This window comes from Bidens hawaiensis, unplaced genomic scaffold, assembly GCF_021521415.1.
Source record: "Bidens hawaiensis isolate Kalapana, Puna unplaced genomic scaffold, B.hawaiensis_p1.1 tig00028763_1, whole genome shotgun sequence".
NCBI lineage: Eukaryota > Viridiplantae > Streptophyta > Magnoliopsida > Asterales > Asteraceae > Bidens > Bidens hawaiensis.
The window spans coordinates 163,506-235,594 of record NW_027494710.1 but is presented as its reverse complement, the minus strand read 5'-3'; the positions used below and the strand labels follow the sequence as shown (position 1 = coordinate 235,594).

The 72,089-nt window shown below is 36.6% G+C and overlaps 9 pseudogenes; all 9 read left to right on the top strand.

Annotated features, from left to right (window-relative positions):
* The first annotated feature begins 6,794 nt into the window (after positions 1-6,794).
* Positions 6,795-7,265, top strand: LOC143577651 (SKP1-like protein 1A pseudogene; annotated as a pseudogene).
* A 3,956-nt stretch (positions 7,266-11,221) lies between these two features.
* LOC143577638 (SKP1-like protein 1A pseudogene) lies at positions 11,222-11,725 on the top strand (annotated as a pseudogene).
* Positions 11,726-19,921: 8,196 nt separating this feature from the next.
* On the top strand, positions 19,922-20,398 carry LOC143577637 (SKP1-like protein 1B pseudogene; annotated as a pseudogene).
* Positions 20,399-24,368: 3,970 nt separating this feature from the next.
* Positions 24,369-24,859, top strand: LOC143577650 (SKP1-like protein 1B pseudogene; annotated as a pseudogene).
* Positions 24,860-30,611: 5,752 nt separating this feature from the next.
* Positions 30,612-31,080, top strand: LOC143577649 (SKP1-like protein 1B pseudogene; annotated as a pseudogene).
* A 9,528-nt stretch (positions 31,081-40,608) lies between these two features.
* Positions 40,609-41,079, top strand: LOC143577648 (SKP1-like protein 1A pseudogene; annotated as a pseudogene).
* Positions 41,080-57,444: 16,365 nt separating this feature from the next.
* On the top strand, positions 57,445-57,822 carry LOC143577636 (SKP1-like protein 1B pseudogene; annotated as a pseudogene).
* A 3,047-nt stretch (positions 57,823-60,869) lies between these two features.
* LOC143577635 (SKP1-like protein 1B pseudogene) lies at positions 60,870-61,334 on the top strand (annotated as a pseudogene).
* Positions 61,335-66,025: 4,691 nt separating this feature from the next.
* Positions 66,026-66,516, top strand: LOC143577647 (SKP1-like protein 1B pseudogene; annotated as a pseudogene).
* Positions 66,517-72,089: the final 5,573 nt, after the last annotated feature.

The window sequence follows — 72,089 nt, the reverse complement described above, 5'->3', positions numbered from 1 at the left end:
GGGTCTCCATTAAAGAACCTAGGCTTCCCATGGTCGTACGGGTCTTCATAAATCCACCCATGCCCTCCTCAAAATGTTGTTTGTGGGGATCGAACGAAACTGGGTCTCCATTAAAGAACCCATGCTTCTCTGGGCGGTCTCCGAGAATTGCAAAAAGTTTTTGTGCTAAAGACGAAAAAGTTGGTTTTAAGTAAATGAAGTTTCTGTTGGGTTTAAACAATTTAGTTTTTAAATAGGCTTACATGGTTATGATTTTGGTTGTGTAAAAAACTTTTTGCATGAATAAAAAATAAAGTTAAACATATCTCAAGTGAGATTATAACCCATAATCTTTCAGTTGTAAGTCATACTCCTTTGTCACTAGACCAAGCTAGTGGTTGTGTAATTTAGTTTTAAACATTAAATATACGTGTTTTTCATAAAAATAATATATGTATTTTTTTTTTAAAAAAAATTCGGGCCTACTGGGTGGTCGGGGCGACCACCCAGCCGTCCTTGAGAGATGGCCCTGATATACATGTAGATTCATTCATTGGCTAAAAAATTTGATTAATGATCAACCCATGTTCTTGATTACAAACACCATATGTAGACTAATATGCATGTAGATTCATTCATATTTCATTATGGATGTATTATTTATAACAATTACGAGCTCTTATTTTTGTAGTTGATAGCAACACCACATATAGAGTTCTTAAGGGGAGCAATTACCTACACGGATATTTAACGATGAAATTTTGTATATTATTATTTTTATCATAATTAATATGTTACTAATTGTTGCTTTTTTGTTTGGTAAATTTGTTTATGAGTTGGTAAATTTGTTTACAGGCATTTAAGATGCTTTATGATAAATAGGAAAGTAATAAACCAATTAATAACAACACATGAGGCATGATTCTAAATCAACAAGCGAGTGCTGGTTCGCTCGAGCTAACCGAGCTTAGGTCACTTGAATAATTAGCCTTAACATATTTAACTTTTGACATTAAAATTAAACATTAAAACTCTAAATGCGTGTGTTTAAACCTAAATTATTTTTACAATCAAACATTAAAATTTAACTTTTAACAAAAATAAGTCATAAATTTTAAATGCATGTGTTTAAACCCAAGTATATTGAATTTATATGGGGTCCTTAAAAAATTTAACATATTATCTCTACGAAATTTTTAAAAAACGTTGGGGTCTTGGGCCCGCCCCGGTAACATATTTTGGGTATATTTAATTAATTTGATTATTATTTATGTTTGAATTTAACAAAATTAGATGATGGAAAGCTACAAGCACAAGGGGACTTTGGGGCTGTTTGGCAAGTGCTGAACCATTAAGTGCTGAATGATTAAGAGGTCTGAATGATTAAGAGGCTCTGAGCCAATAAGTGCTGAACCAGTAAGTGTTGTTTGGTTGGACATCTGAATGGCCATGCAGAATGACTATTATACCCTTTTGAACTATTTAATGCAAAATGAACTAACAGATTTTTTTTGTTTCTATTTTCATTGAAACCGAATATACAAAACCCAATATACGCAAATATATAAACATGAAAATGAAAACAATATACAAAAATGTTTCAAATATACAAAAAAAAATCACAGTACCACAAATATATATGTTTCAAATTGAAAGTTATATACAACAACTAAACCAACGTCTTCATTCTGAACCAATGTCTTCATACATGCAACCCGAACCGAGGTCTTCATCTGAACCGTAGAAATTTCCTAACAAAACACAGTTACATTAATAAATGTATTCGACCCATGAAACCGTCCCGCGAAACCCAAGAACCCCATCCGTGAAACCGTCCCGCGAAACATAGTTACATTAATAAAATAAAACTTAAAAACTATATCAAAAACCCGCAAACCCATGATATAATGTTCCAACCCCGTGTAGAGCCGGAACCAGCCCTTTATTAATGGTCCAATTTACAGGTACGACATTTGCCCTTTTAAGATTCCGGTCCAGTCCGCTTATATATATATGCATTATTATATATTTTTTATACAACATACACATATATATACATATATTTACACTACATACTCGTATATAAGCGAGTTTTTAGTTGGCCCGTTAGATATAAATAAACAAAAAATTTGCGTTTGTTTATCTTTGTTCAGTAAGTGTTTGTGAACCGTTCGTGAACACATTACTTTCTTAACGAACGAACATGAAAAAGGCCATGTTTGTGTTCGTTCGGTTCGTTACATGGCTAAACATATATATAAAAAAATTATGCACCATGTAAAAGTTTCAATTATGTGATATTGAATGAATCAAAAATATATGACGGTTGTAATAGTTGGACTGCAAGGGATGATGCTTGGATGTGCAATACTGCTATTATTGTTTTAAGTTGTATACCAATTCAATTGTTATCTAAATCTTGATAGATTATTGAAAGAACTTTGGTTCATTTTATTTCAAAAGAACTCAAATTATGAGTCCATGAAAATTAACACATGTTTCAGTTAATATAAGGAAAGTGAAGCTTACTATCGATAGATGCCAAAGCAACTTCATCTCCTAAATTATATCCCAATGGCACTACTAATAATCCAACAGGAGACACCAACCATTTCTCACATTTTTAGCTTATTTTGCATCATCTGCCAAATCACTTCCTCTGCAACAATCAATCAGAGTAGCAGTTAACAATTATTAGCATTTGCAATATATAAACCAATAATTTGAAAGCACAAATTGATGCAAACCATCATTATACATAGCAACATGTTATGACCATCCAAACTTGAGACATCAACTGATGTAAAACCAGGATGATATATAAGAATATCAAAATACCATTTTTTTGTCTAACAAACGACAGAAGAAAGATACGCGTAAACGAATCAGATTAGGCGTTCGAGCCAAATTTGATTTTGGATTCTTAAATTGCAATTATAAGCAGACCAATAATCAGTCAAGATTAATGTAACTAGCTTTCACTTTGGGTTTTAAAATTCTTTGATAGTTTAGGTTTTTTTTTCACTTTTGTTAAACCTGAAAGCCGACCCAAGCCTGAACCATTTGACCCGAAGCTAATATTAACGCAAGCATACATGACCAATACCACTTTATTTCACTATTTATTTCACCATTTTGATTAAAAACAATCCCTATTCTCTAACAATTATGAACCAATCCTATCAATCCAATTAATACGTGTTAAAAAATAAACACAGACATTTTACATTCAAGTTTCAATCGATTGAGTAAAAAATTCGCAAATTGTTATTGGAGAAAAAAAATTACCTGAGATGGGATCGATGGAGAAGATGTGTTCGAAGGGTGTAACAATCGATTGAGTAGCAACGCCATAGCAGTTGTACTTGGGAGGGAAGGAGTGATAGCATAAGGTTTAAGGGTTGGGAGGGATGAACGAACCTTGTATATTACTTTAGGGTTAATTTGGTCTGATTTCTCATTCAGTGAACATGTTGTATCTGAGCGATTAAGATCTGAATAGAGCCATTAAGAGGTTGTGATGATCTCAAACAAACACTCTGGATCTGAGCGATTCAGATTTCACATCTGAATGGTGTTGATTCAGAGCCTTTCCAAACAGCCCCTTAGGTGTATATTCGGTGATATCTGCTGGTTTTGCGCCTACTGTCAAAAGAGTAAGATGATATTGAGCCTGAAAAGACGCCAACCCTTCTTTTATAACAATCTTTTTTTTTTTCACGTGAAGCATGATGACATGGCTAAAATGCATGGTAACTTATTTTATGTTTGTGTGTGTATATACGGGTTTTTTAGAGGTTTACAAATCACATGTTTAAAACAAGTGACAGTATAAAGCTTGATAGAATTGACTAAACGAAATTAAATTGAATCTAATCATGTGAAGGGTAATTTGGTCTTTTGGTATTATGGTAAACATCCCCTAAACTATTAGAGTCAAATGATTTTTGATGTCTAAAGGAGTCAATAAGCTTGTATCGAAAAGCTGGAACACCTAGGACTAATATGATAATTCAAACCTTACCATTTGGTCAACCTTTTTTTATTCTCGCACATAATTACAACTAACAAGTTGAGGAGAAATTGGTTAAAGGTTTTATGCTAAAGCCTATACACAAATTATGTCATTTTTGTGTGAAGTTACAGGTGCCGGTGAAATTGCTTAATGGTTTATTGGTTACTCTATACAATCTCTCTTACTTGCATTGCTTTTGAAAGAATCATATCATATCCTGGTAATTAAGTAATTTCTTTTTTTATTTTGTAGTTTTTGTTTCATTTGCATCTTGTTTAAGAAAAAATACTTAAAATTCTACCATTTTTAAAGCACAAATATTGTGGAATGTATGAGTTCAGCCAAGGCTGCTTTGGAGAGTAACCCGAACATTTCTTCATGCTGGTGTTTTTTTATTAACTTCCAACAATAGTTATTAATTATGCTTTGAATGATTTTTAACAAACCAAATGGCCGCCCCCAAGTAATGTCCAAATCACCTTCTATTTACTATAAGTTTAGTTAATAATAATTTATAAAAAATGTTGATTCTAAATGAACAATAATGTATAAAAATGTTGATTTCTTGAATGAAATTTAAGAGATAAACACTTAGAATATATTATACATGTCTTCTGAATATAATTTTAATTTTTACTTAAGATATTTAAGCATAATTGAGTAAATTAATAACTTACTAATCGGCTGTACAAATTAATCGGTTGTACGAGTTGGATGATAGTATACTATATAGTATATATAAGGGTTGGATGACACGTCATAACGGGTCATAATAAGTACTTCTATTCTGATTTGGACTTAATAACTTATTTTGTTTTGAGTTTTCATCACACGTTTATGTTTTAGTCTTTGTTCGATGCCAACTAGGATTCGAGCTTTAAATAATTTTAGATTTTAAGATTTTTTTTGTTTGATCCGCATTTACCATATGATCATTTCGAGTTTGTGGTTTCTAAAAAGGTAAATTTATTGTGTGTAGGCTCTAATGATCATAGTCACTTTCTTCATTACAGTGGCGGATGTTTCTTTTGGCGTGGGCCACGGCCCAAACACGTTTTCGCTCGATAGTGTATTTTTTCGGAAAAATAAAAAAATATATATAAATGTATTGAGTTCGGCCCAACCAAGTTATTTGAATCCGGCCCAACCATACTATTTGAGTCCGGGCCAACCTTGAATTTTTAAAAAAATAAAGTTTGTTTAAAGCAAAAAAAAAATGAGAAATTGCTTACGAAATAAACATATAGATAAAGAAAGACTAAGAAATAAAACTACGCAAGACCAAGGCCAAATCCAAATAATTTTAAACAAAAAATCAAAAAACATTAAACCCAAAATCCAACCCTACCATTCGGTTGATGTTCGAACACAACAACAAATGTAGTTTTCATTGTGCGTTGGCTGTTGTGACTTACTGACGTGTGAGGTTCCGCTCAAAAGTCTGAATAGAAGCTCGGGTGAATTGGTAAAATCGTTTGGGTGTGAAATCGATTAATCGATTGATTGAGCATTGTCACTGTTTGTTGAGGCCAGAACTAACTCGTGCATGTTGGAGTGAAATCGATTAGTCTAAATAGATAACGGAAGCAAGCAGAGACCATGTTCGGCCATTCACATTTCACCATTTTGTATTTCTTTCAATTTGGTAGGTTAGGGCTTGAAATTATTGTTTGACCCGACTCGAACCGGATTACCGACCTAAAACTTATAATCACGGAAATTTTTTTGGGTATTGTGACTTTCAGCTCATGCATACTAGATGTTCAAGATCCGTCATTATTTCATTACATGTTAGTATGGGCCTATATATATTCTCAAGGTACTGAGTGTTACTTTCTATCCTTTTCTCAATCTGACATATGTTCAAAATTTATTTAATTTGTGTTGTTTTACTTTTTGTGATGGAGTATCAGATGGTCTTCTTGGGTGGGGGTGGGGGTGGGGGGGGGGGATTATGAAGGAATGTTGATGAAGTCTAGCAACAATGAATAGACATTTTGTAACTAACACTAGAAAATGTAAATCTTTTGTAATCATGTCATCATATGGCTAACGTATAAAATTTCCATATTTTGTAAACACTTGTAGAAACCTGAATCTTTTGTAAGGTGGGTTTGGGATGTGTAGTGATATTATAGATGGTTTCTTTTGAAAATGCATATAAACAACTATTACATGTTATTATGGTTTCTTTTTAAGTTATACATGATTTGCTTATTAAAATTACATTTTTCGTCATTAAGACATATAGGATTTTTTTTCATATACACTATTCATGTATATATATATAATAAAACCATTAAACTTTATACCGACTAAATCATATATATACGGTTGACGTAGGGAGCCTAACAATGGATGGAACTAACGTACTAGACATATTACTCAAGCACGCCATACAAACTAGTACACCAATTTTTGAATGGACGGAATAAAATGTTTAAAACCATGAATGAGTTAACCGGGTGATACACAACAAAGTTGAATCAAATATCAGTTGGAACCCCGCCGTAACGCGTGGGCTAATCTACTAGTAAATATAGTGGGTGTTGCCATGATATGTGGTCAAGGACACTTGCAAATCGTAACAACCGAAAACAAATCAAAAGAAACTATAAGGGCCACGATGTAACAAGTTAATACAATAAGTAGGGTAAAGTTAAATTGAGAATTTAATTACCGAATACTAAGCCGCTATTTCCGGCAGAGCACCGCCATCCATTCGTATATAAACCCCTTCTACCCATCTCTTGTTTATCATTCACAATCTTGAACAACAAGCCAAGCATCAAAGCAAATCACAATGTCTTCGTCGCAAAAAACCATCGTGTTAAAGAGTTCGGACGGAGAAACCTTCGAGGTTGAAGAAGCGGTTGCGTTGGAATCGCAAACAATCAAACACATGATCGAAGATGACTGTGCCGGTTCTGGCATCCCACTCCCTAATGTCACCAGCAAGATCCTGGCCATGGTTATCGAGTACTGTAAAAAGCATGTGGAACCATCTACCAACGATGAGGCTCTTAAATCGTTTGATGTAGAGTTTGTTAAAGACGTAGATGATCAAGTGACTCTTTTTGATCTGATTCTGGCTGCAAACTATCTCGACATCAAAGGCTTACTCGACCTGACCTGTCAATCGGTGGCTGACATGATCAAGGACCTGAGTCCTGATGAGGTTCGCAAGATTTTCAAAATCACTAATGACTTCACCCCTGAGGAAGAAGCCGCGGTTCGCGAGGAGAATGCATGGGCGTTTGAATAAAGATCCAGATTATTATTATTAGTTATCAACATGCATTTATATATCTTTTTTTCATTATTATGTTTATTTAGCTTTTGGTTTTATGCAAATCTGGGTACTAATATCATGTTGATTAAATTCTTACTTTGTTTCTCTATAAATACTAATGGTTTTGGTTGTTATTATTATCCATTATTATATTGCAATTTTCTTTTCTTGGTTGAATCTATTGACAAAATAATTAAAACCCAACTAATAAAATTGGGTATAGATGGAATGATGCTAAACCCTAAATTCTTTAACAGTTTAACAACATCGTCTGGTTCTAGAGCTTGTAATGGAGCAGGTCTTGGGTAATCAATATGATTTAGTAAATATTTGTTTGTATCTTTTATTGTTCATCTTTTATCTCCTTTCCTTGTATATAAATCTCTTATTTAATTGTCTTCATGGATGTTATATATCTTTCAATGAAAGAATAAAAGCTAAAGAACTTATTTGACACTTTACACAATATCCAGTGGTGGATCTAGAATTATTAATCGGATGTAGAATTATTAATCAGTGGGTTAGAACGGGTAGTGTCAGAGCGGTCAGGTAAAAAAAAATTGACATTAAGTTGTTGCAAAAAAGTCACCCTTAATATTAAAAGAATGCACACATGCTATTATACTCGATTTTTTTAAAAAAAAAGTGTGATACACTAATTGGTGCTTAGCTTAAACCCTCAATCAAACTAAATAGTCATTAAAAAATAGCCGATACTACATTGCATATTTAGAACATATTTGGGATTGAGTTTGTAATTATAAAAAAATATTGGCTTTTTTGAAAAGCGATAATTAAAAATGTGTTTACAATCACGAATATCTTTTCTATTTTAGTTTTTTACAAGAGTTAAAAATCTGTTTATTATGAGCTAAATCACGGCAACCAACAAGTCAATAAACTGTTTAAAAACTCAATCTCAAAATGATCTTACAAAACCTTCAATCAAAAATTAGGAAGGAGTTGGTGTTTAGCTCAAACCCTCAATCAAATTAAAATAAAACCACCCATTACCAATATTTTGCCAAGATCGGACTTTGAGAAACATATATAAGTCAACAGGGACTCTGAATTGTGCTTGGAAGAAATATCATAGCCTAGGCCCTGAACTTCAAGTAAATCTGTCACTGCTAGTACCCATTAATGATACATAAATTGTCTCTCCCACATAAACCATTATTGATGGTTCCGGGTTCGGGTTTTTTGTGCACCTCTACCTAGAAGAGGTGCAAAAATTGGTTAACCGGTTAACCATTAACCAGTTAACATGCTAATCATTTTTTTTTGCGGGAATTAACCGGTTATACCGGCTTTTCGGGTCGGTTACTAACCGGTTTTGACCGGTTAAACCCGAACCGGTTAATAACCGCCGGCTTTGAAATCAATAATATAAACCGGTTACTAACCGACGGTTAGAATCGGTTAGTAACTAGTTAGGACTGGACCAATTAGAATTTCGGGTACAAACTGGTTAAAAACCGTTTAACCGGGTAATGTGTGCACCTCTACCACCTAGCATGGGCCCATGTGATGTTCTTTCAACAATAGCATTTAGATAATCTCCAATAAGGTATTTTTATGAAGTGTTAATGGGTGTTTGTCCACGTCACTCATTTTTTCTTATTGTGGATGTAGTTTTTATTAAGCATTTTTTAGTGGAATTTTTCAAAAAAAAAAAAAAAAACTATCATAAACAATACATTTTTGCATGTGGTGGGCCTAGATGGGGAAGTTGGGTCTTGAATTAAAAATTATAAGGTAGAAGGTGGTGATGATGTGACAATGTTTTTTTATTTTGTGTTTTTAGGATTCCGTATTGTGTAGGTTTTGGGCGTTTTTAAAGGATGGTGTTTTTATGATGTGCCGGGTGATTAGGCATATTTTTTAGTGTTTTTTGAATTCCTTATTGTGAATGCTCTTAGATACTAAAAATGAGTTTTGGGTCCAACACCAGTACTGTTTCTCTATAAATAGTGATTGATTTTGGTGTTTTAAGGGCTACAAGAAGCCTTGTTTGCTCTTTAAACCACATAGTTAAGACATCCAGATCGGATTTGAAGTAGATGAAAAAGAAGTCCGTTGGCAAAAATTGAACAAAAACATGGGAGTCGGACTTAATACGTATAAAAATAATGATATACCAAATATTAGCTATTAAATAATAACATAAAAATATAGTAAATAATATACGTAATCCTAACAAGAAAATAAGAATAATGGTCCAGAAAAGAGTGGTAACATTAAGGAAGCTGCACGAGATTGAACCATTGTGTGGCTAGAAATAGAAGGAATGCTCACTACATCTCAGCGCGAGCTAACGTGACGTCTTCTCCACACGCAAAACATCGATACACCTAGGAATGCTCTATGTGAGCAACAATTTAACGCCAAGTTACTCACGGGGACAACCAAAAAGAATATATTTACTCACTTATAATGTAACTTGAGCTATATTAGTGCACTAACCACAATGCTATTAACCGATTGACCATCCCCCATCCCCGTGCATGCACCTCCACTAGTTTCAATAGGTTATAGGTTGGTTGGTTGAGTTTTCATTGATAAATTTTAAAGAAATTATTATCTAACTATTGAAAGTAAAAAAAAACAAGAATTTTAGTTTTTTTTTTTTTTTTATTTTTATATATAAAAGATACTTCATAACTTTGGTAAAGATCCATTTCTTCCTAAAACATCTTATGCTAATATTATCCGAGGTATATGCATATACATATCGATGAGGGATCGATGACTAATTGCATATTTGTAGGGTAATTAAAAGCTAGACCTCGATATCAGACCTCTTTCACAAGTTTTTCATAACTTTACAGATACGACACAAGCCAGAGAAGACAAAGTGTAATTTAATCATCTCTCTATAGCTATGGCGGCGATCAAGAACTCAACCGGGCAGATTGATGTAGCAACTATCCACAAATCAAATATCCATTTGTTATGTTAGGGACCTATATTTGTAACTAGTTTTTATTCCCCGTATTAAAGGAGTTGTTTTATATTATTTGTTTATGATATTTATTTATTTTTTGAACATTTATTTTTTTATTGTATGAAAGTTAATAATATACTTATGGTTTGATGATAAATTGTTACACAAATAAATGAGATGCTATAACCCGGTTTAAAAGCTATATGTGTTTGATGAGACCCAAGACCCGTTTATTTTTTTTACTTTAAAATTGGTTTTTTAATTATAAATAATATATATATTTTTAAATAAATTAGATATTAATTTTTAGCAAATCTCTACTTTATAGGAATTTTAATTTAATGAGATGTTATAACCCGTTTAAGAAATATATGGGTTTGATAAGATCCATACTCGTGAATTCGGGTCAAATGCATGAGAAGTCTATATTTAAAAATTAAGCAAATTTGGTGACTCCAAAAAAGGGTGGAAGCGACCATACTGCGACACGTAGGATTATTATGTTTTCGTTTATATATATTATAGATAGATTATAGATTTAATATTCAAGAAGTTTTTCAATACTTTCAAAGAATGTTGTTGTAAATCACGATGGCCAAGATCCTAATATTGATTAGTAGTACTTTTAGTAAAGATACTTTTTAAGAAGTTCTTTGTTCAAAAATTCGATTGATTGAATAATAAAAATAGAAAGACACCGATGCAATAAACTAAAACAATAAGTGTAAAGTGAAACAAAATAAGTTTGATTTACATTTGAAATAAGGTTACCGAATGGTTAGCCGATATTTCTGGCAGATCACCGCCATCCCATCTTATATAAACCCCTTCATCCTCTCTCAAGTTTCTCATTCACAATTCACACAACCTTAAAGCACCATGTCGTCGTCGCAAAAGACCATCGTATTAAAGAGTTCTGACGGCGAAACCTTCGAGGTTGAAGAAGCGGTGGCGTTGGAATCACAAACAATCAAACACATGATCGAAGATGACTGTACCGGCTCTGGCATCCCACTCCCTAACGTCGTCGCAAAAGACCATCGTATTAAAGAGTTCTGACGGCGAAACCTTTGAGGTTGAAGAAGCGGTGGCGTTGGAATCACAAACAATCAAACACATGATCGAAGATGACTGTACCGGCTCTGGCATCCCACTCCCTAACGTCACCAGCAAGATCTTGGCAATGGTTATCGAGTACTGTAAAAAGCATTTGGAACCATATACCAACGAAAACGATCTGAAATCGTTTGATTTAGAATATGTTAAAGTGGATACATACACTCTTTTTGATCTAATAGTGGCAGCAAACTATCTCGAAGTCAAAGGCTTACTCGACCTGATGTGTCAGACGGCGGCTGAGACGATGAAGGGCAAAATTCCTGAAGAGAATCGCAAGATTTTCAACATCAAGAATGACTTTACCTCCCAGGAAGAAGCAGAACTTCGAAAGGAAACTACAAGGGCTTGGTCAAAGGGTTTTAGAAGAAGTTAATAGTGATACGCTATCGCCATTGAACCAACGTCATCGCGTATCGTGATGACGTGGCATAAGCGATGACGTGGCCTGACTGTTTGTGACACGTGTGCCACGTGGCAACCGGTGGCACTATGTGTTACCACGTGGCAGTCGGATCGCTACGTGTTGCCACGCGGCACAACGTATGCCACATGTCGCAACGTGGCAGGTCTACGTGGTGACTGTCCAAGCCTACGTCGCGATACGCGACGGGCTTGCCAAAGAGGCCGTCGCGTACCGCGATGGGCTCCAAATTTTGCCTATAAATAGAAGGCTAGGGGTTCATGCCTTCCTCACACCAAACTCAGTATATCACTCTCTCTCTAACATCTCTCTAAACTATACAAACCATACCCTCGATCGGTCTCGAAGTTCGTGCCATAATTTCTTGATTTCCGTGTTCGTTTCCTCGAAGTTCGTGCCACTCTCCACCGACGTATCGACCAAGAAGGTGTTTGTTATATCTCGATGTTAAGATGGTGAATCTCGTAAGGCGTGTAAACAAGTGGTGAAGTTTTGGAGTTTGTCGTTTGGCCTGACGAGGAAATGAAAACAAGAAGAAGGGTTGAACGAGAAGGAAAGGAAAGTGAAGCGGCGTTGGAGTGCTGCTCAAATTATTAGGGTTTTCATAAGCCAACAAAGGTAGGCGTATGCATAACGCCAATGAAAATAATAATAAAATATTATAAAGGCTTAAACATTAAGTCGAGGTTATACTCGATAACTCGATATAATAAAAGTAAACATAACAAAGAAAAGAACAAAAGATACGATTATGAATATTGATATATATATATATATATATATATATATATATATTCTTTGTTATGAAAATATTATTTAAGTAATAATAACTATTCTTAAATAATAAAGAAAAGAATACGTTTCTTAGAGAAGAAGAAACGTCGGGTTTATGTAATTAAACTAAAGGTTTATAAATTACTTTTAAACTAAAGGCTTTAAATTAAAAGAGATTTTGAACTAAAGGTTCATCGAGGTAAAATTTATAAAATAAGACTAAAGGTCTTAAGCCGGATTGTACATTCGACTAACAATTGGTTATACTCGTACTATAGGTGCGAGATAGCAACGGGAAAGACCCTCGGACGGTGATTGAAGCCGATCCAATCAAAAGGTGAATACGTCCCACTTTTACAAACTTGTTTTTCAAATGAGTCAAACGTGTTATATGAAAAACTTTACATGAGAATAAGTGTCTCTAAAACATTTATAAACAAGGGTATAAATACTGGCCTCAGGCTATAGTGTACGTTTGTCTGGATCCTTTCATATGTGGTGGGCACACCACACCTGGTCACAATTACGCTCGCCTACGGGGAGTATGACCTTATGTATACGTATAAGCACTCAACTAGTCGAACGCTGCGGTGTTTCGCTGGGGGGACCGAGTATAGAGACTTAGAGTTTATAAATTGTATGTTTTAACTTGATTATTCCTAAGCCACGTTAGGTCGGGACCTACGTAGTCCCGAGGGATAATTAACTAAAGAAAAATATTTTAGCGTCAGCACATTCACTAGCATTCGTTGCTGACGTATTTTCTTACATTTTGCAGGTAAGAAATATTTTTATCTTTTTTTTATGTTAACGTTGAGTGGCGACGTTAAATTTATATTTTATTTTTGTATTTTATTATAATTAACGTTTTTTATTTTTTAAAAAATATAACTACATATATTGGAAATTCCGACCCCCACATCTTATCCTCCATTTCTTTCTTGACAAACAAAAAAATAGGTGAGACTCGATTTGAAGATTTAGTGACCCGATTTGAGAAAATTATGCATTAGTGACCTAATTGGAACACTTTTGAATGTTGGTTATTATTATATGAGATATTCCCATCTTGTTAATAATTGTTGGAAGAATAAAACATGTTAATTTGGGGTGTGGACTTTAGAATAAGTATAGTTGGATTGGATTTATGAGTTGGGCTGAAGTAAAATTTTGTCAGTATTGCCAAAGAGGGTAGTACACGAGACGGAGGAAAAACTAAGGATGGGTCGAACCACTGAATCGGATCATAAATTCGGTCATGGAGACTACCATACAATATTTTATGACCCTAAGAAAGAATCAGATCAATAATTATGCCCTCGCGCAACCCGTGTCCCGTTCGAAATTTTGGTTGTATTGCCAAAGGGGGTAGTACACGAGCTGGAGGAAAAACTGAGGATGGGACGAACCATTGATCGCATCATAAATTCGGTCTAGGAGACTGCCATACAATATTTTATGACCTTAAGAAAGAATCGGATCAATAATTATGCCCTCACGCCAGCCCGTGGCCCGTTCAAAATTTTGCCAGTATTGCTAAAAGGGTAGTACACGAGCCGGAGGAAAATCTGAGTATGAGACGAACCACTGAATCAGATCATAAATTCGGTCATGGAGACTATCATACAATATTTTATGACCCTAAGAAAGAATCAAATCAATAATTATTCAATTAAGAAGCCCACAACAAATAAGGCTCACCCCTCACAAAAAAGGCAATGTTTTATAAATTTCCTAATTTAAATTAAAGTTGAATTTTATGAATTACTGGGTAAATATTTCATAACATGTAATATTACCACGATTAAAATTTATTATTTGTAAAACGAATATTAATATTTAATTTTCTCATTTCAGGTTATGTTCCCAAGTTGATATAGCTAATTTCATGGGTTGAAGATTTGTTGATAAGATATCTTATATTTTGTTTAATATTGATGTATATTTTTGTTATTATTCATGTATTTATGTATTTTTCACAATTCATGTAATTTATTTGATTTTTATATAATCAATTTTTAATATTTTTCCGGCCAATTTTGATTCAGTACTCTTTAATGTTTTATTGGGTTATGATATTTAATCTTTAATTTAATATTCTTGAAATATTAATTATAAAATTACTAATTTTTTATTAACATTTAGTAATTATAAATATACTAAATTTATTAAACTAAATATAATATTGATTTTATAATTAAGGAAATAATTATAAAACATTAAAGATTACTGATTCCATTTTTAAAAAGATATTAATGTACATAACTGATTCCATTATTAATTAACTTTTTGACTATAATTTGAAATTCAAATTCTAATTATTACTGACTATATTTAAAGGTTTGACTAAATTAACTATAATTAAGAAAATAGTTTATGTTTTTATATAATATTAAATAAAATTATATAACCGTATATAATCATAAAGTTTCTAAATTTTTATTAATATTTATTGAATTATAAATTTAGTAAATTTACTAACTCATAATAGTGATTTTTAAAATTAAACAAAAAAATATAATATTGATTTTCCAAATATAATCTAGAGAAATCTGCAATTTGCCTCCCTGGTTTATATCGTCGTGAGATGGGTTAACCTCTGGAAAAGTTTTTGCGAACTTTGTGCCCCTATGTTTCTCCGGCGGAGTCTTCTGACTCCTACCGTCAGTTGACTTACCGTTGACCTGTTAAAAATTGTGAATAACCCATTTAACCCTTATCTTCATCCTCATCATCTAACCTAGTGTGTGTGTTCTTGGTGTAGACGACCGACCAATCCTTCACCATTCATGATCCATCAAATTAATCTCACCAATCTTCAATTCAACCTTCACCATGACAAAACCTTAATGTATCAATTCAACCCTCACCATGACAAAACCCTCATCATCATCTTTCACCTTGTTCTCAATCTCTTTCTCTACCTGTGCATACATATATGTGTAACTGTGTGTTTGTTTGTGAATGCAAATGTTATAATAATAATAATAATAATGATAATAATAATAACCCCACCTACCCACCTTGCTCTCAAACCCTCTGTCTCTGTGTACAGACATCTATGTGTGAATGTGTGTTTGTTTGTGAATGCAAATGTAATAATAATAATATTAATAACACCACCCACATTGTTCTCAAACTCTCTCTCTCTCTTTGTGTATAGACATTTATGTGTGAATGTGTGTTTGTTTGTGAATGCAAATGTTATAAATAATAATAATAATAATAATAATAATCCCACCCACCCACCCACCTTATTCTCAATCTCTTTCTCTCTCTCTGTACATATATATGTGTGTGACTGTGTGTTTGTTTGTGAATGCAAAGATTATGATGATGATGATGATGATGATGATGATCAAAAAGATGATTACAGATCTGAGCCATGGCGGTGACCGTACCCAGACTTTTTCGTCCCAGAATTTTTCGTCGGCCCCGGAGCCATTGGGTGGGTCGCCGGAAATTCTAGCGATGGTGGTTGATATGGGGTTTGTTGACTTGGGGTTTCATGAAAAAATGGGTTGTCAGGAGTCGGTGGCAGCAGTGTGGTTGAGTTTTCCGGAAAAATGGGTGGTGGAGGATTCTCCGGTGGGTGGTGGGTGTGACGGATAGGTTTCTTGATGATTAATGGTTGTAATACCTGTGTTGGATGGCTGTTTTTGGATGATGATGGATTATTATTATTATTACTATTATTATTATATTTATTATTTATTAGAAGAAGATTACTAAAATACCCTTAGTATGTTGTTATTATTACTATAATACCAACGGTCAACTGACGGTGGGAGTCAAAAAAACCCGCCCGAGAAATCCAGTGGTCCATTATACGCAAATTCTTTTTCAGTGGTTATTCCATCTCGCGACGTTATTTTCCAGGGAGACACAATGCAGATTTCTCTATAGAATCTATTCTAGAAGTTTCTAAAAATATTAATCTACATTAAATTAATCCGTTATTATTCCAGAATTTTATAATTTAATAATAATAATAATAATTGACATTTTTACAAAAATCTGAAATTCAAATATATTTAAAGGTTTAACTACAATAACGATAGTTAATGAAATTATTATGTTTTTTATTATTGTTATTGTTATTTAATTCCTAAATTAAGCAACAAATTATTATTAAATATTAAACGATTTTGATTAACCTTAAATACTGAAATATTAAATTTATTATATAATAATACATTCTAAATATACATTTTGAATATAATCAATTGTTTATTTTAGGAAAAAAAAATAATAAGAAGAATGGTCTCTAGAAAGCTAGCATTGGATTTCTAATTGTTTAAAACTGACCGATTTGCTCATAACTGGTAAATGTATAGGACCACCTTTTCGTTTTCAAAATCAACATATTTTATTATTTATTATTTATCTAAATTAAACTAATTATGAATTTCTTACGATTATATTATTAACAGTCTGAAATTATATAGATATTGTTATATGAGAAAAGATTGTTAAGGTGTTTATTCGTGATCTGAAATTATATAATACTACATAAAATTATATAATAGTATATAATCATAGATTCTAAATATACTTTGTTTTATGATCAATTTTTTATTTTTCCAAATATATATTCTAGAAGTTTCTAAAATGTTAATATTTTATTTTACACTAATTTGAAATTCAAATATATTATAATGTTTGACAATAAAAACAATAATTAAGGAGAGAGTTTAATGTTTATATATTATTATTATTATTTCATTTTTAAATTAAGCAACTTATTATTGTCTTTGTTAACTGATTTTGATTAACCTTAAATATAGTAAACCATTCTATATATACATTTTCAATATAAATTCTTTCGATATTGTTGTTAGATTTAATACAGGTAGTAGATGGTCAACACCTCTTTACACTTTTTAATAACTATAATTTGGAAGTTAAGATTTATTGGTTCCATATAACAACTTTAGTAATGTTTATATGTTACTAATTATTATACATGTTGTTTTGTGTAGTTTATATTTTATATAATCTGCTATTGTGTTGTAACAATTTTCAGGTGTGTTAGGAAAAGTGATTTTCTTTTGGTTGAAGTTTTCAAGATGTTGATGATGGTTTAATAGCAAAGAACATTATGAGTTATTTTGTTGATGTGTAATGGTTGTTATGCTCAAATTAACTTCTTGTAATTTGAAAGTTTTAATATTAAGACAATGTAAATCTATTAATTTTTGATTGGTATGGTGATGTGTTTAGTGACAATGTAAATCTATCAAGTTTTAATAGTTAAAGAAATATATGTTTGTTTAAATTGATGTTAAAGTTGATTATGTTTAATGACATGTTATTCCACCCGTGTGTCACGTGGGCTATAACCTAGTTATATACTATAACAAGTCAATAACATATGATAAAATCAAAAGATGATGCATGTAGTTGAGAAAAATGCACGTTACCATATATAAGTCTTACACACAATGGTTATTCGTATGATTTACTTGTTAATTTATACAACATGCTTTTTACACCAGTTGTCATTATATTTATCAAATATGTTTAACTTGATTTGAAATTCCATGACGATACACATTTTCAAGTTTGAATGTAACGTGGGAACATTCTTATATGTGCCTTGCACAAAAGAAAATAGCTATAAGGATTAAAGAGCTTATAATGTACAAAAGTATATGTTACATGAAATAAAACAAGTGTTTTACCCCCTAGCTATAGAGTGACAAAACAGACGTGTTAGGCTGGGGCGGGCAAAGAGCTTGAACAAGTTTAGGATATGAGGAGCATAAACGAGTTTGTGATTCCGAAGCTTTTTGAACATTTCGCTAGTACTTTAGACATAGGAGCGTAACCAAATAAAAATTTGAATGTTGTTTGCTTTCTATCTAGGCTGCCGTTATGTACATACCATGTCCGTATCTAGGTTATCGACCCCGACACGTAGGCCTATTCTAGACATACATTATTTCTAGTAAATATAATCATAGATAACTCAAGATGACCTCGTTGAAGCGGGCTTGAACAGTTGAATTCATTGAAGTGGGCTTGGACTCATTGAAACGGGCTTGCAAAATTGGCCTGTCACGCGACTCCCGTCTCTCTTTTTTATAAAGCAAGTTTAGAAGTCACACTGACTTTGGGTCCAGATAAAGTTTATTGTGATGTTATGTAGAACATAACATTATTATGAAACGAACAAAAATCGACAAAGTTACTAATAAAATGTAGAAACCATTAATCATTTAAAAATCCTTAATTACTATTAATTGTAACTAATACAAAGACAACATCGCCTTTATTTGTTTAAAATGCCTTTATTTGTTGGTAAGTGATATAGGCTACGAAGGTGCCCCTAAACGTCTTCCAAGGTTGTATGGAGTAGTGTTCATATGCTTAAAATTAGGTGCCAAAGCGTATTTTAAAGTTGTATGAGGCAATGTGCTTATGCAGCTATGTTCCATACGTAACTAAGTATCAACATATCAACTACGAACGAGTTTAAATGTATTTCAAAGTTGTATGAGACAATGCACTTAGGCTTCAAAGCTACCTAGTTGTGCATTAAGGGATTATGTATCTTTATGTATTGGTTATGTATATTTTTGTAAGACTATTTTTACCCCGTATTTCTCTGAAAGATGCCAAATTTAGGGATGGCTATGGGTCGGCTTTAGGCATTCCTCAACCCATACCCGATAATTAAAACCCGTCCCAAACCTGTCGGGTTTCGGGGTTCCTATCGGGTTTTGACAAAATACTGTAGGGGTATACCCGGCTCAAATCCGTCTGGTTTCTATCAAGTTTTGCCTAAATATAACAAATCGATTACAAACAATGATTACCATAAAAATAAAATGTCTTAAATTTAGAATATTTAAAATGTGTATATAATATAAAAAGACATGTCGGGTACATAATTTTCATAAACAAGTCTCGACAAATAATATATTTAGAATATTTAAAATGTATATATAACATAAAAAAGGTATGTCGGGTACATCGGGTAAATGGGTCAATATTACCGGGTAATTGCGTCAGATAATTAATTGGGTGTATTACAAATCCCAAACCCGTCTCAAACCCAGGAAAAGTTTCAAAACTAATTATGTTGGGTTTCGGGCTTGTAACCGGGTTCGGGTTTCACTGCCATGGTCAAATTATGCAAAACGTCAATTAAAAATTCGACATCAACAAACTAGAAGGAATCCTCTTCAATAATTCAAAACAATAAGGAAGTAAATTGGAAAAATAAAACTTAGGGTTACCAAATAGTCAGCCGCTATCTTACCATCTCATGCAACATTCCTCATTCTCATTCTCATTCTCATTCTCATTCTCATTCTCATTCTCATTCCCATTCCCATTCCCAACCAGACCTCGACTCAAACAACAACAATGTCGTCCGACCAACCCTCCACCTCGTCATCCCAAAACACAATCATCCTCAAAAGCTCCGACGGAGAAACCTTCGAGGTCAAAGAACCAGTCGCATCGCTATCACAAACAATCAAACACATGCTCGAAGACGACTGCGCAGGCTCCTGCATCCCACTGCCTAAAGTCACCGGCAAGATCTTGGCCAAGGTTGTCGAGTACTGCACAACCCACGTGGAATCGTGTGACGACGAGAAGGCGTTGAAGGATTTTGATACGGAGTTTGTGAAAGTGGATCAAGAGACACTGTTTGATATTATTATGGCTGCTAATTTTCTCAACAATAGAAGCTTGCTGGAGCTGATGTGTCAATCGGTGGTTGATATGGTTAAGGGTAAGAGTACTCCAGAGATTCGTAAGCTTTTCAACATTAGGAATGATTTGACTCCTGAGGAAGAAGAGGAGATCCGTGAAGAGAATGCGTGGGCGTTTAATTAGATGATAATCTCTGTTGGCCGATTATTATTATTATTATTAGCTGGTTATATACATATTGTTGTTTATCGTTATTACTTATTAGTTGTGTTTATGAGTTTATCTAATTTTGAGATTATTTTAATCATGGTATTTGTATTAAGGTTAATATTATCGGTTTACCCTGGATCCAAACATAGTCGTATTGTAATTTTTTTTTTCTTGGTTTAGGAAATTAATGAACGAAATAGGGAATCAATTATTTTCTTCGTTTAGGAAATTATACGAGATTGCGCTAATTTATTTTCAGTTATAAGATTAAAACAACCAGTAGAATGTGACAGAAGCTTGGTCGAGAAAGCTTGGGCGTTTTGAAGCTTGGACGAAAACAATGGTAGGCCGGATTGAATAGGCAACGAGGAGGGATTTTGGAAAAAAACAGTGAAGTCAGGGTCACCCCGACCTTTATAAAGGTGTGTTCGCCCATCCAGGGCGGCCTTTAGTGAGGGCTGGGTGGTTGACGGCCCCCGGCCCGACACCCGTTAGGCCCGAATTAAAAAAAAATAAAAATTATATGTATTTTATGAAAAACAAGATGTATATATAATATTTAAATTTAATTATATAACAACTAGTTTGGCTTAGTGACAAAGGGGTATTACTCTCAATCAAAAGGTTGTGGGTTCTATTCTTACTTGGAACATGTTTAAGCCTATTATTATATAAAAGTTTTTTACACAACCTAAACCATTTCCAAGTATGCACATTTAAAAATTGAATTGAGGTCCAAACCATTTTCGCCTTCGGACCAAAAATTTTTTTGGCTTCTCGGAGCCGGGCCTGCGCCCATCCTCGTAGATTTAGGGTGTGTTTGGGATTCATTATTTAAGTGAAAAAGGACTTCTTGTTAAAAGACCTTATTAAGTTATGAATTTAAAAAAAAAAGTTAAAAAAAAATGTTTGAATTACCCTATGTGTTGGAGAAAACCAAAATGTCTAAAAAATGACACCTTTTTAAATGAAGTTTAATGGGTTTGAGGGTCAGAAGAGTGTAATAATATGTAAATCAAACTCATTAAGTTAATATATTAGAGATTCCTAACTTTTCAAAACCCTTTTATTTTGCCTTGCCCATAAGTTAAAATTCATAAGGCCTTATGGTTTGCCAAACACCTTATACACGTTATTAACTTTTTAAAAAGTTTATAAGTTATAAGTTGATGAAAATAAGGAATCCCAAACACCCCCTTAAGCTAACATTCATGCTAAAAGCCCCTTTTGATTTCCCGGTTATTGTTAGAACTTCCAGTTTTCTGTATAAACCATATGGTTTGATACTTTGATTTATGTATATGTTGTCTAATTTATGGTGTTCTCATGGTTTGTGTGTTGGCAAATATAAAGTTTTAGGTTTGGAATTGGAGCTAATTAATTTTGGTTAAAATTTCTAACCCATCTTTAGGAACAGTTTTTCACTGCTCTTAAAAATGAAAAAAGTACCGTTCCTAAAGATCCTTTTTTAGTGTGTATTTATATTTTAAAGAATAAATTTCAATCCCACGCCACAAACTATGCGCTAACCAACGAAATCATCTTCTACATAAGGTGAAGAAGTCGGCGAAAACACCTTCTTCAATCCCACGCCACCAACTATGCGCTAAAAAACCTGATGCAAACAATAATTCCAAAGTTAAACCCCTTTAGAAATTGAACTATTTCTGTTTAAACCATTAATTTTTTTTGGATATTGGCTACCTGCACCTAAACAAAAGGGAGTGCAGAATCCTATTGAAGGCTTCCACGTTTAGTCTCTATTGAGGTTGCTAATCATCCATACTGTAGGTAAGACAGGGAAGACGAAGAAGAAAAGTGGGCTTAAGGTATAGTAAAAAAGGAAAGAAGTAATATAGCAACACCTGGAAAGTTAATTCACGTGGAACACAATGAAAGAAAGAAGGGGCAAAATAAGTTACAGAAATGTACAACTTATGATGGGGGAGAAAGTTCCAAATTGTAATATATATAATTATGAAAAAGAACATATAAAAAAAGCACAATAATTAAAAATTGTCGGACTCAACTTTAACACACGTCGATCTCTGAGGCTTGGTTTTAGCACACATACCGTGACGATATATTCTTTTGAACTCGAATTTAGCAACATTTCTCGTGCCAATATTGTCTTAGCGTATACTTTTTAGCACACCTGACATGACAAACATGTATCATGACTTAAACATATGGAAAGTCAATCATCGTATTTAAAATAAGTTTGCATCCATTTTTCTTGATGTGCAACATTAGGTTAATTTGTCACAGAAACTTAGAACAATTAATATCTTCCTCTTATGTTATGAAAATATATCATGAACTAACTCAAATATGTGGAGTTCATGAGGGTTTTAAAGCTAAAAAAAATGTCATGATTGTTGTAGATGCAAATACTATAAAGATATAAAGTATATGAGTGAAGTTCAAGCGCTAGTCCACACTAGCTATACCTGTCATATTAGAACCGGCCAACACCTACAATCAAATTCAAATACATATACATTAATAAGCATACAAATACAGTAATACACAAATAAATATACAAATAAGAAAATAAATACACAAACAAATAAATATACATATACGCAAATATACATAAATATAAACAATTATTAAAGACTTCTCCTCGCCTAAGGTTTATCAGCACCAAAAAAAAGATAAACAAGTTCATAAAAACCATAAATAGAAATATAAATTAAAATTATAAAGAAGAAACAAATCATCTTATAACTTATACAGTTTACAACATTGGATAGCAATTAAGCCGTATGAAAAAGTGAATCAACAAAATTTCAAATAATGAGAGGATTAATGTCATAAATACAATATAAAAGGATTGAAAAGTGATAGGAAAGTTGCGAAAATTGACATATGGATGTGAATCGAGCCAACATTTTTGAACTCCAACGTTGTGATTGGTTTCTAGCTAGGGTTATGGAATCGGCACCACTATTCGGATTGGAACTCCATGTCACCGGTTTGCTAAGCTTAGGAGATCGAGTTCCTTTAACAAGGTGTTTGAGCAGGAAGCCTGCCATACAACGTGGAGTGTCACATTTTCTAAGTCTCTTCTTCTGGTTACATTCTCTCTATCTCGTGGTTCTCTATTTTTATCTCTACTTATTTCCTTCATCTAAACACGCAATTTAAACATGAGACGTGGCTACCTAAGACTTCTAAGACTTTACTTTTGGCTATAGTATTTCACACTTACAAACAACATTTGGTTTTTAATATATAATACAGCTACTTATATTATTAAACACTAACAAATAATGAGCTTTAGCTTAATCAACATTGGAGAAGAAGTGAAGATTTTGCAGGAGACTACAACATCTTAAGTTCGAATCCGATATCAATCGGGCTTTATTGTAGTGGGGTCTTCGAGCGACGAGGTTTCGATTCCTCGGCACATGAGATGTTGGACTTGGCTATCTAGTGTTGTCTGTGATCGCGAGTGTATGAAGCTGTCTTTTGCCATTGGATTACTTCAGATAACTGACTTTTATTTGTTGGCCGTTAAAAAAATATTATTTATCACAATTTAAATCCTATAGTTATAATAAGCAATTATAAATAACTTTTTGAAAGAGTAAAGTAGTCCCTTTAAAAACTAGATTTAACCAATCAATTAAACAAGCATTCAATCGCAAGGTATGTTGATTTAAAATTTAAAACAAGAACACTTAATTTGAAAGAGTAATACACAAACTTATTTAAATGTTTCAGTTATTAACTAATTAACTCAATGGACCCCCATGCAACAAGTTAAAACTATAAAGGTCAAACTAAAAATAATAATTTGATTTACACTTGAATTAGGATACCGAATGGTTAGCCGATATATTCGGTAAAGCACCGCCATCCCAACCTATATAAACCCCTTCTATCCCTCTCTCGTTTCTCATTCACAATTCACAACCCTAAGTGCTAACAACAAAAGATGTCATCGCAAAAGACCATCGTGTTGAGGAGTTCGGACGGAGAAACCTTCGAGGTTGAAGAAGTGGTGGCGTTGCAATCACAAACAATCAAGCACATGATCGAAGATGACTGTGCTGGCTCTGGCATCCCACTCCCTAACGTCACCAGCAAGATCTTGTCCAAGGTTATCGAGTACTGTAAGAAGCATCATGTACTGGAAGTACCAATGGAGAACAACAACGAAGAGGATCTGAAATCGTTTGATTCTGAATTTGTTAAATCAGTTGATCAAGACACTCTTTTTGATCTGATTCTGGCTGCAAACTATCTCGACATCAATGGCTTACTCGACCTGACCTGTCAATCGGTGGCTGACATGATGAAGGGCAGAAGTCCTGAAGAGGTTCGCAAGATTTTCAACATCAAGAATGACTTCACCCCTGAGGAAGAAGCAGAACTTCGAAAGGAGAATGCATGGGCATTTGAGTAAAGATTATTATTATTATTAGTTGATTATTATTCGTTATTAGTTGTAATGTTTACTTGGCATTGGTGTTTTGGTTTATGCAAATTGGCTACTTATTTGGAGATTAGTTTGATTTGATATTGATATATTTTCTTACTTTATTATTTGTATAACCACTATAATATTATGGTGATAGTATGATCAGTCTATATATTCTCGATCCAAATATAGTGGTATATTGCATTTTTTTGAAGAAATCTGTACACAAAATAGGGATTTAAATAAATTCATTAATAATCAAAATCCAACATCCAATGATGCCACGTATACCCTAATTACATTTCTTTAACGTCATATGGTCTGGTTCTATAGCGGCTAATCGAATTATGCCATGCATGCGCTAGAGTCTAGACAGTATCTTTATTTGTTTTACTAAATTCCTAGATATCTGTTTGTATCTTTTATTGTTCATCTTTATCTCGTTTCCTTAAATATCTCTTGTTTAAAATTTAAATGTATTGTTGAAAGTGTATTTTTTATGAAAGATATACAAATTATTTGATACTTACACTACGACCCATTGTTTTCCAATTATGGATCATTGAGTTCTTTAGATGAATTGGGATTAGATAAACAATTCACTAAAAGTCCGAATTTTGGGTCCAACCGTGTTTATTGAAATAGTGATTTTGGTGTTTTTACCCTAGCAGAGAACGGTTTAAGAGGCATGATTTAAAATTCATATTTCTATATCTATACTATATATAAAGCATGAGTGATGGACTTCTTAAATTTTAAGAGGTATCAAACTTGTTGCTTTAAGTACAAACCACAAAGCACATGGACCCTTCGACCACCGACGACGACGAGGATTTAAAATCGTTTGATTCAGTATTTGTTAGAGTGGATCAAGACACTCTTTTTGACCTAATTCTGGCTGCAAATTATCTCGACATCAAAGGCTTACTCGACCTGACCTGTAAAACAGTGGGTGAGATGATCAGCGAAGCCAAGACTGTCGAAAAGATTCGTGAGAAATTTAACATCATGAATGATTACACACCCGAGGAAGAAGCTGCGGCTCGCCAGGAGCATGCATGGGCATTTGAGTCATAAAGATCCTGATTATTGTTAGTAGTCATATATGTTTAATTGTTATTGGGGTTATTCGGATATATATTGGTACTTATTAGGTTGAATTGTTTCTTTTGTGTCACCTCTTATTAAGTGAATGCTATGAGTTTATTCTATGATCCAAATATAGTCGTAATTACAATTTTTCTTCTTGGTTTGAAGAAATTAATTGACAATATAGAAATTTATAATAATCAAAACTGAACTGATAATAATTAGATACGTCGGCAATTAGAGGTTGGTATTGACGGAAACCCTAATTCCAAAATATCACATATATCAATTTGATATGGTAAATAATTGCTAGCTTATACCTTTTATTGTTTTTCTTTATCTCCTTTTCTTTAATATCTCTAATTCAATTGTAAATTTGTAATTGTATTCTTGGATGTATATGTTTTGATATATTAAGTTATTTGATTCTTTAAACTATGGCCCATTGTTATAAAATAATTAATGGATCTATTGACTCATGTGTTGTTCTTTCAATGAATTAGGCGTAGATCAACAACACAAAAAATCACAATTTTTCAGCCGACGGTATTGCTAAAAAATGTGAATCCAGTGTTTTGGGCCTTGTTTACTCTTTGAACTCTTATTTCGGCTTTTAGACTAGTCCCACATACGTTACCAATCAGACTCCTCAACAACCAGATTGCTTGTTTCATGGATTGACATCAGATATTACTATTGTTTACTATGAATTTCAGATTTCATTGAGATCAGGACAGGACAAAGGCCCTTGAAGTCTTGTAGGTGGGGTACAATATTTACCCTAGAGACTGCATAACTTAGGGAAGACTATGTCAGTCAAAAGATTAAAAGGTGTGCTCCTTCTACAAATCAGTTTAATGGTGCACAATATTTCTACAATTTAGCCAATCAGGTGTGCTATCGTCTGTTTTGCTTATGTTGATTTAAGTTTAGTTTGCTTGTATGCTCTTTCATAATTTCTTGACATGTTTCAGTCACTGTATTTATTCTATGCAACAATGTAAAATAGAGAATATTAGATTTATATATATGATTAGATTGAATGTATCTATTACAATATAAATACTTAGAGCGCGTTCGTTTCACGGAATAGAATGGAATTTGAATTGGAATTTGCATAGGAATTAGAATTGGAATTTAAACATTCCCATAGGAATGGAATATGCTGGAATTGGAATCCCAATTCCATCTAACGTGTTTGGTTGGCCAATGAGTTGGAGGCAATCACTTTGACCCTCTCTACCGACGACCCACAACGTTTTTGGACTATCCGGCCCGCTGGTGATCCGAACCGCTTCCACCCGACCCGACCCGGTTTCGTTTTTTTTTTGTTTCGTTATATTTTCCATTTTCATTTTGGTTCTTTTTTTTTGCTTCAGTTGGTTAGTTTATTGGGTTTGTTCCGGCTCGGTTTTGATTTTTTTGGTTCGTTTAGTTTGGTTTTTCGTTTTCTGTTTTCTTCGAGTTCCTTTTTTTTCTTTTTTTTGTTCAGTTTTTTGAGATTTCGGCCCGTTTCGGTTTTTTGGTTCGTTTAAGTTGTTTTTTTCTATTTCTGTTTGGTTCAAGTTCTTTTTTTTTTTGCTTATTTTGTTCAATTTTTTCGTTTTGTGTTTGCTCAGTTTCTTGGGTTTCGGCTCGTTTCGGTTTTTTTGGTTCGGTTATGTTGTTTTTTTTTGTTTCTGTTAAGTTCAAGTTCGTTTTTTTTGCTTATTTTGTTCAATTTTTGGGTTTCGGCCCATTTCGTGTTTCTGGTTCGTTTTTTTTCAGTTTCTGTTTGGTTCAAGTTCGTTTTTTTTGCTTATTTTGTTCATTTTTTTGGTTTCGGCCCGTTTTGGTTTTTTTGATTCGTTTATGTTGTTTTTTCGGTTTCTGTTTGGTTCAAGTTCGTTTTTTTTGCTTATTTTGTTAAGTTTTTTTGGTTTCGGCCCGTTTCGGTTTTTTTGGTTCGTTTATGTCGTTTTTTTTGTTTCATTTCCGTTCGGGTTTAGTTTTTTGTTTCGTTTTGTTCGTTTCCCTTTTTTGGTTTCATTTTAGTCGGTTTACTCGGTTCGGTTTAACTTTTATTTTGGTTAGTTTTATTTGTTCGGTTTATGTTTTTTTTCTGTTTCATTTTGGTTAGTTCGGTTTCGTTTCATTTCGGTTTCTATTATTTGTTTCGTTTTGGTCCATAAAATGGCCGGGGCGTCGGCGGACTGGGTTGGGTTGAGCCGAACTGATCCTGGCGTCAAACCGAACACAAACTGACACGGGGCGCAGAACCGAATGCGAGCTGACCCGGGGCGTTGACCCAAACGCGACTCGGCCCGGAGCACTGAGCTGAAAGCGCTAAGACTCGGAGCGTCGACCTGAATGTGAACACACCCGAACGCGACCATGTTAGTCGCCCAATTGAAAATTCCATCAAATTTACTTGAATTCCTTCACATGATGGAAGGATTTAGAATCCCTTTGTTTAAAGGAATTTGAAGGAATTGAATTCCAATTCCAATTCCATTCCTTGTCAACCGAACACACCAAAATGGAAATAAGATTCCAATTCCAACGAAACGAACACGCCATGTCATGAGATTTTAATTCCAATTCCTTTGAATTCTCACGAATTCTGTGAAACGAACGCGCCCTAATAAATGCAATGATTCGGATATGTTTAGAATACAAAGAAAAAAAAAACTTATGTTATGACATTGAAATGCCCGTCCACCGGACGGGTATAAAACTAGTTACTATGGTTTACGATGCGAGTATGCGACACCTTTTCTCGACGCGTAGATATTCGTGGCAGGCAATGCTATGATTAGAGGTGCACAAATTGGGTATTAGAAAAACCTAGGTTCGGGTATAGAATCAGGTTCGGGTATTGAAAAATCGGGTATTAGCAAATCCGGGTCGGGTTTGGGTCCATGTATTGCCTCTAAAAACCATACCCTATGTATCGGGTTCGGGTATTGAAAAATCGGGTATTAGCAAATCCGGGTCGGGTTTGGGTCCAGGTATTGCCTCTAAAAACCATACCCTTTGTATCGGGTTCGGGTCGGGTATAGAACCGGGCATTTGAATACTCTATTTCCGAGTATTAAAAAACCATATTTTTGGGGTTTTTTTGGGTTTTTTCCGGGTATAGATTGGAATTGTTTAGGGGTTCACATTTTATATTTTTCGGGTATTTTCTAGTTATTTTTCAGGTAATTTCGGGTATAGATCGGGTATTTGAAAAACCCGGTGTCGGGTATTGGAAAAACCCGGTTCCGGGTATGGAATCGTTTCGAGTTTTCGGGTATTACCGGGTGCAAATCGGGTCCGGTTCGGGTACGGGTTTTTATACTAAAATGCATACTCTATCCGTACCCCACACATAGGGTCGTGTACGGGCTCGAGTATTAAAAACCTAGGGATAAAAAAACCGGTTCCGGGTTCAGGTTTTTTGTGCACCTCTAACTATGATATTAACATGTGCATTTTTATACCTTTTATTGCATATCAATTCTCAGTTATATCATATATGCACTTTATACGCTTGTAAAATACATTGTTTTTACTATCTCGGGGCTAAGAAATAAAAAGGAAAGGAAACAAAGCTTCAATAAAATCTTGTTAGAATAGTAACCAAGTTTCAAAAGTGTTTCAATTAGATCACTCAACTTTAAAAAGTGTTCCAATTAGGTCACTCAACTTTCATATTTTATTAAATTAAAGGTTTTAACATGTTTTTTTTAACGTTTTTATTTTTTGTTTCACATAAGAAATGTTTTTATCTTTTTTTTATGTTAACGTTGAGTGGCGACGTGAATTTTATATTTTATTTTTGAATTTTATTATAATTAACGTTTTTTAATTTTTTAAAAATATAACTACATATATTGGAAATTCCGACCCCCACATCTTATCCTCCATTTCTTTCTTGACAAACAAAAAAATAGGTGAGACTCGATTTGAAGATTTAGTGACCCGATTTAAGAAAATTATGCATTAGTGACCAAATTGGAACACTTTTGAATGTTGGTTACTATTATATGAGATATTCCCATCTTGTTAATAATTGTTGGAAGAATAAAACATGTTAATTTGGGGTGTGGACTTTAGAATAAGTATAGTTGGATTGGATTTATGAGTTGGGCTGAAGTAAAATTTTGTCAGTATTGCCAAAGAGGGTAGTACACGAGACGGAGGAAAAACTAAGGATGGGTCGAACCACTGAATCAGATCATAAATTCAGTCATGGAGACTACTATACAATACTTTATGACCCTAAGAAAGAATCAAATCAATAATTTAAATCCTATAGTTATAATAAGCAATTATAAATAACTTTTTGAAAGAGTAAAGTAGTCCCTTTAAAAACCAGATTTAACCAATCAATTAAACAAGCATTCAATCGCAAGGTATGTTGATTTAAAATTTAAAACAAGAACACTTAATTTGAAAGAGTAATACACAAACTTATTTAAATGTTTCAGTTATTAACTAATTAACTCAATGGACCCCCATGCAACAAGTTAAAACTATAAAGGTCAAACTAAAAATAATAATTTGATTTACACTTGAATTAGGATACCGAATGGTTAGCCGATATATTCGGTAAAGCACCGCCATCCCAACCTATATAAACCCCTTCTATCCCTCTCTCGTTTCTCATTCACAATTCACAACCCTAAGTGCTAACAACAAAAGATGTCATCGCAAAAGACCATCGTGTTGAGGAGTTCGGACGGAGAAACCTTCGAGGTTGAAGAAGTGGTGGCGTTGCAATCACAAACAATCAAGCACATGATCGAAGATGACTGTGCTGGCTCTGGCATCCCACTCCCTAACGTCACCAGCAAGATCTTGTCCAAGGTTATCGAGTACTGTAAGAAGCATCATGTACTGGAAGTACCAATGGAGAACAACAACGAAGAGGATCTGAAATCGTTTGATTCTGAATTTGTTAAATCAGTTGATCAAGACACTTTTTGATCTGATGCTGGCTGCAAACTATCTCGACATCAATGGCTTACTCGACCTGACCTGTCAATCGGTGGCTGACATGATGAAGGGCAGAAGTCCTGAAGAGGTTCGCAATATTTTCAACATCAAGAATGACTTCACCCCTGAGGAAGAAGCAGAACTTCGAAAGGAGAATGCATGGGCATTTGAGTAAAGATTATTATTATTATTAGTTGATTATTATTCGTTATTAGTTGTAATGTTTACTTGGCATTGGTGTTTTGGTTTATGCAAATTGGCTACTTATTTGGAGATTAGTTTGATTTGATATTGATATATTTTCTTACTTTATTATTTGTATAACCTCTATAATATTATGGTGATAGTATGATCAGTCTATATATTCTCGATCCAAATATAGTGGTATATTGCATTTTTTTGAAGAAATCTGTACACAAAATAGGGATTTAAATAAATTCATTAATAATCAAAATCCAACATCCAATGATGCCACGTATACCCTAATTACATTTCTTTAACGTCATATGGTCTGGTTCTATAGCGGCTAATCGAATTATGCCATGCATGCGCTAGAGTCTAGACAGTATCTTTATTTGTTTTACTAAATTCCTAGATATCTGTTTGTATCTTTTATTGTTCATCTTTATCTCGTTTCCTTAAATATCTCTTGTTTAAAATTTAAATGTATTGTTGAAAGTGTATTTTTTATGAAAGATATACAAATTATTTGATACTTACACTACGACCCATTGTTTTCCAATTATGGATCATTGAGTTCTTTAGATGAATTGGGATTAGATAAACAATTCACTAAAAGTCAGAATTTTGGGTCCAACCGTGTTTATTGAAATAGTGATTTTGGTGTTTTTACCCTAGCAAAGAACGGTTTAAGAGGCATGATTTAAAATTCATATTTCTATATCTATACTATATATAAAGCATGAGTGATGGACTTCTTAAATTTTAAGAGGTATCAAACTTGTTGCTTTAAGTACAAACCACAATGCATATAATTAAGATATTTTAGGGGCAATTTTGTCTTTTGACAATTTTGTTTTTTAGCAAAAATAATATACGATTAATTTTAATTTATTCAATAATAATTACAAATTTGGTCCTTACACTTTACTTACATTTTGTTAATTTATAGAATAGTTATATATATACCTCTTATTTTAAACTAACGACCCTCGTGACGTTTAAACGTTTATAACTTTTCACACGTTAATATTATTTAAAAAACATTATACCATAAAAACGAGTATTTTTTCCTCTATATTTTGAGTATGGTATTGCTATATTTTTTTTTCATTTTAAAAACTTAATGTGTTACGTGATTATCATTAAGAATTGGAAAAACGGGCAGGGCGGGTTCGTCGTTCGGGTAATGAGTCTAAAAGGTTAAGGTCGGAATGGGTCGATACACAAAAGGTTAATTTGGTTTGGCTCGGGACAGGTTCGGGTCGAAAGGGGTTAAATCAGTACGAATTTCGGATTATAACATTGTCAGGCGGAACGGTGGCTGGTCAAGACTCATTCAATGTAGTGTTACGTGTGCACCGACACATGATTGCGCGCGTACAGCCGTTTGACGTGCTTAATGACACCGTACACTAGTTGACCTTCCAATGCCGCATTACTAGCATATTATCGTCGGGTTACGCGTATACTGTTGTGAAGTCACGCACTTACTGAAACGGTAACACGGTTATGTGTTCGATGTCATGTTTGCATACATACCCCGCTGCATCGTGCGGGCATCATGCTAGTTATATATAAAGAATGAGTGATGAACAAAGTTAAGAGCATCATTTTAATAGTTTTATCTCATAAAGCATGTAGTACAACTTTAAATAGGGGTATTATAGTTTTTGCAAACATAACATACGTTAAACAATTTAGTTTTCAAAAGATACTTACAATAATAGTCTTTTAACTTTAATCAATTTGTGTAAACTTATTGTAATGTTACAAATTTACCCCTTCTTCTAAACCAACTACCCCCACGATTTTTTAACGGCAACAACTTTTTCACACAGTAATATTTTTTATAAAAAATATACCATAAAAACGAGCATTTTATTCTCTTTAATTTGAGTTTGATATTGTTGTACTTTTTTATTTTAAAATGTTAACATATTTGTGATACCGGTAATGACCAACAATAGATCAGGTCATGTGAGCTCGGATCATGTATCGGACCGGATTAGAGTCTGAACGAGCCGATACAAAAAAAATTAATTTGGTTCGGGTCGATACATGTTTCAGGTTGAAAGTGGTCAACTCATAACCAATTCGGATTTGAACAATGTCATGTTGGAACGTGATTCAGCTTAAAATAGGTTGGTTTAAGAATGATTTAATTGAAATTTTTGTATATTTCAATTTTGCTTCTTGATTTTCGGCACTGGTTACGTGCATTCAGGCATTAGTTACGCGGATGACATTGTTTACACGTGCCACGACCGATCAATGTGTGTATTGTGCCACATAACGAGCGTAAAGCAACCGGTTACGCGTTCGATTGTGTTTGTGCACGCACCCCGCTGCATCGTGCGAGCACCCGTTTAGTTCTATTTAACACGTAAGTTTTTAGATAGGAAATGTAATTTTTATTATAACTTTAAGTTCAGCTTTTAATGTTTCTTCTCTCTTTTTTTTTAACAACCTACAAACTGAGAATTATCTAGAGACTCCATATGGGGTGACCCAATGATAGAGTCAGCTAGCCCAACCTAGCCATACGAAGTTCTTAAGCGCTTTCAAGTGATCTTCAGTTCTGGGGAAAACCCACCCGCCCGAAAGCCCACTTATGAAAAAACCTGGACACCCTCAGGATCGTACCGGAGATTACAAGGATCCCGGTCTTTCTTCATAGAGCCATCCATGCACTCTCCAAAGTGTTGTATGCGGGGATCGATCTAAACTGGGTCTCCATTAAAGAACCTAGGCTTCCCATGGTCGTACGGGTCTTCATAAATCCACCCATGCCCTCCTCAAAATGTTGTTTGTGGGGATCGAACGAAACTGGGTCTCCATTAAAGAACCCATGCTTCTCTGGGCGGTCTCCGAGAATTGCAAAAAGTTTTTGTGCTAAAGACGAAAAAGTTGGTTTTAAGTAAATGAAGTTTCTGTTGGGTTTAAACAATTTAGTTTTTAAATAGGCTTACATGGTTATGATTTTGGTTGTGTAAAAAACTTTTTGCATGAATAAAAAATAAAGTTAAACATATCTCAAGTGAGATTATAACCCATAATCTTTCAGTTGTAAGTCATACTCCTTTGTCACTAGACCAAGCTAGTGGTTGTGTAATTTAGTTTTAAACATTAAATATACGTGTTTTTCATAAAAATAATATATATATTTTTTTTTTAAAAAAAATTCGGGCCTACTGGGTGGTCGCCGGGTGGTCGGGGCGACCACCCAGCCGTCCTTGAGAGATGGCCCTGATATACATGTAGATTCATTCATTGGCTAAAAAATTTGATTAATGATCAACCCATGTTCTTGATTACAAACACCATATGTAGACTAATATGCATGTAGATTCATTCATATTTCATTATGGATGTATTATTTATAACAATTACGAGCTCTTATTTTTGTAGTTGATAGCAACACCACATATAGAGTTCTTAAGGGGAGCAATTACCTACACGGATATTTAACGATGAAATTTTGTATATTATTATTTTTATCATAATTAATATGTTACTAATTGTTGCTTTTTTGTTTGGTAAATTTGTTTATGAGTTGGTAAATTTGTTTACAGGCATTTAAGATGTTTTATGATAAATAGGAAAGTGATAAACCAATTAATAACAACACATGAGGCATGATTCTAAATCAACAAGCGAGTGCTGGTTCGCTCGAGCTAACCGAGCTTAGGTCACTTGAATAATTAGCCTTAACATATTTAACTTTTGACATTAAAATTAAACATTAAAACTCTAAATGCGTGTGTTTAAACCTAAATTATTTTTACAATCAAACATTAAAATTTAACTTTTAACAAAAATAAGTCATAAATTTTAAATGCATGTGTTTAAACCCAAGTATATTGAATTTATATGGGGTCCTTAAAAAATTTAACATATTATCTCTACGAAATTTTTAAAAAACGTTGGGGTCTTGGGCCCGCCCCGGTAACATATTTTGGGTATATTTAATTAATTTGATTATTATTTATGTTTGAATTTAACAAAATTAGATGATGGAAAGCTACAAGCACAAGGGGACTTTGGGGCTGTTTGGCAAGTGCTGAACCATTAAGTGCTGAATGATTAAGAGGTCTGAATGATTAAGAGGCTCTGAGCCAATAAGTGCTGAACCAGTAAGTGTTGTTTGGTTGGACGTCTGAATGGCCATGCAGAATGACTATTATACCCTTTTGAACTATTTAATGCAAAATGAACTAACAGATTTTTTTTGTTTCTATTTTCATTGAAACCGAATATACAAAACCCAATATACGCAAATATATAAACATGAAAATGAAAACAATATACAAAAATGTTTCAAATATACAAAAAAAATCACAGTACCACAAATATATATGTTTCAAATTGAAAGTTATATACAACAACTAAACCAACGTCTTCATACATGCAACCCGAACCGAGGTCTTCATCTGAACCGTAGAAATTTCCTAACAAAACACAGTTACATTAATAAATGTATTCGACCCATGAAACCGTCCCGCGAAACCCAAGAACCCCATCCGTGAAACCGTCCCGCGAAACATAGTTACATTAATAAAATAAAACTTAAAAACTATATCAAAAACCCGCAAACCCGTGATATAATGTTCCAACCCCGTGTAGAGCCGGAACCAGCCCTTTATTAATGGTCCAATTTACAGGTACGACATTTGCCCTTTTAAGATTCCGGTCCAGTCCGCTTATATATATATATGCATTATTATATATTTTTTATACAACATACACATATATATACATATATTTACACTACATACTCGTATATAAGCGAGTTTTTAGTTGGCCCGTTAGATATAAATAAACAAAAAATTTGCGTTTGTTTATCTTTGTTCAGTAAGTGTTTGTGAACCGTTCGTGAACACATTACTTTCTTAACGAACGAACATGAAAAAGGCCATGTTTGTGTTCGTTCGGTTCGTTACATGGCTAAACATATATATAAAAAAATTATGCACCATGTAAAAGTTTCAATTATGTGATATTGAATGAATCAAAAATATATGACGGTTGTAATAGTTGGACTGCAAGGGATGATGCTTGGATGTGCTATACTGCTATTATTGTTTTAAGTTGTATACCAATTCAATTGTTATCTAAATCTTGATAGATTATTGAAAGAACTTTGGTTCATTTTATTTCAAAAGAACTCAAATTATGAGTCCATGAAAATTAACACATGTTTCAGTTAATATAAGGAAAGTGAAGCTTACTATCGATAGATGCCAAAGCAACTTCATCTCCTAAATTATATCCCAATGGCACTACTAATAATCCAACAGGAGACACCAACCATTTCTCACATTTTTAGCTTATTTTGCATCATCTGCCAAATCACTTCCTCTGCAACAATCAATCAGAGTAGCAGTTAACAATTATTAGCATTTGCAATATATAAACCAATAATTTGAAAGCACAAATTGATGCAAACCATCATTATACATAGCAACATGTTATGACCATCCAAACTTGAGACATCAACTGATGTAAAACCAGGATGATATATAAGAATATCAAAATACCATTTTTTTGTCTAACAAACGACAGAAGAAAGATACGCGTAAACGAATCAGATTAGGCGTTCGAGCCAAATTTGATTTTGGATTCTTAAATTGCAATTATAAGCAGACCAATAATCAGTCAAGATTAATGTAACTAGCTTTCACTTTGGGTTTTAAAATTCTTTGATAGTTTAGGTTTTTTTTTCACTTTTGTTAAACCTGAAAGCCGACCCAAGCCTGAACCATTTGACCCGAAGCTAATATTAACGCAAGCATACATGACCAATACCACTTTATTTCACTATTTATTTCACCATTTTGATTAAAAACAATCCCTATTCTCTAACAATTATGAACCAATCCTATCAATCCAATTAATACGTGTTAAAAAATAAACACAGACATTTTACATTCAAGTTTCAATCGATTGAGTAAAAAATTCGCAAATTGTTATTGGAGAAAAAAAATTACCTGAGATGGGATCGATGGAGAAGATGTGTTCGAAGGGTGTAACAATCGATTGAGTAGCAACGCCATAGCAGTTGTACTTGGGAGGGAAGGAGTGATAGCATAAGGTTTAAGGGTTGGGAGGGATGAACGAACCTTGTATATTACTTTAGGGTTAATTTGGTCTGATTTCTCATTCAGTGAACATGTTGTATCTGAGCGATTAAGATCTAAATAGAGCCATTAAGAGGTTGTGATTATCTCAAACAAACACTCTGGATCTGAGCGATTCAGATTTCACATCTGAATGGTCTGATTCAGAGCCTTTCCAAACAGCCCCTTAGGTGTATATTCGGTGATATCTGCTGGTTTTGCGCCTACTGTCAAAAGAGTAAGATGATATTGAGCCTGAAAAGACGCCAACCCTTCTTTTATAACAATCTTTTGTTTTTCACGTGAAGCATGATGACATGGCTAAAATGCATGGTAACTTATTTTATGTTTGTGTGTGTGTATATACGGGTTTTTTAGAGGTTTACAAATCACATGTTTAAAACAAGTGACAGTATAAAGCTTGATAGAATTGACTAAACGAAATTAAATCGAATCTAATCATGTGAAGGGTAATTTGGTCTTTTGGTATTATGGTAAACATCCCCTAAACTATTAGAGTCAAATGATTTTTGATGTCTAAAGGAGTCAATAAGCTTGTATCGAAAAGCTGGAACACCTAGTACTAATATGATAATTCAAACCTTACCATTTGGTCAACCTTTTTTTATTCTCGCACATAATTACAACTAACAAGTTGAGGAGAAATTGGTTAAAGGTTTTATGCTAAAGCCTATACACAAATTATGTCATTTTTGTGTGAAGTTACAGGTGCCGGTGAAATTGCTTAATGGTTTATTGGTTACTCTATACAATCTCTCTTACTTGCATTGCTTTTGAAAGAATCATATCATATCCTGGTAATTAAGTAATTTCTTTTTTTAATTTGTAGTTTTTGTTTCATTTGCATCTTGTTTAAGAAAAAATACTTAAAATTCTACCATTTTTAAAGCACAAATATTGTGGAATGTATGAGTTCAGCCAAGGCTGCTTTGGAGAGTAACCCGAACATTTCTTCATGCTGGTGTTTTTTTATTAACTTCCAACAATAGTTATTAATTATGCTTTGAATGATTTTTAACAAACCAAATGGCCGCCCCCAAGTAATGTCCAAATCACCTTCTATTTACTATAAGTTTAGTTAATAATAATTTATAAAAAATGTTGATTCTAAATGAACAATAATGTATAAAAATGTTGATTTCTTGAATGAAATTTAAGAGATATACACTTAGAATATATTATACATGTCTTCTGAATATAATTTTAATTTTTACTTAAGATATTTAAGCATAATTGAGTAAATTAATAACTTACTAATCGGCTGTACAAATTAATCGGTTGTACGAGTTGGATGATAGTATACTATATAGTATATATAAGGGTTGGATGACACGTCATAACGGGTCATAATAAGTACTTCTATTCTGATTTGGACTTAATAACTTATTTTGTTTTGAGTTTTCATCACACGTTTATGTTTTAGTCTTTGTTCGATGCCCACTAGGATTCGAGCTTTAAATAATTTTAGATTTTAAGATATTTTTTGTTTGATCCGCATTTACCATATGATCATTTCGAGTTTGTGGTTTCTAAAAAGGTAAATTTATTGTGTGTAGGCTCTAATGATCATAGTCACTTTCTTCATTACAGTGGCGGATGTTTCTTTTGGCGTGGGCCACGGCCCAAACACGTTTTCGCTCGATAGTGTAATTTTTTTCGGAAAAATAAAAAAAAATATATAAATGTATTGAGTTCGGCCCAACCAAGTTATTTGAATCCGGCCCAACCATACTATTTGAGTCCGGGCCAACCTTGAATTTTAAAAAAAATAAAGTTTGTTTAAAGCAAAAAAAAAATGAGAAATTGCTTACGAAATAAACATATAGATAAAGAAAGACTAAGAAATAAAACTACGCAAGACCAAGGCCAAACCTAAATAATTTTAAACAAAAAAAACAAAAAACATTAAACCCAAAATCCAACCCTACCATTCGGTTGACGTTCGAACACAACAACAAATGTAGTTTTCATTGTGCGTTGGCTGTTGTGACTTACTGACGTGTGAGGTTCCGCTCAAAAGTCTGAATAGAAGCTCGGGTGAATTGGTAAAATCGTTTGGGTGTGAAATCGATTAATCGATTGATTGAGCATTGTCACTGTTTGTTGAGGCCAGAACTAACTCGTGCATGTTGGAGTGAAATCGATTAGTCTAATTAGATAACGGAAGCAAGCAGAGACCATGTTCGGCCATTCACATTTCACCATTTTGTATTTCTTTCAATTTGGTAGGTTAGGGCTTGAAATTATTGTTTGACCCGACTCGAACCGGATTACCGACCTAAAACTTATAATCACGAAATTTTTTTTGGGTATTGTGACTTTCAGCTCATGCATACTAGATGTTCAAGATCCGTCATTATTTCATTACATGTAAGTATGGGCCTATATATATTCTCAAGGTACTGAGTGTTACTTTCTATCCTTTTCTCAATCTGACATATGTTCAAAATTTATTTAATTTGTGTTGTTTTACTTTTTGTGATGGAGTATCAGATGGTCTTCTTGGGTGGGGGTGGGGGGGGGGGGGGGGGGATTATGAAGGAATGTTGATGAAGTCTAGCAACAATGAATAGACATTTTGTAACTAACACTAGAAAAATGTAAATCTTTTGTAATCATGTCATCATATGGCTAACGTATAAAATTTCCATATTTTGTAAACACTTGTAGAAACCTGAATCTTTTGTAAGGTGGGTTTGGGATGTGTAGTGATATTATAGATGGTTTCTTTTGAAAATGCATATAAACAACTGTTACATGTTATTATGGTTTCTTTTTAAGTTATGCATGATTTGCTTATTAAAATTACATTTTTCGTCATTAAGACATATAGGATTTTTTTTTCATATACACTATTCATGTATATATATATAATAAAACCATTAAACTTTATACCGACTAAATCATATATATACGGTTGACGTAGGGAGCCTAACAATGGATGGAACTAACGTACTAGACATATTACTCAAGCACGCCATACAAACTAGTACACCTATTTTTGAATGGACGGAATAAAATGTTTAAAACCATGAATGAGTTAACCGGGTGATACACAACAAAGTTGAATCAAATATCAGTTGGAACCCCGCCGTAACGCGTGGGCTAATCTACTAGTAAATATAGTGGGTGTTGCCATGATATGTGGTCAAGGACACTTGCAAATCGTAACAACCGAAAACAAATCAAAAGAAACTATAAGGGCCACGATGTAACAAGTTAATACAATAAGTAGGGTAAAGTTAAATTGAGAATTTAATTACCGAATACTAAGCCGCTATTTCCGGCAGAGCACCGCCATCCATTCGTATATAAACCCCTTCTACCCATCTCTTGTTTATCATTCACAATCTTGAACAACAAGCCAAGCATCAAAGCAAATCACAATGTCTTCGTCGCAAAAAACCATCGTGTTAAAGAGTTCGGACGGAGAAACCTTCGAGGTTGAAGAAGCGGTTGCGTTGGAATCGCAAACAATCAAACACATGATCGAAGATGACTGTGCCGGTTCTGGCATCCCACTCCCTAATGTCACCAGCAAGATCCTGGCCATGGTTATCGAATACTGTAAAAAGCATGTGGAACCATCTACCAACGATGAGGCTCTTAAATCGTTTGATGTAGAGTTTGTTAAAGACGTAGATGATCAAGTGACTCTTTTTGATCTGATTCTGGCTGCAAACTATCTCGACATCAAAGGCTTACTCGACCTGACCTGTCAATCGGTGGCTGACATGATCAAGGACCTGAGTCCTGATGAGGTTCGCAAGATTTTCAAAATCACTAATGACTTCACCCCTGAGGAAGAAGCCGCGGTTCGCGAGGAGAATGCATGGGCGTTTGAATAAAGATCCAGATTATTATTATTAGTTATCAACATGCATTTATATATCTTTTTTTCATTATTATGTTTATTTAGCTTTTGGTTTTATGCAAATCTGGGTACTAATATCATGTTGATTAAATTCTTACTTTGTTTCTCTATAAATACTAATGGTTTTGGTTGTTATTATTATCCATTATTATATTGCAATTTTCTTTTCTTGGTTGAATCTATTGACAAAATAATTAAAACCCAACTAATAAAATTGGATATAGATGGAATGATGCTAAACCCTAAATTCTTTAACAGTTTAACAACATCGTCTGGTTCTAGAGCTTGTAATGGAGCAGGTCTTGGGTAATCAATATGATTTAGTAAATATTTGTTTGTATCTTTTATTGTTCATCTTTTATCTCCTTTCCTTATGAAGAAACACTAATCGACCCCGGGCAGATTACGGATAATCTGGGGGTTAAATAGATGTTTCCCACGAGGATGAGGTCCAGCAAAGAAAGTTGTTCTTCAGGTGACCTGCAAAACAGACACCGTAAGCTCGTCACTGAGAAGGGGGGGGGGGGTTCCTCCTTGTGACCACCCTCCGGCGTGAGAATCAGACTAGATTGCTCTGAATATAAGTGTATATTAAGAGATTGCTAGAGAAGATAAGATAATGAGATATCAGATAATGTCCTTTCCATTCCAAGGTGTTGGAGTATTTATAGCCGAAGGTAGGTTTCCAAGAAGGTACAGCCGGCTGAATAGTATTCCTGTTCTACCAACAGTGGGTTACGCACAAGCCATGCTGATTGGTGGATAGGCTGCGGCCGATAGTGACAAGGCCGGCTGTATACTGTTCCTTTACTGCCGGCTATGCACTGTTCCACCAACTGTAGGCTACGCACGTCCCACAGTGAGGGTTGGTGAGTAGGCAGCGGCTAATAGTGACAAACAGTACTAGAGGGTGCTCCTCCTCGTACTGTTATCGGTGAGCTGTCACCCTGTGATTGGTTCATGGGCTGTTTTGGTCAGATCGTCTATTTTGCCCATACCTTGGCAGGTATAGTACAAAAGATCTTCCAGAAGCATACGGACTGGCTCATTTGGGCGGGAGTATTCCCGCCTTGCTCATTCCTTCAGGTGACATTACAGAAGTATCAAGAGTTAGTGCCTTGTGCATGTAGCCTTGCTATTAGTGCGGGTAGCCTTCCCTGATGGCTTGTATCCGCAGCTGCGGGAACAAGCGGGGTACTTCACCATTGGGAGGCTTTCCCTGCGGGAACAGCTGGCGTACTGCGCGTAAGGTCTTCATCTCTGAGCATGGTGGGTCCTGCGGAAGCAGTTGGTCCTTGCGCAGACGTCCCTCTTCAAGGTGAGTCTTGCGGGTCCAACTGGGCTCTGCTGGGACCTACCTCTTCAAGTCCCCCCAGTCCAATGTTCTTCTCATGAATTACTAATAAGTGAGGTGAACTTTTGGACTTTAGCAAGGGGTTTGAAAAGGGTTTTTAGTTTTAAGATTTTCCGTGGGGATTCCTCCCGCGGTTTTCCTAATGCCACGCAGAAATTCCCAACTTTTCTGCTTGATCTTTGGGTATGATGCGGGTAGGTCTGTAACCTCCTCGCAAGTTAGGAGCGTTAAGTCCCACTTGTGTGGATTCTCCATGAGGTTTTGGTAGTTTTGAACATAGTGATCAATTATGTTAAAACCACCAATTCCATCTTGGAGTTTCAAACAATATAGTTCTCGACGTTCCCGCTATGCGGGGATGTTATTCCCGTTTCCGCAAGCATGGCCCAGAAGATCCTTCTTGGTTTCAATTCCCTGCGGAGCGCTAGGTATGTGAAGGGTTTTGCCTTGACACTGTACCCGCACTCGTCTTACGGTTACTTTACTTCTAAGGTATTCCTGGCGTCAATTCCCTGCGGGTGCTAAGTATGTGAAGGGTTTTGCCTTAACACTGTACCCGCACCTGTCTTATAGTTACTTGGTTGCCAAGGTAAGGGGTATTTTCCCGCTTACTTTTGAATCTTTTTGAAATTTTGAAATTCGAAGAGTTGGTGAAAGGATAAGAACAGTCCAAACTGTTGAAACGTCGTCCGACGGTTTCTTCTGACTGTGTCAGGATGTGCAGGAAGTTATGGCGACGTGACAGTATATGGTCATTCCAGGCGCTTTTTCAGGCGCGTGGGCGCGATTTTTCGGGCGCGTGGCCGCGAAATTAATGGCACGCGTCCTTTCAACAGCTGTTGCCTGCTTGCTCATTACCACGTGTCATAGTTTCATTGCACCTTCGATTTCTCTCTCTTCCGCATTAAATTCATCGCATTAATTGCGATGAGTATATAAAGGGGGAGAGGGTTCTTTGCAATCCACACTTTCACTTCTCTTCATCTTCTAAACGATTTCCGGCGAATACTCACTATTCCGTCGAGCATTCTTCTGAAATCGTTTTTCTGTACCTCCAAACATGTCTTCTTTTGCCGAGGAGTCTGACGTGTTCGTCGAGAATCCGTCGTCCATTTCTGATAAGGACGACAAGAGCACTGCTGGCGAGTGCCAGTGCGCTCTTCCTGCCGAGCTTTTTCAGTACGTCGTCCGGAAGTTCATGCTCGACCCGTTCGAGCCTGAGTTTCCAGAGCCAGACCAGATGGTGTACGATGCCCCCAAGGGCAAGATAGGGGTGTACGCTGCATTCTTCGTCTATGGGAATCTCAAGTTCCCATTGACGAAGTTTGTATACCGTGTCTTGGAGAGGCACGGTGTGCATCTGACGGAGGTACACCCGATGGCGATCGCCAAGATCCGCCACTTTGAGTGGGTGTGCCTCGTTCTGGGCGTGGAGCCCCATGTTGACCGGTTGATGACCTTCTATTCTTGGAGGTGCATCCAGGGGTGGTACACCTTGGTCAATCGGATCAAGGGGTTGAAGATCTGCGCTACCGAGCGCAGTCTTCGGTCGTGGAAGCGTGAGTTTTTTTATATCTCCGCTCGCGTCGTCCCCCTTGCGATGACCTTTAAGAATGGGAGAGCCCTCCCCGCCCTTCACGCCCTCAACTACCAGGAGGCGGAGTGGTTCGCCAAGATCTCCCGGGTCCAGACTCCGGTATACCGCTTTGCGGAGTCTGGGATGGTGATGCTTGGGATGAGCCGGGTGTGGAAGGAGGCGTCACAAGTTCCCATCGTCCTCGAATACGATTTGAACTCTGTCCCTTATGGTATGCTCTGTCTTCTTTGTTTATATAGGTTTGTCTTCTAACTGTTTTTCTTTTCTTTCAGAGGGGAACGACTTGCAGTCTCTCCTGCAGCCACGGGAGAGTGATGGTCCCGCTCGGATGGGTACTCGTGCTCTCGATGAGAACGAGTTGCCCATCTTGGAGCAAACGAGGGATCGGTTTGTGGAGGTCTACCCGCCAGGCCACCCTATTCTGAGCGCCACGCGGCCAGGTAAGGCGTTATTCAACCCTATACCTCTCAATGCTGAAACCTCTGCTGGAATTCCTCTAATCTTGTCATCTTCTGATGAGGAATCCGCAGATGGTCTTCCGTGGTGCGGAAGAAGAAGGCTGCCGGCGGGAAGGGGAAGGCGAAGGTTGCCTCCACTGCCGATCCGGTGCCTCGGTCTGATTCAGAGACCGAGTGCGAGGAGGTGACGGGGAACCCTGGTGGTGATAAGACCATTGCTCCGGAGGCTGAGACGACCGTCACCTCCGAGCAGCCCAGGACAACGACGGTGAGCGGCGTGAAGAGGCCGGCTCCATCGGGTTCGTCCCCGCCTGTTCGCACTTTTAGGCTCAAGAAAACCCGTAAGTACAAACTTCCTTTACTTTTTAACTTCATATCTTTCCGCCATTATACTTATATCTTCTTTGTGCAGGCGTGGATGCTACCGCATTCCAGGGTGGAGCGGGGAGGAGCACCTCCGGACCCATGACGGTAGGCTTGGTCAGCCTACCTGAGGCGATGACCCAGGCGGCTGCGCCTGCTTCAGTTGGTTCAGTTGCTCACCTAGTTGAGCCAACTGTTCCAACTGTGATGACATCACCGCCGGCTGTCAGTGCCATATTTACTGAATCTTTCACTGAGCCGGCGGTGACTGTTTCGGCGGGCTCCTCCGCAGCGGCGACCACGGTTGTGAGTTCACCTACGGTGAGTTCACCTCCGTTGGTTTCTACTACCGCGGCGGCCTTCACCATGCCTCCTCCGTCATCGGCAACGACGGCCGATCCTTTAGGTATGCTTGGGACTTCTCGCCAACCTCTGCCTCCTTCCCATCTGCCTGACCTCTTGGATGGATTTCCCTTGGGTTCAGGTGATGGGTTTGGCGGCTATCGGCCTGTTGTCGACCCTACAGGTGCGTAGGGTTCTTTTGGCCTTTTTTTTTATCATCTTTTCCTAACTGCTTTTTGTTTTTTGCAGTGTCGGATTCCAATGAAGTGTATGTTCCACGATGGGACATCCGCCGAGGAACAACCCTTCGCACGCCTGTGGAGTGGGCTCGTCACGCAGCTCCCAGTGGTGCGTTGGGGGAAGCCATGGCTAGCTACCAGGAGGGTAGGCTAACCAATGAGCTTCGGATTCTCCTGGCCCAGATGCAGCCGCGCGTCGAGCTGCTTTATCGTGAAAATGACAAGTTAAAAGCAGCTCGTATCCAAGAAGTAGCTCAGGCGCGGGCTGTCAGGGAGGAGAATAGGAGGCTCTCCGCCGTTGCTGCGGAGAAGGAGAAGGCCTTCAAGGCCCTTGAAGTTGAAGTTCAGGCCCGTCTCGAGGCCCGTTCCAAGGCTGCCCAAGCTGTTAACGAACAGCTTCGGCTGGCTAAGGAAACTGCTCGGAACGCAACTGAAAGGGCCACCAAGGCTGAAGCTGTTGCTGAGCCTCTACGCCTCGAGAATGAGGAACTTAAAGCCAAACTAGAGGCGCTCCAACAGGCTCATGATGCCTTGGCGATGGAAGACGCCAAGAAGCTCCAAGAGATCTTGGACCAGAGGGGGGTGCTTGACCACACTGAGAGGAAGCTAAAGGGCGTTGAAGAGGCTGCGGCTAAAAAAGTGTTGCTTGCCAACCTCAAAAAAAGTGAAGCCGAACGCGCCCGTAACCAAGCTCAAGCTGCCCTCCAGGAAGCTCTGGTTACCAAGGAATGGCTTCTTCGAGAAGCGTTGTCTCAGGTATGCGTAATTTCATATCTTTACACTTTTCTTTGTACATAGAAAAGGTTCTGACACTTGTATTTTTTCTTGTAGGTTGTGCATCGAGTCTTCACGGACACATCATACGACGATGCCATGAGCGCAGCCCTCAACGCTTCTCATGAGGATGGGGAAAAGGCCGGCTTCCTGCTTGGTCTAGGGTTCGTTGAGAAAGGCATCCCGCCTTCCAACTTCCCTTTGTATGATGTGGATACTGAAGCTGTTTATGACCAAGCAGTGAACCAGTATGCCGCCTTCCCGCATCCGATGGTGGAGAAGGTGAACGAAGTTGCTGCTGCTGATGATGGGCTAGCTATCCTTAAAGCTTTCCTTGAACCGCCACGCTCTACTGATGGTGCGGGTCTAAGTGGAAGTGGTCCTAAAGCTTGATCTTGAAGATCCCTTTCCACCATTAGAGTAGATTTTTATTTTTGTATAGCTTCTTTTGTATGCGGGTATGCACCCAGCAATCTTTGTAATATTTGAATTTTGATGGAATAAAGAATATGTGCTAATTCCTTGCCTTGTTTATTTTACGCATGTTTTGATTTAACTTAGCAATTTCTTTAGTACTTAGATAAGTTAACTTTTTAACGTGGCAGATTACAAGTTTATGTTTCGCTTCCTCTTTCATGATTGTGCGGGTATAACCGTCACTTACACTTAGATGGCTTAACTTTACTTATATCTGACCTGCGTGGAAGTTTTCCTCATCTTTTCCTTTGAAATTTTCTAAGTGTTTAGAATAAGTTAACCTTTGAATGTGGTAGATAATAGGTTGAAGTTTTGCTTCCTCGTTCGTGATTGTGCGGGTAAGACCGTCACTTGCACTTAGTAGGATGGCTAAACTTTGCCTACATCTGACCTGCGTGGAGGTTTTCCTTATCTTTTCTTTTGAAATTTTTACCGTTTTATGTGTTTATGCGGGTTTTGCCGCCTTCCACACGTAACGACTTACTTCTTCCCATATTTATGCGGTGAATACCGGCACATCAGTGTGGGAAGTTCATAAGTATAAAGGTAAGGCTATCAACACATTGTGAAAGGAGAATCATTTCCATTAGAAGTGGCTCTAGGCCTTTTCTTTACAAGTTTGGAATTGATCTACATGTAACATTTGCGTAATTGAGCTCCATTCCATGTTCTTGGGATGGGAGTGCCATCGAGCCTTTCGAGCCGGTACGCGCCCTTTCCCAGAACTTCTTTGATAATGTATGGCCCTTCCCAGACCGGGGCCAGTTTTCCTGGGCGTTGTTGGTTCGAAGCCTCGTTGTTACGCAGTATGTAGTCTCCTACATTGAAGTTGCAGAGTTTTACCCGCGTGTTGTAGTACTTTTGCATTTGTCGCTTGTAGTTCTCTTCACGCGCTGCGGCTAAGTCTCTGCGTTCCTCGGTTAGCATAAGGTCTAACCGTCTTTCCGCATTATTGTCTTCTGGCTGAATCAAGACCCTTGGTGAGGGTAAACCAATTTCGACCGGGACCATGGCTTCAGTGCCATAAGTGAGACTGAACGGGGTTTCTCCCGTACTGGCCTTTTTCAGCGTTCTGTTTGCCCAAAGGACGTGCGGAAGCTCGTCCACCCAGCCGGATCTGTGTTCCAAGAGTCTTTTCTTTATGCCTTCGACGATGCTCTTATTTGCTCTTTCTACCTCACCATTACCCTGCGGGTGCGCCACTGAGGTAAAAGTGTGGGTGATTTGAAGTTCTTCCAGCCACTTTTGTAGCTTCTTGTCAGCAAAGTTGGTGCCGTTATCGCTTACCAAATTCTGTGGAAGTCCAAAACGACAAATAATAAATTCCCAAATAAATTTTTTGATATGTTTCGCGGTTGTTTGGGCTAAGGGTTTTGCTTCTATCCACTTGGTGAAGTAGTCGATGGCTACCACTAGGAACTGAATATTTCCTGCTGCTGTAGGAAATGGGCCTGTCACATCGATGGCCCACTTCTGAAATAGCCATGAAGAGGTGACTGGAACAAGTTCATTCTTCGGGCGATGCGTGTTGGGTGCGTAGAGCTGACAAGACCTGCACTTTCTGATGTATGCCAGCGCATCCGTATGCATCCCCGGCCAAAAGTATCCCGCGTTGTTTAGCTTAGCTACAACAGCGCGTGGACCTGCGTGTACTCTACAGATGCCTTCGTGTACTTCCCTTAGGAGGTAGTCAGCATCTTGGTTGTCCACACATCTTAAGAGTGGGCCAAGAAAGTTACGTCTGTAAAGGATGTCATCGATGAGTTGATAATTCAGTGCTTTACAGCGTAGTTTTCTTGCCTGTGTTTTTGACTCTGGTAGTGTACCTGCCGCAAGGTAATTTATTATTGGTGTCATCCACGTTTCTGTGCCGGTTTGGATGACACAAATTTCCTTGTGCGGGACTGAAGGTGCCTCGAGGAGTTCAATGCGGATGTCCTTTCCCAAGTGGGTGAAGGCTAATGATGCAAGCTTGCTTAACGCATCCGCAGATTTGTTTTCACTACGCTTGACGTGTATGACTTTGCAATCGTTAAAATCGCGCATAAGGGTTTTTGCTTGTGCGAGGTACAGGGCCATTGTGTCGTTCACGGCCATGTACGTCCCGTTGATTTGGTTGGCTACTAACATGGAATCCACGTGGGCTTCCAAGTGTTTCACTCCCATCTTACGCGCAATTCTCAGCCCGGCCAAGAATGCTTCATACTCGGCTTCGTTATTCGTACTTGGAAAATCCAGTCGAATAGCGTAAGTGTATTCTTGGCCTGCTGGGTTGGTTAGTTTCAGCCCTGCGCCTGAACCCTCGTTACTGGCTGCTCCATCAGTGTAGAGTCGCCAGACATCATTGATGTCCTGTGCTGGAGAGGGTTGAGCCTCTTCCAGGCACTCTTTTTCCCGCGATGCAGGCACTTCCGCAATAAAATCGGCCAAAACCTGGCCTTTTATGGTTGGTCTTGGCTTATACTTTATCGCGTATTCCCCCAACTCAATTGCCCATTTGGCTAGGCGTCCCGATAACTCGGGTTTGCGTAGAACGTTTGCAAGTTTGAAGTTGGAGAGAATGGTGATTGGGTGGCCCTGGAAATATCGTCTTAACCTGCGTGAAGCGTGTATAAGTGCTAAGACTAATTTTTCGAGGGTAGAGTACCGGGTTTCTACGTCTGTTAAAATACGGCTGACATAATAGATTGGCATCTGGATGCCTTTCCGTTCAACTAGCAGGACCGCTCCGGTTGCTCTATCTGTTGCGGAAATGTATAGGATTAACTACTCCCCCGCTTTTGGTGCTGTGAGCGTTGGGAGTTCGATCAAGCGTGACCGAATCTCCTGAAAAGCTGCTTCCGCTTCTGGTGTCCAGCGGAAGTGCGTTTTCTTTAAACAGTTTCTCAACGTTGACACGAAAGGAAACGACTTATCCGCGTGGTTTGCCAAAAAGCGATTAAGTGCGACTAGTCGTCCATTCAGTGTCTGAGCCTGTTTGATGGTAGTAGGTGATTCCATTTTGATAATGGCTTCGACCTTTTCAGGGTTCGCTCTGAAGCCATCTTTAGTGACGATGACCCCCAAGAACTTCCCTTCTTCCATTCCAAAGGCACACTTGCTCGGGTTGAGCTTCATGTTTATCTTCTTGAGCGTGTTGAAAGTTTCTTCGATGTCTTTCAACATCGCTTCTGCGTCAGGGCTTTTGATGACCAAGTCATCCATGTAGACTTCCAAGTTCCTCCCAATTTGGGCATGAAACTGGTTGTCCATCAGGCGTTGGTATGTGGACCCGGCATTCTTAAGTCCAAATGGCATCATTTGATAACAAAATGTGCCATCGGGCGTCCGAAAAGCGGTTTTGTCCTGATCATCAACGGCCATGTGGATTTGATGGTACCCTTTATACGCATCCAGGAAGCATTTAAGGCGAAACGGTGCTAACGAATCCACCTTAAGATCAATTTCGGGTAACGGATAACAATCTTTGGGGCATGCTTTGTTTAAGTCCTTGAAATCAATGCACATGCGCCATTGTTTGTTATTCTTCGGTACCATAACGGGATTTGCAACCCATGTTTGATATCTGCTAACGCGTACGATGCCTGCGTCAAGGAGTTCTTTGACTTGGGTTCTACACGCGTTAGTTTGTTCTGGCCCCATTACTCTGCGCTTTTGTACGACTGGCGTAACAGCCGGGTCGCACTTGAGCTTATGCTCTGCCTTACTTCGGGGTACGCCAGTCATGTCAGCTGGTGTCCACGCGAAGATGTCAGCGTTTTTCTGTAGTAAGCGTTTGAGTAAGGTGCGCGTGGGATCAACGACTGTTGGGCCAATGGTAACGGTCTGGTCAGGGTATTTGCCATTGAAGGCCCATTTTTCCGGTTCGGTGATGGTTGGTTTAGCCATCTTTGGTTTGGGTTTAGATGAGACAGATGCGATGCATACCTGAGGAATGCCGGTGATCATCGCTACACCCTCAGCTGTTGGCCATCCCATCATGCCGTGGACTGAAGATACCACGGCGTTGAATCTTGCCATCCCGTCTCTTCCGAAGAGAATGTCGTATGTGTGGTGTGGCTTCCTCATCACGACAAAATCCACATCTTCTGTGCGTGAGTGATTCCCGTCCGTAAGAGTGACGGGGAAAGATAGGATACCCAGGGGGGTGTTTGTGCTGCCGTCGAACCCTTCCATCGAGGCGTAGACCGTTTCCAGGCGTTCCTTGTCTTCGTCATCTAGCTTGTCGAAGAACTGCCTGTACATCACCGTTGACGAGGCGCCGTTGTCAGCAAGAGTGCGAGAAGTGATGTAGTGCCCCAGCTGGCTTTTGATGACGATAGGGCCTTCTTTGCTGGGTCCTCCTGGCACTTGCGGGAAGCGCACTTCAGCTTCCTTCCACGCGCATGGTTCTGTCGATCGCCTTTTTCTTCCTCTGATGTTGCCATGAACCATGTTGATGCTGATGTCAACGGGCTTTCGTCCGTTGCCTCTGTACCGGTTATCATTCCTTCCTCCCTTCTTGATTGATGCCACAAGGTGTGCAAGTCTTCCATCCTTGACGAATGTTTCAACAATATCCTTCAAGGATGTACACTCCTCCGTACTATGACCCTTTGTCCCGTGGAAGTCACAGGATTTTCTTTGATCCGCATTAGGTCGCTGCCGGATCATTAGAGCTTTTGGCCATGGTAGTTTTTCGGTGGCAAATATCTCCGTGAAGCTTTTGGTGAGTGGCGTCCACCGGTGTTTTCGGCTTGAAGGGTGTGTGTTATCCCTTCCGCCAACAAGAGGGCGAGAGCTGGATGAGGTGTCAAAGTTTACCCTTGACTGCCAAATACCTAGCTTCCTCTTTTTGTTCTGCCGGGCGATCCGAACATTGTTTTCTCTGGTCCTCTGCGTGTAGAGGTGTGTACTCTGGGGAAGATCCCTACCCAGTTGCTTCTCTGTCTCGGCAAAGCGCTTGGCCGCCGTCATGATGGCATCCCATGTGGATGGCATGCCGTCCTTACCCGTCAATGTGCGGATAAGCTCTGGGTATTCGGCGCCCTGGATGAAAGCGGCGCGAACAAGATCTTCACTTATGTTGCCCAGACTCAGCTTTTTGGAGTTGAAACGAGTGATGAAGTCTAGTAAAGATTCATCCTCCTCTCTAACGCAGTTGAGGATCGTCCACTGTTCTTCAGTATATTTCCTCTGTTGGCTGAAGTGTTGGCTGAACTTGTTCTGAAAGTCCGCCCAATCATAGATATGGTGGACCGGTAAACGATCGAACCATGCCCTGGCCGCTCCAACCAGAGTCATCTGGAACATATAACACCACGTGGGTTCCGTCCAGTTACTGACGGTTGCCCCCGCAATGAATCTGTTCAAGTGGTCGTCTGGGTCGGATAGACCATCATAAGTGCCGATGTTGGACATTTGTTTGGCACTTCTCGGGGCGATTGCTTCCGCAATGTCCCTTGCAAACTTGGACTTTCCTGCATTTGCAGCAGTTGGTCTAAAGATTTTAGAGAAGTCACGTGGGTTTCTCCCCGCGTTCATTGGTTTAAAGGTTTCTCCAAAATTCCTTGTCGGTTGGAAGTCCGTTTCCTTACGCTTCCCTTTTGCCTTATGGCGAGGGTTTGCGTCGGTATCGGATTCTTCCCGCTCATCGTCCGAGTACTCGCACTCACTGTTCATGTTGAGATGTTGGCGAGTACTGCCGAATTCGTCAGCCTGTTGAAGTGAACGCAAGCGTTCATCCAACTCAGCTTGGAACTCTTTCTGACGTGCTTCGGTCCACGCCTTAACTTGATCGAGTGTTTGGCGAGGGACCCTCGTCCGTTTCTCCAACTGGGCATCAGTGAACCCCAGTGAAATATTGTTTACTGCACTTGTCCCGGCTTGGGTAACCGGGGTAGTGTTCGTAAAATTTGTATAACCGCCGGTGTTCCCCCCAGTTGCTGGGGTTGTGGTTACCGGGGTTTCTTGGTCACTTACTGGCTTTGGGACCGGAGTAACGTTAACCATTTCTTCAGAAATTTTGAAAAAACTAAGAATTAGTTCTAGCTTTTATGCACGGATGGCGCCAATGAAGAAACACTAATCGACCCCGGGCAGATTACGGATAATCTGGGGGTTAAATAGATGTTTCCCACGAGGATGAGGTCCAGCAAAGAAAGTTGTTCTTCAGGTGACCTTCAAAACAGACACCGTAAGCTCGTCACTGAGAGGGGGGGGGGGGTTCCTCCTTGTGACCACCCTCCGGCGTGAGAATTAGACTAGATTGCTCTGAATATAAGTGTATATTAAGAGATTGCTAGAGAAGATAAGATAATGAGATATCAGATAATGTCCTTACCATTCCAAGGTGTTGGAGTATTTATAACCGAAGGTAGGTTTCCAAGAAGGTACAGCCGGCTGAATAGTATTCCTGTTCTACCAACAGTGGGTTACGCACAAGCCATGCTGGTTGGTGGATAGGCTGCGGCCGATAGTGACAAGGCCGGCTGTATACTGTTCCTTTACTGCCGGCTATGCACTGTTCCACCAACTGTAGGCTACGCACGTCCCACAGTGAGGGTTGGTGAGTAGGCAGCGGCTAATAGTGACAAACAGTACTAGAGGGTGCTCCTCCTCATACTGTTGTCGGTGAGCTGTCACCCTGTGATTGGTTCATGGGCTGTTTTGGTCAGATCGTCTATTTTGCCCATACCTTGGCAGGTATAGTACAAAAGATCTTCCAAAAGCATACGGACTGGCTAATTTGGGCGGGAGTATTCCCGCCTTGCTCATTCCTTCAGGTGACATTACTGAAGTATCAAGAGTTAGTGCCTTGTGCGTGTAGCCTTGCTATTAGTGCGGGTAGCCTTCCCTGATGGCTTGTATCCGCAGCTGCGGGAACAAGCGGGGTACTTCACCATTGGGAGGCTTTCCCTGCGGGAACAGCTGGCGTACTGCGCGTAAGGTCTTCATCTCTGAGCATGGTGGGTCCTGCGGAAGCAGTTGGTCCTTGCGCAGACGTCCCTCTTCAAGGTGAGTCTTGCGGGTCCAACTGGGCTCTGCTGGGACCTACCTCTTCACCTTGTATATATATCTCTTATTTAATTGTCTTCATGGATGTTATATATCTTTCAATGAAAGAATAAAAGCTAAAGAACTTATTTGACACTTTACACAATATCCAGTGGTGGATCTAGAATTATTAATCGGATGTAGAATTATTAATCAGTGGGTTAGAACGGGTAGTGTCAGAGCGGTCAGGTAAAAAAAAATTGACATTAAGTTGTTGCAAAAAAGCCACCCTTAATATTAAAAGAATGCACACATGCTATTATACTCGATTTTTTTTAAAAAAAAGTGTGATACACTAATTGGTGCTTAGCTTAAACCCTCAATCAAACTAAATAGTCATTAAAAAATAGCCGATACTACATTGCATATTTAGAACATATTTGGGATTGAGTTTGTAATTATAAAAAAATATTGGCTTTTTTGAAAAGCGATAATTAAAAATGTGTTTACAATCACGAATATCTTTTTTATTTTAGTTTTTTACAAGAGTTAAAAATCTGTTTATTATGAGCTAAATCACGGCAACCAACAAGTCAATAAACTGTTTAAAAACTCAATCTCAAAATGATCTTACAAAACCTTCAATCAAAAATTAGGAAGGAGTTGGTGTTTAGCTCAAACCCTCAATCAAATTAAAATAAAACCACCCATTACCAATATTTTGCCAAGATCGGACTTTGAGAAACATATATAAGTCAACAGGGACTCTGAATTGGGCTTGGAAGAAATATCATAGCCTAGGCCCTGAACTTCAAGTAAATCTGTCACTGCTAGTACCCATTAATGATGCATAAATTGTCTCTCCCACATAAACCATTATTGATGGTTCCGGGTTCGGGTTTTTTGTGCACCTCTACCTAGAAGAGGTGCAAAAATTGGTTAACCGGTTAACCATTAACCAGTTAACATGCTAATCATTTTTTTTTGCGGGAATTAACCGGTTATACCGGCTTTTCGGGTCGGTTACTAACCGGTTTTGACCGGTTAAACCCGAACCGGTTAATAACCGCCGGCTTTGAAATCAATAATATAAACCGGTTACTAACCGACGGTTAGAATCGGTTAGTAACTAGTTAGGATTGGACCAATTAGAATTTCGGGTACAAACTGGTTAAAAACCGTTTAACCGGGTAATGTGTGCACCTCTACCACCTAGCATGGGCCCATGTGATGTTCTTTCAACAATAGCGTTTAGATAATCTCCAATAAGGTATTTTTATGAAGTGTTAATGGGTGTTTGTCCACGTCACTCATTTTTTCTTATTGTGGATGTAGTTTTTATCAAGCATTTTTTAGTGGAGTTTTTCAAAAAAAAAAAAAACTATCATAAACAATACATTTTTGCATGTGGTGGGCCTAGATGGGGAAGTTGGGTCTTGAATTAAAAATTATAAGGTAGAAGGTGGTGATGATGTGACAATGTTTTTTTATTTTGTGTTTTTAGGATTCCGTATTGTGTAGGTTTTGGGCATTTTTAAAGGATGGTGTTTTTATGATGTGCCGGGTGATTAGGCATATTTTTTAGTGTTTTTTGAATTCCTTATTGTGAATGCTCTTAGATACTAAAAATGAGTTTTGGGTCCAACACCAGTACTGTTTCTCTATAAATAGTGATCGATTTTGGTGTTTTAAGGGCTACAAGAAGCCTGGTTTGCTCTTTAAACCGCATAGTTAAGACATCCAGATCGGATTTGAAGTAGATGAAAAAGAAGTCCGTTGGCAAAAATTGAACAAAAACATTGGAGTCGGACTTAATACGTATAAAAATAATGATATACCAAATATTAGCTATTAAATAATAACATAAAAATATAGTAAATAATATACGTAATCCTAACAAGAAAATAAGAATAATGGGTCCAGAAAAGAGTGGTAACATTAAGGAAGCTGCACGAGATTGAACCATTGTGTGGCTAGAAATAGAAGGAATGCTCACTACATCTCAGCGCGAGCTAACGTGACGTCTTCTCCACACGCAAAACATCGATACACCTAGGAATGCTCTATGTGAGCAACAATTTAACGCCAAGTTACTCACGGGGACAACCAAAAAGAATATATTTACTCACTTATAATGTAACTTGAGCTATATTAGTGCACTAACCACAATGCTATTAACCGATTGACCATCCCCCATCCCCGTGCATGCACCTCCACTAGTTTCAATAGGTTATAGGTTGGTTGGTTGAGTTTTCATTGATAAATTTTAAAGAAATTATTATCTAACTATTGAAAGTAAAAAAAAACAAGAATTTTAGTTTTTTTTTTATTTTTTATTTTTATGTATAAAAGATACTTCATAACTTTGGTAAAGATCCATTTCTTCCTAAAACATCTTATGCTAATATTATCCGAGGTATATGCATATACATATCGATGAGGGATCGATGACTAATTGCAGATTTGTAGGGTAATTAAAAGCTAGACCTCGATATCAGACCTCTTTCACAAGTTTTTCATAACTTTACAGATACGACACAAGCCAGAGAAGACAAAGTGTAATTTAATCATCTCTCTATAGCTATGGCGGCGATCAAGAACTCAACCGGGCAGATTGATGTAGCAACTATCCACAAATCAAATATCCATTTGTTATGTTAGGGACCTATATTTGTAACTAGTTTTTATTCCCCGTATTAAAGGAGTTGTTTTTATATTATTTGTTTCTGATATTTATTTATTTTTTGAACATTTATTTTTTTATTGTATGAAAGTTAATAATATACTTATGGTTTGATGATAAATTGTTATACAAATAAATGAGATGCTATAACCCGGTTTAAAAGCTATATGTGTTTGATGAGACCCAAGACCCGTTTATTTTTTTTACTTTAAAATTGGTTTTTTAATTATAAATAATATATATATTTTTAAATAAATTAGATATTAATTTTTAGCAAATCTCTACTTTATAGGATTTTTAATTTAATGAGATGTTATAACCCGTTTAAGAAATATATGGGTTTGATAAGATCCATACTCGTGAATTCGGGTCAAATGCATGAGAAGTCTATATTTAAAAATTAAGCAAATTTGGTGACTCCAAAAAAGGGTGGAAGCGACCATACTGCGACACGTAAGATTGTTATGTTTTCGTTTATATATATTATAGATAGATTATAGATTTAATATTCAAGAAGTTTTTCAATACTTTCAAAGAATGTTGTTGTAAATCACGATGGCCAAGATCCTAATATTGATTAGTAGTACTTTTAGTAAAGATACTTTTTAAGAAGTTCTTTGTTCAAAAATTCGATTGATTGGATAATAAAAATAGAAGTACACCGATGCAATAAACTAAAACAATAAGTGTGTAAAGTGAAACAAAATAAGTTTGATTTACATTTGAAATAAGGTTACCGAATGGTTAGCCGATATTTCCGGCAGATCACCGCCATCCCATCTTATATAAACCCCTTCATCCTCTCTCAAGTTTCTCATTCACAATTCACACAACCTTAAAGCACCATGTCGTCGTCGCAAAAGACCATCGTATTAAAGAGTTCTGACGGCGAAACCTTCGAGGTTGAAGAAGCGGTGGCGTTGGAATCACAAACAATCAAACACATGATCGAAGATGACTGTACCGGCTCTGGCATCCCACTCCCTAACGTCGTCGCAAAAGACCATCGTATTAAAGAGTTCTGACGGCGAAACCTTTGAGGTTGAAGAAGCGGTGGCGTTGGAATCATAAACAATCAAACACATGATCGAAGATGACTGTACCGGCTCTGGCATCCCACTCCCTAACGTCACCAGCAAGATCTTGGCAATGGTTATCGAGTACTGTAAAAAGCATTTGGAACCATATACCAACGAAAACGATCTGAAATCGTTTGATTTAGAATATGTTAAAGTGGATACATACACTCTTTTTGATCTAATAGTGGCAGCAAACTATCTCGAAGTCAAAGGCTTACTCGACCTGATGTGTCAGACGGCGGCTGAGATGATGAAGGGCAAAATTCCTGAAGAGAATCGCAAGATTTTCAACATCAAGAATGACTTTAACTCCCAGGAAGAAGCAGAACTTCGAAAGGAAACTACAAGGGCTTGGTCAAAGGGTTCTAGAAGAAGTCAATAGTGATACGCTATCGCCATTGAACCAACATCATCGCGTATCGTGATGACGTGGCATACGCGATGACGTGGTCTGACAGTTTGTGACACGTGTGCCACGTGGCAACCGGTGGCACTATGTGTTACCACGTGGCAGTCGGATCGCTACGTGTCGCCACGCGGCACAACGTATGCCACATGTCGCCACGTGGCAGGTCTACATGGTGACTGTCCAAGCCTACGTCGCGATACGCGACGGGCTTGCCAAAGAGGCCGTCGTGTACCGCGATGGGCTCCAAATTTTGCCTATAAGTAGAAGGCTAGGGGTTCATGCCTTCCTCACACCAAACTCAGTATATCACTCTCTCTCTAACATCTCTCTAAACTATACAAACCATACCCTCGATCGGTCTCGAAGTTCGTGCCATAATTTCTTGATTTCCGTGTTCGTTTCCTCGAAGTTCGTGCCACTCTCCACCGACTAATCGACCAAGAAGGTGTTTGATATATCTCGATGTTAAGATGGTGAATCTCGTAAGGCGTGTAAACAAGTGGTGAAGTTTTGGAGTTTGTCGTTTGGCGTGACGAGGAAAGGAAAACAAGAAGAAGGGTTGAACGAGAAGGAAAGGAAAGTGAAGCGGCGTTGGAGTGCTGCTCAAATTATTAGGGTTTTCATAAGCCAACAAAGGTAGGCGTATGTATAACGCCAATGAAAATAATAATAAAATATTATAAAGGCTTAAACCTTAAGTCGAGGTTATACTCGATACCTCGATAAAAGAAAAGTAAACATAACAAAGAAAAGAACAAAAGATACGATTATGAATATTGATATATATATACATATATATATATATATTCTTTGTTATGAAAATATTATTTAAGTAATAATAACTATTCTTAAATAATAAAGAAAAGAATACGTTTCTTAGAGAAGAAGAAACGTCGGGTTTATGTAATTAAACTAAAGGTTTATAAATTACTTTTAAACTAAAGGTTTTAAATTAAAAGAGATTTTGAACTAAAGGTTCATCGAGGTAAAATTTATAAAATAAGACTAAAGGTCTTAAGCCGGATTGTACATCCGACTAACAATTGGTTATACTCGTACTATAGGTGCGAGATAGCAACGGGAAAGACCCTCGAACGGTGATTGAAGCCGATCCAATCAAAAGGTGAATACTTCCCACTTTTACAAACTTGTTTTTCAAATGAGTTAAACGTGTTATATGAAAAACTTTACATGAGACTAAGTGTCTCTAAAACATTTATAAACAAGGGTATAAATACTGGCCTCAGGCTATAGTGTACGTTTGTCTGGATCCTTTCATATGTGGTGGGCACACCACACCTGGTCACAATTACCCTCGCCTACGGGGAGTATGACCTTATGTATACGTATAAGCACTCAACTAGTCGAACGCTGCGGTGTTTCGCTGGGGGAACCGAGTATAGAGACTTGAGTTTATAAATTGTATGTTTTAACTTGATTATTCCTAAGCCATGTTAGGTCGGGACCTACGTAGTCCCGAGGGATAATTAAGTAAAGAAAAATATTTTAGCGTCAGCACATTCACTAGCATTCGTTGCTGACGTATTTTCTTACATTTTGCAGGTGACCAAAGTTAGCGCTTGGAGGAACGAAGTGCTCAAAAGATATCCGATGGCTCGGATCTATTTTTGTATAAACTTAAAATATTAAAATGATGGTTTGTAATTAAAAACAATTAATGCTTTTGTTATAACTTAAAACGGGTATTTTATAATCCCGTCTTTTGTAATATTACACTTTAAACCCACAATTATATAAAGTCTTCCGTTATTAAACGTAGCTCCGATTTATTTACAATTGTGGTACCAACATATGTGTCATATGCCTAAGCCGTGATTTAGGGTGTGACAAAGTACTTGTACTCCGAGGCTAACCCGTATAAACCAATTATCTAAGCATGTGCCAAACTAGTTGAGGGGTTGTCATGGGTTAATTGGTTTACTCAGTTTCCATGTAAACCTAAGTTGATAACCTATTTAAACTATAATCTATATGATCTTTTAACCAACAATCACATTGTAACTAACAATATAAAAGACGATAGGGATAAAGGGTTATATCTTAAAAAAATATATAAACGAAAGCTCTTAAATTCTTTTAAGCAACCAGATTATTTTATTCTTAAATAAAGGCTTCTAATGCATTTGACCCGAATTCATGGATATGGGTCTTACCTAACCCAGATAGCCTTTAAACGGGTTATAACATCTCATTATATTAAAAATTAATCTTATCAAATATTTAATATGAAAATCCTATTAAATAGGGATATACTAAAAATTAATATCAATTTTTTATTAAATTATTTATAATTAAGTCACAATTCTATATTAAAAAAATTTAAGCGGGTCATGAGTCTCACCAATTTTAGATAGCTTTTAAACCGGGTTATAGTATCACATTTATTTGTGAAACATTTTCATTATCAATCCCTAAGTATATTATAAACTTCTTTATAATAAGTAAAATTAATATCCAACAAAATATATAAATATTAATAACAAATAATATAAAATAACCCTGTAATAGAAGGGATAAAAACTAATTAGATAATATATTTGTTATTTGAACGACGATTTCAAGGCTTGAATTCCTATCCTTTTGGTGAGGGATAATACTCCTTGCTATTGCTTTATAGTCGCTGGGACACCCGTTTAAGGGCATTAATGTAGAATTTAGCTACTCCAGAGATCTACTTTTTTTATTTTAAAATTATATATTTAAGAACAATTTTTAATATCTTTGATAGATCATCATGTAAAAGTGAAAGGAAAGGAAAGGATGGCTTTAAAAAAATTGATTTATTGAATAATGGCTTGCAAATCGTAACAACCGAAACAAGTAAAAAAAAACTACAGTGACTACGGTGCAACAAATTAATAATATAAGAGGGTAAAGTGAAAAAGAGTATTTGATTTACACCGCCATCCCAACCTATATAAACCCATTCCACCCCTCTCTCGTTCTCATTCACAATTTCACAATTCATTCACAACCCTAAAAGTGTTACACAACAAAGGATGTCATCGCAAAAGACCATCGTGTTGAAGAGTTCGGACGGAGAAACCTTCGAGGTTGAAGAAGCGGTGGCGTTGCAATCGTAAACTATCAAACACATGATCAAAGATGACTGTGCCGGTTCCGTAATTCCTCTCCCTAATGTCACCAGCAAGATCTTGTCCAAGGTTATCGAGTATTGTTAAAAGCACATGGACCCTTCGACCACCGACGACGACGAGGATTTAAAATCGTTTGATTCAGTATTTGTTAGAGTGGATCAAGACACTCTTTTTGACCTAATTCTGGCTGCAAATTATCTCGACATCAAAGGCTTACTCGACCTGACCTGTAAAACAGTGGGTGAGATGATCAGCGACGCCAAGACTGTCGAAAAGATTCGTGAGAAATTTAACATCATGAATGATTACACACCCGAGGAAGAAGCTGCGGCTCGCCAGGAGCATGCATGGGCATTTGAGTCATAAAGATCCTGATTATTGTTAGTAGTCATATATGTTTAATTGTTATTGGGGTTATTCGGATATATATTGGTACTTATTAGGTTGAATTGTTTCTTTTGTGTCACCTCTTATTAAGTGAATGCTATGAGTTTATTCTATGATCCAAATATAGTCGTAATTACAATTTTTCTTCTTGGTTTGAAGAAATTAATTGACAATATAGAAATTTATAATAATCAAAACTGAACTGATAATAATTAGATACGTCGGCAATTAGAGGTTGGTATTGACGGAAACCCTAATTCCAAAATATCACATATATCAATTTGATATGGTAAATAATTGCTAGCTTATACCTTTTATTGTTTTTCTTTATCTCCTTTTCTTTAATATCTCTAATTCAATTGTAAATTTGTAATTGTATTCTTGGATGTATATGTTTTGATATATTAAGTTATTTGATTCTTTAAACTATGGCCCATTGTTATAAAATAATTAATGGATCTATTGACTCATGTGTTGTTCTTTCAATGAATTAGGCGTAGATCAACAACACAAAAAATCACAATTTTTCAGCCGACGGTATTGCTAAAAAATGTGAATCCAGTGTTTTGGGCCTTGTTTACTCTTTGAACTCTTATTTCGGCTTTTAGACTAGTCCCACATACGTTACCAATCAGACTCCTCAACAACCAGATTGCTTGTTTCATGGATTGACATCAGATATTACTATTGTTTACTATGAATTTCAGATTTCATTGAGATCAGGACAGGACAAAGGCCCTTGAAGTCTTGTAGGTGGGGTACAATATTTACCCTAGAGACTGCATAACTTAGGGAAGACTATGTCAGTCAAAAGATTAAAAGGTGTGCTCCTTCTACAAATCAGTTTAATGGTGCACAATATTTCTACAATTTAGCCAATCAGGTGTGCTATCGTCTGTTTTGCTTATGTTGATTTAAGTTTAGTTTGCTTGTATGCTCTTTCATAATTTCTTGACATGTTTCAGTCACTGTATTTATTCTATGCAACAATGTAAAATAGAGAATATTAGATTTATATATATGATTAGATTGAATGTATCTATTACAATATAAATACTTAGAGCGCGTTCGTTTCACGGAATAGAATGGAATTTGAATTGGAATTTGCATAGGAATTAGAATTGGAATTTAAACATTCCCATAGGAATGGAATATGCTGGAATTGGAATCCCAATTCCATCTAACGTGTTTGGTTGGCCAATGAGTTGGAGGCAATCACTTTGACCCTCTCTACCGACGACCCACAACGTTTTTGGACTATCCGGCCCGCTGGTGATCCGAACCGCTTCCACCCGACCCGACCCGGTTTCGTTTTTTTTTTGTTTCGTTATATTTTCCATTTTCATTTTGGTTCTTTTTTTTTGCTTCAGTTGGTTAGTTTATTGGGTTTGTTCCGGCTCGGTTTTGATTTTTTTGGTTCGTTTAGTTTGGTTTTTCGTTTTCTGTTTTCTTCGAGTTCCTTTTTTTTCTTTTTTTTGTTCAGTTTTTTGAGATTTCGGCCCGTTTCGGTTTTTTGGTTCGTTTAAGTTGTTTTTTTCTATTTCTGTTTGGTTCAAGTTCTTTTTTTTTTGCTTATTTTGTTCAATTTTTTCGTTTTGTGTTTGCTCAGTTTCTTGGGTTTCGGCTCGTTTCGGTTTTTTTGGTTCGGTTATGTTGTTTTTTTTTGTTTCTGTTAAGTTCAAGTTCGTTTTTTTTTGCTTATTTTGTTCAATTTTTGGGTTTCGGCCCATTTCGTGTTTCTGGTTCGTTTTTTTTCAGTTTCTGTTTGGTTCAAGTTCGTTTTTTTTTGCTTATTTTGTTCATTTTTTTGGTTTCGGCCCGTTTTGGTTTTTTTGATTCGTTTATGTTGTTTTTTCGGTTTCTGTTTGGTTCAAGTTCGTTTTTTTGCTTATTTTGTTAAGTTTTTTTGGTTTCGGCCCGTTTCGGTTTTTTTGGTTCGTTTATGTCGTTTTTTTTGTTTCATTTCCGTTCGGGTTTAGTTTTTTGTTTCGTTTTGTTCGTTTCCCTTTTTTGGTTTCATTTTAGTCGGTTTACTCGGTTCGGTTTAACTTTTATTTTGGTTAGTTTTATTTGTTCGGTTTATGTTTTTTTTCTGTTTCATTTTGGTTAGTTCGGTTTCGTTTCATTTCGGTTTCTATTATTTGTTTCGTTTTGGTCCATAAAATGGCCGGGGCGTCGGCGGACTGGGTTGGGTTGAGCCGAACTGATCCTGGCGTCAAACCGAACACAAACTGACGCGGGGCGCAGAACCGAATGCGAGCTGACCCGGGGCGTTGACCCAAACGCGACTCGGCCCGGAGCACTGAGCTGAAAGCGCTAAGACTCGGAGCGTCGACCTGAATGTGAACACACCCGAACGCGACCATGTTAGTCGCCCAATTGAAAATTCCATCAAATTTACTTGAATTCCTTCACATGATGGAAGGATTTAGAATCCCTTTGTTTAAAGGAATTTGAAGGAATTGAATTCCAATTCCAATTCCAATTCCAATTCCATTCCTTGTCAACCGAACACACCAAAATGGAAATAAGATTCCAATTCCAACGAAACGAACACGCCATGTCATGAGATTTTAATTCCAATTCCTTTGAATTCTCACGAATTCTGTGAAACGAACGCGCCCTAATAAATGCAATGATTCGGATATGTTTAGAATACAAAGAAAAAAAAACTTATGTTATGACATTGAAATGCCCGTCCACCGGACGGGTATAAAACTAGTTACTATGGTTTACGATGCGAGTATGCGACACCTTTTCTCGACGCGTAGATATTCGTGGCAGGCAATGCTATGATTAGAGGTGCACAAATTGGGTATTAGAAAAACCTAGGTTCGGGTATAGAATCGGGTTCGGGTATTGAAAAATCGGGTATTAGCAAATCCGGGTCGGGTTTGGGTCCATGTATTGCCTCTAAAAACCATACCCTATGTATCGGGTTCGGGTATTGAAAAATCGGGTATTAGCAAATCCGGTTCGGGTTTGGGTCCAGGTATTGCCTCTAAAAACCATACCCTTTGTATCGGGTTCGGGTCGGGTATAGAACCGGGCATTTGAATACTCTATTTCCGAGTATTAAAAAACCATATTTTTGGGGTTTTTTTGGGTTTTTTCCGGGTATAGATTGGAATTGTTTAGGGGTTCACATTTTATATTTTTCGGGTATTTTCTAGTTATTTTTCAGGTAATTTCGGGTATAGATCGGGTATTTGAAAAACCCGGTGTCGGGTATTGGAAAAACCCGGTTCCGGGTATGGAATCGTTTCGAGTTTTCGGGTATTACCGGGTGCAAATCGGGTCCGGTTCGGGTACGGGTTTTTGTACTAAAATGCATACTCTATCCGTACCCCACACATAGGGTCGTGTACGGGCTCGAGTATTAAAAACCTAGGGATAAAAAAACCGGTTCCGGGTTCAGGTTTTTTGTGCACCTCTAACTATGATATTAACATGTGCATTTTTATACCTTTTATTGCATATCAATTCTCAGTTATATCATATATGCACTTTATACGCTTGTAAAATACATTGTTTTTACTATCTCGGGGCTAAGAAATAAAAAGAAAAGGAAACAAAGCTTCAATAAAATCTTGTTAGAATAGTAACCAAGTTTCAAAAGTGTTTCAATTAGATCACTCAACTTTAAAAAGTGTTCCAATTAGGTCACTCAACTTTCATATTTTATTAAATTAAAGGTTTTAACATGTTTTTTTTAACGTTTTTATTTTTTGTTTCACATAAGAAATGTTTTTATCTTTTTTTTATGTTAACGTTGAGTGGCGACGTGAATTTTATATTTTATTTTTGAATTTTATTATAATTAACGTTTTTTAATTTTTTAAAAATATAACTACATATATTGGAAATTCCGACCCCCACATCTTATCCTCCATTTCTTTCTTGACAAACAAAAAAATAGGTGAGACTCGATTTGAAGATTTAGTGACCCGATTTAAGAAAATTATGCATTAGTGACCAAATTGGAACACTTTTGAATGTTGGTTACTATTATATGAGATATTCCCATCTTGTTAATAATTGTTGGAAGAATAAAACATGTTAATTTGGGGTGTGGACTTTAGAATAAGTATAGTTGGATTGGATTTATGAGTTGGGCTGAAGTAAAATTTTGTCAGTATTGCCAAAGAGGGTAGTACACGAGACGGAGGAAAAACTAAGGATGGGTCGAACCACTGAATCAGATCATAAATTCGGTCATGGAGACTACTATACAATACTTTATGACCCTAAGAAAGAATCAAATCAATAATTTAAATCCTATAGTTATAATAAGCAATTATAAATAACTTTTTGAAAGAGTAAAGTAGTCCCTTTAAAAACTAGATTTAACCAATCAATTAAACAAGCATTCAATCGCAAGGTATGTTGATTTAAAATTTAAAACAAGAACACTTAATTTGAAAGAGTAATACACAAACTTATTTAAATGTTTCAGTTATTAACTAATTAACTCAATGGACCCCCATGCAACAAGTTAAAACTATAAAGGTCAAACTAAAAATAATAATTTGATTTACACTTGAATTAGGATACCGAATGGTTAGCCGATATATTCGGTAAAGCACCGCCATCCCAACCTATATAAACCCCTTCTATCCCTCTCTCGTTTCTCATTCACAATTCACAACCCTAAGTGCTAACAACAAAAGATGTCATCGCAAAAGACCATCGTGTTGAGGAGTTCGGACGGAGAAACCTTCGAGGTTGAAGAAGTGGTGGCGTTGCAATCACAAACAATCAAGCACATGATCGAAGATGACTGTGCTGGCTCTGGCATCCCACTCCCTAACGTCACCAGCAAGATCTTGTCCAAGGTTATCGAGTACTGTAAGAAGCATCATGTACTGGAAGTACCAATGGAGAACAACAACGAAGAGGATCTGAAATCGTTTGATTCTGAATTTGTTAAATCAGTTGATCAAGACACTCTTTTTGATCTGATTCTGGCTGCAAACTATCTCGACATCAATGGCTTACTCGACCTGACCTGTCAATCGGTGGCTGACATGATGAAGGGCAGAAGTCCTGAAGAGGTTCGCAAGATTTTCAACATCAAGAATGACTTCACCCCTGAGGAAGAAGCAGAACTTCGAAAGGAGAATGCATGGGCATTTGAGTAAAGATTATTATTATTATTAGTTGATTATTATTCGTTATTAGTTGTAATGTTTACTTGGCATTGGTGTTTTGGTTTATGCAAATTGGCTACTTATTTGGAGATTAGTTTGATTTGATATTGATATATTTTCTTACTTTATTATTTGTATAACCACTATAATATTATGGTGATAGTATGATCAGTCTATATATTCTCGATCCAAATATAGTGGTATATTGCATTTTTTTGAAGAAATCTGTACACAAAATAGGGATTTAAATAAATTCATTAATAATCAAAATCCAACATCCAATGATGCCACGTATACCCTAATTACATTTCTTTAACGTCATATGGTCTGGTTCTATAGCGGCTAATCGAATTATGCCATGCATGCGCTAGAGTCTAGACAGTATCTTTATTTGTTTTACTAAATTCCTAGATATCTGTTTGTATCTTTTATTGTTCATCTTTATCTCGTTTCCTTAAATATCTCTTGTTTAAAATTTAAATGTATTGTTGAAAGTGTATTTTTTATGAAAGATATACAAATTATTTGATACTTACACTACGACCCATTGTTTTCCAATTATGGATCATTGAGTTCTTTAGATGAATTGGGATTAGATAAACAATTCACTAAAAGTCAGAATTTTGGGTCCAACCGTGTTTATTGAAATAGTGATTTTGGTGTTTTTGCCCTAGCAGAGAACGGTTTAAGAGGCATGATTTAAAATTCATATTTCTATATCTATACTATATATAAAACATGAGTAATGGACTTCTTAAATTTTAAGAGGTATCAAACTTGTTGCTTTAAGTACAAACCACAATGCATATAATTAAGATATTTTAGAGGCAATTTTGTCTTTTGACAATTTTGTTTTTTAGCAAAAATAATATACGATTGATTTTAATTTATTCAATAATAATTACAAATTTGGTCCTTACACTTTACTTACATTTTGTTAATTTATAGAATAGTTATATATATACCTCTTATTTTAAACTAACGACCCTCGTGACGTTTAAACGTTTATAACTTTTTCACACGTTAATATTATTTAAAAAACATTATACCATAAAAACGAGTATTTTTTCCTCTATATTTTGAGTATGGTATTGCTATATTTTTTTTTCATTTTAAAAACTTAATGTGTTACGTGATTATCATTAGGAATTGGAAAAACGGGCAGGGCGGGTTCGTCGTTCGGGTCATGAGTCTAAAAGGTTAAGGTCGGAATGGGTCGATACACAAAAGGTTAATTTGGTTTGGCTCGGGACGGGTTCGGGTCGAAAGGGGTTAAATCAGTACGGATTTCGGGTTATAACATTGTCAGGCGGAACGGTGGCTGGTTAAGACTCATTCAATGTAGTGTTACGTGTGCACCGACACCTGATTGCGCGCGTACAGCCGTTTGACGTGCTTAATGACACAGTACACTAGTTGACCTTCCAATGCCGCATTACGAGCATATTATCGTCGGGTTACGCGTATACTGTTGTGAAGTCACGCACTTACTGAAACGGTAACACGGTTATGTGTTCGATGTCATGTTTGCGTACATACCCCGCTGTATCGTGCGGGCATCATGCTAGTTATATATAAAGAATGAGTGATGAACAAAGTTAAGAGCATCATTTTAATAGTTTTATCTCATAAAGCATGTAGTACAACTTTAAATAGGGGTATTATAGTCTTTGCAAACATAACATACGTTAAACAATTTAGTTTTCAAAAGATACTTACAATAAATAGTCTTTTAACTTTAATCAATTTGTGTAAACTTATTGTAATGTTACAAATTTACCCCTTCTTCTAAACCAACTTCCCCCACGATTTTTTAACGGCAACAACTTTTTCACACAGTAATATTTTTTATAAAAAATATACCATAAAAACGAACATTTTATTCTCTTTAATTTGAGTTTGATATTGTTGTACTTTTTTATTTTAAAATGTTAACATATTATGTGATACCGGTAATGACCAACAATAGATCGGGTCATGTGAGCTCGGATCATGTATCGGACCGGATTAGAGTCTGAACGAGCCGATACAAAAAAAAAATTAATTTGGTTCGGGTCGATACATGTTTCAGGTTGAAAGTGGTCAACTCATAACCAATTCGGATTTGAACAATGTCATGTTGGAACGTGATTCAGCTTAAAATAGGTTGGTTTAAGAATGATTTAATTGAAATTTTTGTATATTTCAATTTTGCTTCTTGATTTTCGGCACTGGTTACGTGCATTCAGGCATTAGTTACGCGGATGACATTGTTTACACGTGCCACGACCGATCAATGCGTGTATTGTGCCACATAACGAGCGTAAGGCAACCGGTTAAGCGTTCGATTGTGTTTGTGCACGCACCCCGCTGCATCGTGCGAGCACCCGTTTAGTTCTATTTAACACGTAAGTTTTTAGATAGGAAATGTAATTTTTATTATAACTTTAAGTTCAGCTTTTAATGTTTCTTCTCTCTCTTTTTTTAACAACCTACAAACTGAGAATTATCTAGAGACTCCATATGGGGTGACCCAATGATAGAGTCAGCTAGCCCAACCTAGCCATACGAAGTTCTTAAGCGCTTTCAAGTGATCTTCAGTTCTGGGGAAAACCCACCCGCCCGAAAGCCCACTTATGAAAAAACCTGGACACCCTCAGGATCGTACCGGAGATTACAAGGATCCCGATCTTTCTTCATAGAGCCACCCATGCACTCTCCAAAGTGTTGTATGCGGGGATCGATCTAAACTGGGTCTCCATTAAAGAACCTAGGCTTCCCATGGTCGTACGGGTCTTCATAAATCCACCCACGCCCTCCTCAAAATGTTGTTTGTGGGGATCGAACGAAACTGGGTCTCCATTAAAGAACCCATGCTTCTCTGGGCAGTCTCCGAGAATTGCAAAAAGTTTTTGTGCTAAAGACGAAAAAGTTGGTTTTAAGTAAATGAAGTTTCTGTTGGGTTTAAACAATTTAGTTTTTAAATAGGCTTACATGGTTATGATTTTGGTTGTGTAAAAAACTTTTTGCATGAATAAAAAATAAAGTTAAACATATCTCAAGTGAGATTATAACCCATAATCTTTCAGTTGTAAGTCATACTCCTTTGTCACTAGACCAAGCTAGTGGTTGTGTAATTTAGTTTTAAACATTAAATATACGTGTTTTTCATAAAAATAATATATGTATTTTTTTTTAAAAAAAAATTCGGGCCTACTGGGTGGTCGGTGCGACCACCCAGCCGTCCTTGAGAGATGGCCCTGATATACATGTAGATTCATTCATTGGCTAAAAAATTTGATTAATGATCAACCCATGTTCTTGATTACAAACACCATATGTAGACTAATATGCATGTAGATTCATTCATATTTCATTATGGATGTATTATTAATAACAATTACGAGCTCTTATTTTTGTAGTTGATAGCAACAACACATATAGAGTTCTTAAGGGGAGCAATTACCTACACGGATATTTAACGATGAAATTTTGTATATTATTATTTTTATCATAATTAATATGTTACTAATTGTTGCTTTTTTGTTTGGTAAATTTGTTTATGAGTTGGTAAATTTGTTTACAGGCATTTAAGATGTTTTATGATAAATAGGAAAGTGATAAACCAATTAATAACAACACATGAGGCATGATTCTAAATCAACAAGCGAGTGCTGGTTCGCTCGAGCTAACCGAGCTTAGGTCACTTGAATAATTAGCCTTAACATATTTAACTTTTGACATTAAAATTAAACATTAAAACTCTAAAAGCGTGTGTTTAAACCTAAATTATTTTTACAATCAAACATTAAAATTTAACTTTTAACAAAAATAAGTCATAAATTTTAAATGCATGTGTTTAAACCCAAGTATATTGAATTTACATGGGGTCCTTAAAAAATTTAACATATTATCTCTACGAAATTTTTAAAAAAAGTTGGGGTCCTGGGCCCACCCCGGTAACATATTTTGGGTATATTTAATTAATTTGATTATTATTTATGTTTGAATTTAACAAAATTAGATGATGGAAAGCTACAAGCACAAGGGGACTTTGGGGCTGTTTGGCAAGTGCTGAACCATTAAGTGCTGAATGATTAAGAGGTCTGAATGATTAAGAGGCTCTGAGCCAATAAGTCCTGAACCAGTAAGTGTTGTTTGGTTGGACGTCTGAATGGCCATGCAGAATGACTAATATACCCTTTTGAACTATTTAATGCAAAATGAACTAACAGATTTTTTTTGTTTCTATTTTCATTGAAACCGAATATACAAAACCCAATATACGCAAATATATAAACATGAAAATGAAAACAATATACAAAAATGTTTCAAATATACAAAAAAAAAATCACAGTACCACAAATATATATGTTTCAAATTGAAAGTTATATACAACAACTAAACCAACGTCTTCATTCTGAACCAATGTCTTCATACATGCAACCCGAACCGAGGTCTTCATCTGAACCGTAGAAATTTTCTAACAAAACACAGTTACATTAATAAATGTATTCGACCCATGAAACCGTCCCGCGAAACCCAAGAACCCCATCCGTGAAACCGTCCCGCGAAACATAGTTACATTAATAAAATAAAACTTAAAAACTATATCAAAAACCCGCAAACCCGTGATATAATGTTCCAACCCCGTGTAGAGCCGGAACCAGCCCTTTATTAATGGTCCAATTTACAGGTACGACATTTGCCCTTTTAAGATTCCGGTCCAGTCCGCTTATATATATATGCATTATTATATATTTTTTATACAACATACACATATATATACATATATTTACACTACATACTCGTATATAAGCGAGTTTTTAGTTGGCCCGTTAGATATAAATAAACAAAAAATTTGCGTTTGTTTATCTTTGTTCAGTAAGTGTTTGTGAACCGTTCGTGAACACATTACTTTCTTAACGAACGAACATGAAAAAGGCCATGTTTGTGTTCGTTCGGTTCGTTACATGGCTAAACATATATATAAAAAAATTATGCACCATGTAAAAGTTTCAATTATGTGATATTGAATGAATCAAAAATATATGACGGTTGTAATAGTTGGACTGCAAGGGATGATGCTTGGATGTGCTATACTGCTATTATTGTTTTAAGTTGTATACCAATTCAATTGTTATCTAAGTCTTGATAGATTATTGAAAGAACTTTGGTTCATTTTATTTCAAAAGAACTCAAATTATGAGTCCATGAAAATTAACACATGTTTCAGTTAATATAAGGAAAGTGAAGCTTACTATCGATAGATGCCAAAGCAACTTCATCTCCTAAATTATATCCCAATGGCACTACTAATAATCCAACAGGAGACACCAACCATTTCTCACATTTTTAGCTTATTTTGCATCATCTGCCAAATCACTTCCTCTGCAACAATCAATCAGAGTAGCAGTTAACAATTATTAGCATTTGCAATATATAAACCAATAATTTGAAAGCACAAATTGATGCAAACCATCATTATACATAGCAACATGTTATGACCATCCAAACTTGAGACATCAACTGATGTAAAACCAGGATGATATATAAGAATATCAAAATACCATTTTTTTGTCTAACAAACGACAGAAGAAAGATA